We start from the raw sequence: 72,089 nt of genomic DNA, 5'->3' as shown, positions 1-72,089 counted from the left end.
CAACACATGCATTCATGCAAACATACACACACGCTTCGGATGGTGGCCGGTGAAATGGGTCCTCTGCATTTAACCCATTTAACCTTGCTGTGAGTCAGCAGTGCAATGCACTGCCGACTCCAGGCTTAGCCACTCTGGCAAAAAGAGTTTCAGTTCGATAACAAACTGATAACGAGTCCTCGATAACGGCCTGCTCGGATTCCTCCCTGGTCAAAACGCTGCTCCACCTCTGAGCCGACCAGGTCCAGGGCCTCAAACATCTCCCTTTTCCACACACTTGGATACCCTGTAATATGAAGCCAAGCACAGAATCTTTATGATTTGCATTCTAAAGTAACTAAATACTTATTTTGGAGAGGTGGGCTACTATATTATACTTGAGTCAAAGTAGGCTACAATTATGTGTATTCAAGTTCAAGTTCAAGAGATTATTTGTCACATACATATATATACAGTCATACATATATGCAGTGAAATGTCATGACACCCGGTTATTACGCACAATAAGCTCTATAAGCTCTAAAAATACAAAAAATACCAAAATGTGCATAATCGATACGAGGTGCTCGCGCAGGCGGCCGCAAGGAGCGGTGCCACGATCACGATTCTGGGTTCTATAATTATATAATTGAATTAATTGTCTGTGTCTGTATTAAATATACATTTAAATCCTCCTAAATTAAACTTGATGTGAGAGCTGAATTTCTTGTATGAAAAGTGCTATATAAATAAAGTTTATTATTATTATTATTATTACAATTGTATTATTATTATTATTATTATTATTATTATTAATAATAATTTATTAATTTATTTTTATTTTTGTAATTATTTTTTTACATTACATTCCACATTGTTCATCTCCTGGTCTTCCACCACCACTGTATGGCAAAAGCGTGCCGGGGTCCTGGTGATTCGGGGTGGATGTGGCATCTTTAAATTTTAGCGCTCGCAGTATTCCTTCGTCTTATCTGCAAGGTCATCGATGGTGGCATCTTATCACAGTGTGCTCAGTTGTTGGCAAAGCAGTTCGGCTGATTCCAATGACCCCAGGGCTGTGACTTTGGTGCCTTGCAGAGACTGTGCCACTGCTTCGCATGGGGTGAACACAGGTATGTAAACGTTGCTGGCTTAAGTGAGTAGTCCCGCTAGTCTGGCACGCCTCTCCCCCTAGTGACAGTCTTGTCACCCTCCAAGGCCCCTGAAGGTCTGTAACATTTCCCCATGGCAGGCGAGCAGACACAACATTGCCACAACTCTGGCACACCATCGAGTTGGGCACAGGGCAACCAGGTATACCACACCTCCGCATTCAAATAGAGACTGCTACAATGCCTTTCTCTTTGCCAAATTGTTGATAATAACTGTGACTTCTCTCACAAAGTTCAGTGTGTCAGCAACCAGGCCCACTGCTTGCGACACTAAATCCAATGAGTGATTTGCGCAGTGGACAAACACAGTTGGGACACGTTTCCTTTAGTCTAGCCCATATCCCCTTGAACCTCCCAGACTTATTGCTGGCTCCATCAAAACAGTAGCCTTCCAGCCTCTCCATGGGAAGATTTAGGTGTCTTTTATGCACATAAATAGCATCTTGGCTGTTGTGTCTAAGCGCAGAAAGAAGTTCTGAACTTCCAGGTTGTGATCGCCAAATATCTGTATATTGCATGAGAACTGTTCTTTGCCAGTGATATCTGTGGTTCTGTCAGCAGTCAAGCCAAAAAAGGGCTTAAGGATGCCTTTGCTCTGATTTGTCTTTGAATATCTAGCTCCAGGATTTCATTTTGGATGTTAGACATCCAGTTGTCTCTCCTTTTCAGAAAATGATTCGAGTCAGGATCAGTGTGCACCCTTTCCTTCATCAGCTACCATAACACCCCGTCCCAATTTGTAGCCCTTCTCAAAGGGAGTCACTCACGCCCCAGGAATCTTATGCAACTGAAAAGGAGCTCCAGCATCTTTCGGGCGGCCCTCTGTTTTTTTGCAATGGCTTCGGATAGCAGCACATCAATTGTGGTTTTTTTTTAGGGCAGCCAATCTTTGAGTCGCATCGATATGAGTGAGAGAATTCTCGTGATCCCTGATCTTCTCTGTTGTTTTTCCCCAAAGGGAAAAAGCCTTTCGCCTTCAAGAAGAGACTCTCTGTTTCTCACACCAATTTGCCCTGGATCGCTGACCTGCGCACACCGCACACAATGCTGTCACCGGCCTTGCAGGAGCGAGTGAAGTTCTCCGCCGTGAATCTTTTGACCGGGCACGCATCATTCTCTGCTGGTCTGAAGTGCAGACCAGCACCTGCCTTTTGAGTACCTCAGGAGGTGGAGAAGGAAGAGTAGGACTACTGAGTAGGGCTAGCTGCTGCTGCCCCTGCTGCTGTCAGCCTACCGGCACAGATCTGGGGGGTGCAGGTGTCAACTTGTCAGCTGTCGTTTCTGTCTCTCTCTGTCTCTCTCTCTCTCTCGCTCTCTCTCTCTCTCTTGCTCAGCCGCTTAGCTGGCTCAGAGGGAGTTTTTGAAAAGAAATAGAATATCCGCTGTTGTTACATTGCATTGAACCGCTAGCCTAATTTGACCCCACTTGCCAGCTAACCAGCTCAACATAGGCACGCATCAAAAATTCTAACATGCAAAAATTGCTGTGTCTATATGTCATGTCCACGTGACTACATCAAACAGACTGCATATACAGTATGTGCACATCATGTAAGTATGTGCCATTTACTGACTGCAAGCTTTTCATTCATTATTTCCTATTTTATGAATGCACATATAGGGTTCAGCATATGCTGTATTAAACTTTATTGACATGGGTTAACAGTTTATCTTGCTTAGGAGCTCCTCTTGGCTCAAGATGATGTGAACCCCACTGGCCTGGCTATTTGTTCACATGGTTAAAGACGCATGACGTGCTTTGAGCAGGAGACAGGCTTATCATTTATGACAATCACACCACTAGGCTATATGAAAATTCTAAATGTACAGTGGCTTCACAGAAAGTGAGTGAGGAGATTGTGATTGGTTGAGATGGTGGAAGGCGGGCCAATAGGGAAATTACTTTTGTGCCAAAGGTCCAATTTTTGTTGTGTTTATTTCCCCAGTTTATTGCAAACCTTTGATCTAATTCAAAGCGACAATCTACTATATTCACGCATCGGCCATGTTTGGCCCCCAAACCACTCGTTGAATTCACCTGCATTAGTGCATTAATATCCTAGTTTCACGTTCAAGTTCCAAGTTCAAGTTCAAGAAATGAGTTGTCACATTACATACGGTCATACAGATGTTCCTCCTGGTAAATTAAACATTCTCAGACATCGGCATTTGGATTACCACAGTTGAAGTACACGACAACTTCTCATCTCAGCTCTCAGCTCAACTTCTTTTTTAACACCGCTAAATGAGGATTAGCTTGCAGTTAGTTCTGTCAGACAACTGGACAGCGCCACACGTTTCCACGCCCCCTTATGGGCTGGCCTATTTAAGCAGCCAATGCCTCTTGCCCAACCTGCTTTGCTTCCTGCTTTGCAGCCTGCTTTGCTTGCTGTGTTGCTGCGCTCCCTCCACCTCCCCTGCATCCACCTGTTGGGGTCTACTCTTCTAGCCAAGGGGGATTCAAGCTCATCACTCCAAAATTTCTAGCTCACTGAGCATGCCTATGTTTTCTGCACACCTCACCGGGAGTGATGATCAGTAGAGCCCAGAGGCCCAAACTCAAACAAAAATAATAATAAATAAAGAAAAATTTAAATTAAATCTAAGCGTACTCTAAGAGTCTGTCAGAACTACTTCACCGTCGCCGAGAGGCCTGTCTGTAATTGAAAGACGATGACCAATCTTCTTCAAAAAGAACATTCAGTTGCATTAAATTTCGAATGAATTCCGAGGAACACATACGGAGAGATCAAACAGATTTGCTATCAGTTGGACGCTCGAAGTCCAGTTTTAGCTTAGTCCACCCCAGGCCAGAACAGGACTGGCCATCTGGCGGTTCTGGCAGTAGCGGCAAAGGCCTGGCAGTTTCAGGGTCTAGCATGGGCCACACTCGCAGGCAATTTTAGTCTGACAATTATTTACTCAACAAAACATACCCAGAAGGAATTGGCCACATCACCATTATTGTCATATCTGAACGTGGACATAACACCTCTTGACGTGTATGTGTGTGTGTGTGTGTGTGTGTGTGTGTGTGTGTGTGTGTGTGTGTGTGTGCGCGTGCGTGCGTGTGTGCGTGTGTGCGGAAGAGGGCGGTGCACTATTATTGAGCCCCGTCAAAGTGTATTGGCAATGTGAAATCATTCACATCAATTTTTAGCCCTGACATGGACATTAACCTTTTTTACCACACACTTCTTGAGGGGAGGTAGCAGCTGGAAAGCAGCTTCATCATACTCTTGGTTCATATGCACTAAGGCTTACAGTATATGTGTATTAACGTTACAAAGGGTAGTAACACTTTTATCACTGAGCCATGACTCTCTGCACATATTTGAATTAGGGCCTAATTTCAAAACAGTTTCCTGACAATTGGGCAAGGTAATCGTTACAGAGCTACGGTGTCTCGAAAGGCATTTGTCCATTTGTACACATAGAATTGGCAATTCTTTAAGTGGATACTTAAAACCTTTGTCAATCAACCAATAACCAACGATTAGCGGCGCGGCTATCTGTTAAATCCAGTGAAATGTTAATTTGTATTTAACCTTTATTTAACCCTGGTGAGTCTCACTGAGATTAAAAATCTATTTTTCAAGAGAGACCTGGCCAAGAAAGTAGCATACAACGAGACACAAGGTTACAGAGACAACACAAAAAGGACGACAAGATGCAACAAGCAAGGAACCTCCGATCAAAGCATGGGGCAAGTACAACAATCGGTCAGTAAGTCTCGCATGCCCGAGAGAGAGAGAGAGCGAGAGAGAGAGCGAGAGAGAGAGCGAGAGAGAGAGAGAGAGAGAGAGAGAAGGCCGTGCAGCCCTGGGCAGGGCTTAGCATTGTACATCATGATCCACTCCACACACCCCAAGCTTTAAGTTGCGAGTAGGCATGCACATAAACAAGTAGAGAGGAGAGAGAGAGAGAGAGAGAGAGAGACAGACAGACAGACAGACAGACAGACAGACAGACAGACAGATAGGAGGTTAACTTTTTAAGGTTAACACTAATGGCTGCATCAGTTTGGAATCGTATTTAATCCACTGCAATGTCTCATTTATGTATGCTCTCTCTCTCTCTCTCTCTCCTGTCTTAATCTCCTCTGTAGTTATCTATCGCTTCCCATCAGCGCGTGTCGACGATGTGTCGACCTAGGATTAATATCTCTTTAAAAATGGCAAATTAAGTGTCGGCTAAAGGACGCTGACGGGTAAACATCATCTTTTGCAGTTTTTTGTTTTTTTTTCGGAAAAACGCAATCTCTGCATCTGACTAAATAACATGTTTTAGGCAAGAGGGGTTTTCAAACCACATCGCCCCAAAAAGCGACTCTATTTTGACTAGGCATCTCAGGTAGTGATTTGTTTCTGAAATCGGTGAACTTTGACTTCCATAAGCAGTGATGCATTGTTCATTTCTTATCAATCCATGGCTCTATTGAATACTCAATTCTGATTGGTCAATGGAGGTAATCAGTGGTCAATTATTTTTTGAATTTTGTTAATAACAACCATTGTCAGAGGCAACCACTTCTCCGCTTGGTTTCACGTTACCTCGCTTCACGCCGTCAACATGCTAATGCTAACACTAGCATGTGGAGACATCTTGTGGCGCTACATAGAAACTACAGTGGAAGATTTGGAGAGATGAATGCGGACATGTCCAATTTCAGAGATAATCGGTTAGTCATATGTAGGGTGAAACATTGTTTGCTATGTTGTTCCAGTGTTATCTGCGTTGCTGTGGACTATTTTCCTTTGCGGAAGCTCTAAACTGACACATTATTTATAAAATCCACACAATTCAATATGCCATCGCAATGTATTCTTTTTTTTAGTAAGCAGCCCTGTTAGAGGCGATAAGACAGGGTACAGCCAGCCGGTCGTTATTGCAAAATAACCCCCCTTAGAGTGACACGAGAGCTGATCGTCCTGTTGATGGTTGTTTTGCGTCCACGACCAGCCGACATTATACCTCACTTAGCGTCCTCTCTTTCAAGCGGGATTGTGTTGTGTTGTATAGTCGGCGTCAGCAATACCAATCTGAGCGGAACGCGGCGCGTAAACACTGCGGCGGACCTGACAGCTAAATGAGGCCGAATACCGAGACACACACTACATACTGGAGTAGCGGTTGACATTTTTATTTGCTCCTCCGAACAGACAGTTGGCAGCTAGATTGCGCCGTCTTCGCAGCGCAGAAGCCAAGACCATATCCCTCATCGCTGACGAAAAGATACACTGACATTTGTAAGGATGTGTCTTTGGGCTTGCGATGGGTTGACATAAATGTCAGCGGAGAGCATTTACAAAGCCGGCTTTGGAGAAGCAGAGTGCTGTGAAAGACCCAGTGTTCCGTTTCTGGAGAAAACAGTAATTTCATACCACTAGTGTCAATAGTTGTGTCTCAAAAACAAAAAAATATTATTTTTGTTATGTCTTATTGCTTTTGATGTCAGCTGCTGGGACATTTTCCCTTTGGGATGGAAGTACAAATCTATCTATCCACCTATCGTTCCATCTATCCATATATCAAACTCAGACTCAGTTATCCCAGTTATGTAAATAAAACAATGTCATTATTTAATTTATCGCTAAAAGGCTTGGCTTTGGCGACCAATTACATATATGATAGTGTGTTTCTACATATTGCAAATCTCTTTTGGTTAAGTCGTACTATGTTGCTGCAATTGAACCACAATGTATTTTACTATTCTAAAATGTTGTGTAAAATAATGGTGCGGTTATAAGAACGACTCTTCTAAGATTCTCTGTGCTTAGGCAGTCTGTAACAATTTGGCAGTGGTATTGTTTTTAGGCAAAACTCGTTGTGTCTGGGCCCGTTGATACTACATTTTGGTATTCATGATGGGAAGGAATTTCAGGGCTACAGGCAAAAGACAACAAAACTTTATTTCTTGAATATTAACTCGTACAGTATAAAGCAGTTTGTCAGCTATGTGGACATAGGCCGCAGAGGAGTTAAATGCCTTGTCCGTAGTTTTCTGGGTGTCGATCTACCTGTGGTCTGTTGAAAGCCGATATCCAGAGGGGAGAAATTCAGGGTCCAGAAAGTCAAAAGTTCTGCCGTGTCTTTGCTCCAGCCCTGCACCGATCCGGTTGATTACACTCATCGGGTTGGACCTCAGTGTTGTTGCTCGCAAGTAACATTGCAGCCAAAAATCCCAGAGTGGAATTTGACTTACCGGACCTGGATTTTCCACCTCGACTGTTGACCGGCCCAGCGGTTGGGAAAACTGGGACGATGAGGTGGGTGAACCCCACATCACCCCAAAACATCGATCAAGAACACTTTGGAGGACTAGATTAACCCATTTAAATGGTCAAGCAATTTGTGATTTCTCCTGTTCTGGCTGAAAATAAAAGTCTTTTACGGTGCTCTGTGGAATACTTAATTCTGATTGGTCACTAACATTAATTAGCGGTGAGCCACTTTTAAATAATGACTGCTGTCGGTAGATGATGACCATCACCGCGGCAACCCAATCTTAGAACTCAGATCTTTTTTTTTTTTTTGCATTGGCAAAAACTGTTTTGAATGCAACTTTTGTTTATTTTTATTTCACCTTGATTTTACCAGGTTCTTTTCAGCACCGCTGTCGGCCACGAGAAGGAGTTCGGGTTCCTTTGATCCCGAGCTGTGTTATGTTTAGAGGTCATGGAAATACCCTGCGATGTCAGTCAATTTCTGTTTGAATGACCTTGAGTTCTAAACATTTATTTCTCTTGAGTGCTCATACTGCATGACAATTGAATGAAACAAAAAAGCATTTTTTCTTTCCAAACTCAGGTTTTTACCTTGTGTGGTGTGGGGGTGCTGCGGTTTAAGCAGTCACGCCTGTCTTGGGTCTCGGTAATTAGGCCCAGGATCAGGGTGAACGCCTCTTGCTAGTTAGAGCAATCAACGGGCAACAGATAAAATCCCCACACACACAGGGGGCGAGCCTCTGTCGTGACATGTGTCCATCTGATCCTGGCGTGTTCCATCTTGCCACTCGCTACAAAAAAAAAAAATGGTGTGTTTGCAACATCTCTGCCTGAGTTGGAGGGCCGTGAAAACGCCACTTGGAAGGCATGTGGCAGGCGGATCTGTTACACCTTGGTTATTTGACCTTAGGCTATTAATGTGGTGTGACCTTTCGACAAAATAGCTACATAGGTAGTTTGTAAGTCGACCCAGTATGGCCTCATGATGAATAAAGTGTAAATATGATTTAGTCTCCTCACTGCAAAAAAAGGCCAGCCCACTCTCAGCTAGAGGGAACAATGAAGAGTGAGAGCTTTAGAGTTGGTGACAGACGGACAAGCAGAGTGCCATGGTACAAAGTATCCATCATCTGTAGAAAAGAAGCCTTAGGGGGAGGCATATACAAAATATGAGCATAATCTTAAACAGGCATAAAAAGTATGAAGTTAGGGGTTAGTAAGTAGCCGTGTAATAAGGACGAAGTTAGAAGCTAGAAAAAAACCCTTCCAAGCGACACAAGACGCACTCCGCTTGCTGATCACCCATTAGGAGGTTGTTTAGTTATCATCCAGCTAGCTGCACCTTATCCTTTACATACTGTACGACTGCAGATATTGATGTCAAGAAGGACACGTGCTGTTTGTAGCTAACGTCGCAGACAGCGAGGGCTGGGGTTCTTAAGGTCTTGAGAGACGCCAAGGCGTACAGCAACGCAACATGGTAAAGACCCAGTGTTTGTACGTCTATGTATGTGACAAATAAACCTCTTGAATCTCTTGGTAACTGTATCAGGGGACACTGCTGCTTACTGTAGCAGTGTCCAAGCAAGATTCTGTAACCTTTCTGGCTTTCTGTGCCACATAATAATGGCTCAAGGCGGTCTGTGGAGACGGCAGAGGGAGGCAGCACAATCCACGCTTTACAAGAGCAAAATGAAAAAAGAAAGAAAAGGGAGGGGGTTGAGCCACAAACGTGGGGAGAATACGCAATGAGTCTCAGCGGATTTGTAAACATCAGAATTCACAGGGAAAGGTTACGTGGCGATATTGAATGTCTTGAGTACTGCACGGGCGTCGCTGAGATCTTAAAAGCACTTCAAACGCTAAATTTGTCATGAGAGCACGTTTTTTTTCTCTGTTTTTCATACTTCTCTTCATTTTTCCAATCCTCAAGGTCTGGCACCGAACTTGATCATGTGAGTCACATACACATATCAATTTTTTCAGTTCACTGTCATTGGAAAGAACAAAGTAAAAGTCTAGATAAATGAAAGCCTAGATTAATAGAGACCAAAGTCTCTATCAATAGTAATTATTAACCTTTTAAATGTATTTATCTATTTATTTATGTATTTAATTATTTGTTATGTTATGTATTTAATATTATTATTTTAAAAATATATTTGTTTATTTTTTTATTTTAGTAATTATTAATATTGATGCTTTTTCTACACTGTTTTGTATGTTGTACTCAAAATCATAATTGAATATCGACAAGACAAAGTTTGAGTGAATTATTGATGTATAATAATATAACTCAATATTCTCAATTCAATTGTTCCAAAACTCCTGTTAGTGTTGCTGAGCCGGTTCATATAAAACCAAACAGGCATTTCGCAATCAGCCAGCTTTAACCACTCTGACAGGGTTTCCATTTATTTATCGGACCAGGATGTTTCAGAAGGTGGAGAATCTGCTTTTTTGAATCTGTAACAAGCTCAGATTCCGGAGCACCAGAGGAAGGGAAGATTCCAAAGAGGAGACATTCAACTTTGATATACATTTCAGCCACGCAGATAACATATTAAGACCTGGGATGAACCTTGGGTATGTAAGCACAATATTTATTTCAACTATTCCTTTAATATCTACTCATAATACGCACCAGTCCAAATGCCGGCCCTGATCCCTGATCCAGCTCATTTTACAGTGTAGAAAGCCCAGACTGTGTCCTATTCCGCGCGAGCAGAACGGAGGGAAAGGAGATTTATTGCAGCACGGCGAAGTGTGCGAAGATCTTTGATTGCTTTGGCGGGTGGGAGGATTTTGAGGGAGGTACCCCACTGGGAGGAAAGATCCACTGCACGGTTGGTGAACAGGGCGGCGCAATCCGACCTCTGGTCTTAAAGAGACACAGCAGGCCGCAAGTAGGCCTTGTTTGGAGAGAAAACATATGTAACCCTACAATTCAAAATACAAAACCGGACAAGGAAATGGTTCTTTTCAGCACCGCTGTCAGCCGAGCTTTGTTACGTTTAGAGGTCATGGAAATACCCTGTGATGTCAGTCAATTTTTGTTTGAATGACTGAGTTCTAAACATTTATTTATCTTGAGTGGTCATACTGGATGACAATTTAATGAAACAAAAACCAGCATCATACTGCATGGTATATTGTGCTTTAAAAAATAGATAGATAGATAGATAGATAGATAGATAGATAGATAGATAGATAGATAGATAGATAGATAGATAGATAGATAGATAGATAGATAGATAGATAGATAGATCACATGAATAGGCAATACAGTGGAAACCGCTTATATGGATCAGAAAGCTTGGGACACAATCATTCCTATACAAATGCTGTGTAAATTATCTGTTATAGTCATCAAGTTGTCTGCTTATACTGTTCATTTTGGGTCTTTTCATACATGACAACATGTGCTGTAGCGTATGTTGTCATGTATGTGCATGTGCATGTGCTATGGCCCGTCAGGATTTTGCATAGCACTAGCGCAGCGCCCCCAAGGATTTCCTAACAATTTTACATTTTCATTAAACATTTTAAGTCCTGTCCGACTATTATTTTAAGTTTCAAATTTATTTAAGTGATGATTTGTAAAGCAGGCAGGTGTAGAGCAGTGGCTTAAAGGCTTAGTGAAAAGGGAGCAATCACCAATCCGCCGCTCGTCCCTGTTTCCCGTTTCTCCAGGAAAAAACAAAATAAAAACATGATATATTTACATCATGGGAACACAGCACAGTGGGGATAGGTAGATAGCTAGATTGTTAGCTTAGCTTATTTCACCACTGATGCTCTGATTTCGACCTGGCGTTTATATAGTGTTAGGGGAGGGGCCATGCCAGATAGCGAGGCGTTACATCGCACCCCCCTGATTTAGCCCCTCACAAAAAATCCAGACCACAAAAATGGTGAGAAACGGTCTAACTCCACAATTAAGTACCACATATTTCACAGTCTTTTCACATGTTTTCAGTAATTACTTTCTAACATGTATAATGTGTTTAGAAACAAAACACTGAATTCACTTTACAGGGACTTTACTGGGGGCAATAAACAATCTGTTGCAAAGATAACCGGATGGCTTTCCTCAGAGCGCTCCGTGTAAATGATCCAATGAGCACCACTTTGGAAATAAGAGAGAAGAAGCATGTTCGCTGAAGATGTGAATTGAAATTGGCACAATTTTAGTTTAATTTAATTTATTTTGATTGCGCAATGATCGACATATAAACATAAACGCCGCATTGACTGCTTCGGATCCTCGCTGCGATACATCAACGTCACAGCCATATTAGAACTGGCAAGACTGGCCTGTAAACAAATACAAATAAACGATTTTTCTAGATAAGAAGCACTATAATGTTTACAGATTTCAATTAGTCATTTTTATATTCAAGGGTTTATGATCTACGTGGGGTAGATGGCTTCTCCACCTGTAATTTCCTCTGATGGATGTGCATTGGTTGATGCACTTCCTACGACGCACTGCCATAAATCCATCATTTTCGCAGGAGTTCGTACCCTGTGGCAGTCCGAATGCATAGTGATATGGAGGCTTATAGGGAACCAATCTGTTTGTAAATGTCAGAGATCTAATATGTAGATGCGCCTACTCAGCTGGCAATCAAAAATACATCCAAAAAAAATTCACAGAAAAAACGTGAATTGAATACCAAGGCTCAATAGGAAAATTCACAAAACCTGGAATAGGAGACTATTTGGAGTTGGTTGATTGTCTGTGTGTCCTTCGGTTTTTTGTGGGTTCGAGCCCCCTTCCACCTATTTGCAAGAATCACAGATGTTCAACATCTCTTCATGAGCCTTGATCAATAGCTTGTCTGCGTGCCGAGGGAACACGCAAGCTTTGATTCTCCTTACAACCTTGAAGCGTGATTCCATACCCGGTCCTGCTGTGTGCCTAGGCCTGCATCGGCCATTTACTGGATGTTGGAAGACTTCAGAGAGGGCCCCAGTGAGAGGCCTCCCCCCATAGGGCGCAGACGGGGCCCCTCCGTTTCCCCGTCCGACTGTAATTTGCCAAATACAGTAGGGACGCCGGGCCCCCCTTTTTTTGAGCTCATACATATATCCCATGACAGGCCGCAATGTTTTACTCCGAAATCCGGGTGTTTTTTCTTTCCTTCGGTTTTCAGTGAGGCTATTTCTGACACATTATACAGGTTTCCCTTTTTTGTGGTGCCAAGACTTCCCGATTTTTCCCCTGCCAGCTGGTCAAGGGTCTCCTGCTGCCGCTAAGGCCCCACAGCTCACTTCCTACTTTCTCCAGCACCTGTTCATATTTGGCAAGGCGACCTAGGATCCTGAGAGCTTGGAGACGGGCCATCTGCTCCCCGACACTGCAGTATTTTAACCTCCATCCCCGAAGTCCCTGTGTGCATCCCGATTTATTACTGGCTCCCTGGCTACCAGCAGCGGCGTCGTCTGTAATGGATTGGCTGGCGTATCTCAAAACGGCTACCGCTGAAGGGAGAGTCTTTCTATCGCAGTGGGTCTTGAAAGACCGTTTGAAAATTCCCAATTCAAGAGTTCGATGGCGACATGAATCTCGAGTGACTGGTCACAATAGTCTACGTGGTAGACCCTGAATCCTCTACGATGAGAACCTGCGACATTTCCAAAGCTCTTCATTATGTTTCTCGATCCAATTCATTCATTATTAATTCAATTCTATCGATTATTAATATTAATGATACTGTGTGTGAAACGATTTATATTGCTATCAGCCGGTGGCATAGGTTTAGTTTGAACATTGGGGGGGACACATTAAGTGGGGGTCTGAGCGTCAAACACTTCATTTCCTGCATTCTGGTGAATTTTTATGCACCAATTTGTGCCTTTTCCGCATCAATCTATGGTGGAAATGTGTTCACAAGAAAATAAAAGTCATCTTTTCTTGTTTTTATTGGGAGGGGAGGACAAATGCACATGTGCTAAATATTGAGGGGGACGTATCCCCTGCGTCCCCGAAGTCTTCGCCTATGCTATTGATAAAATCTGGTTGAACTGCATCTTTCCTTCTAACACAGGAACGAGATTTTTTATATATATATATATATATATATATATATATATATATATATATATATATATATATATATATATATATATATATATATATATATATATCTTCCCCCAGTAGAGAGGTTTACGTAAAGCGTTCAAGGTGAAAGTTGTATTTCACTAACTACATGTCCCATGTCTCCATGTCATGGAGATTGTCCACAGTGCACATGCGTAAAAAGGTGGGGCGCGCCAACCGCGGATATCCCGTTCTTCAAAATGGTGGCGTGACTAAGGCTGGTTTACCCGTTTGACAGCTCTAAGTTACTTCCAATTCCAAAACGCCGGTTGTCTGGACCTGTTTTAAACCGAGAGACGTAAATAGGAAACTTTGATTCCTGAGCAGGGTAACGTTACGTTTTTTACATTGAACCACGAGCAACTGAAGCTAGCTAGCTTTGAAACGTTAGCTTAGCTAGCAGCGTGTCTTTGGCTAGCGCCATGTAACGATGCACTTATTTATCAGCACGGACACCTCGCTGCCCCAGCGAGCCCCAGTTGAAATGTCCACCGGTCGGAATGAACATTGTTTATGGATCATACGGTTTCCTGTCACAGCCCAACCGAACCAAGCCGTCTTGTGTCTGGCGAGTTAGCTAATAAGTTACCAGTGTGACGTCATTTGGTAACCTGAGCAGCGCGGCTTGACAAGCAACACGATGGATGGATGAATTATTGGATTGATGATATTATTTTGGTGAATCGATGGATGGCTTGATAGATTATTGTGAATAGATCGATGCGAAGATACTTTATTCATCCCCGGCGGGAAATTACAATGATACAACAGCATACGTCAAAACATAAGGCAATAAGGCATAGTAATAGGAAAAATAATAAGACAAAATGTCAATATAAAGTTAACCTAAAACGTAACTAAACAATTCTGTGCACATACCTTGTACCAGGAGGGACTTCAGTTTGTCATTGTTTTTATGGCAATTGTCTACACTGTTAATGTTCCTCACATCATCACTAGTGCAGTGTGCTTGCATAGCCACACACTGTTATTCCAAAACGTATTATGACTATAGACACGCTATTCCCCCTACACTTTTCAAGCCGCATACAGGCAAAATATATAACTACGGGTTGCTGGTGTCCAACTGTTTGGCCAAAGATTCCATTTTTGTACTTATTTTGGCCCCTAAGTGTTGGAGAAAATCCTCGGGATCACCAACTTGTTCAGTTGTTGGAGAAAACCTTTCTTAACCCTGTTTTAATCAATTACTCTATTCTGTTGATTAATTCAAGTATGATAAGAATTACAACCTGTTTCGATCAAATACTCTATTCTGTTGATCAATTCAAGTATAACAATTACCTTTGAGGTTCTCCGCGTGCTCGTTGATGGGTAGGAGCGTCAATCAGAGGACGTAACACGACTTTAGGAGATGGGCATATTTATTGTCAGGCAGAGTCAAAAAGTGCAGGCTCAGTTCGCGAAGTCTGAGCCCGGGCTCAGGGCCAGTTCTTAAAGTCTGAGCCCAAGTCTGAGCCCCTTCTTCCCTGGATCCCTATATAGTCTAATGTACGCAAGTGGTCACAAAAGGACATATGGATCACAAAGAACAATGTACATGCAGAACCACGTGAACAACATGCGCGCGACTGGTCACAAAAGGACATTTCCAACCAGAGGCGCCATATTATTTCTAACAGCCCTCCTTTTGACCTCATTAAACATGAGGTTTCTGTCACACAAAATAGTGTGACAGAAATTACATATAAGGGGAATCCCCCACATATCCCTGACCCCTGGTGGCCGCAGCGACCAGGGGGCATTATTATGTTATGTCTCTGTGACGTCACAACTCTACCCTGATAATAAGACGAGGAAGAAGCTCCGTTTACACCAAAGGGAGAAACAAAGGCACGTAGTAGGGATGCCACGGTGAGGAGTGTGTCCCTGCCGTTTAATGAACTCATGACAACACTGGTGTCACTGGACATTTTACAACTGGGGGCGAGGCTAGCGAGGTGTCCCCATTCCAGGTCCCGATCTAGACCTGATCTAGGATCTAGATCTTCTCTCCTCTCATCCAGTGATAAGCAGGCTATGCTGCACGCGCACGAAGCAGACACTTTCACTTTTGTAGCGTCTGATTAAGTATTGATAACACACTTATTATTTAACAAAGTAGAAGTTTTTTCATTTGATTAACATCAGTGCTGATATGCGAAAATTTACTAATTCGATTTTATTTGTATTTAAAAAAAAAAAAAATGCAAAACGACAGTGGGGGTGGTGGGCACGTAATGTGTACCAGAACACCGATAACTGCGACAACCCTAGCACATAGTATGTGAGAAGGAACGTAGTATGCGTGTGTATGTAGCACGCATGTGACAGTGATAAACAAAGAAGATAGAATAGAAGAAGCAATATTAAGTGTGCTGCCAAACACGCGTTTATATATACACACAAAAAAAACCCGCTCTCACACTGCTTGGTGCTCATAGGCATGAAAATGAATCCATTGCATTGTGCCGCAGAGCATGATTGTCCGACTTTTTTTGTTCTATACAAAACGGAATAGGGAATGTGGAAGGAACAGGGTTGCAGATACGTACACTAAAACTAACCTGACGAAAGTACCCTGGCGGGGGGAGCATGGACGTATTCAAAATAACCTCAAGTAACACATGCATGTCATTTTTCACCCATAAATTTGTTTCATCTTTAGCTTTTTAATAATACAACTACTTTACCCAGGAGTTAATTGCATCAAGATGCATTACAAAATGGTGCAGAATTGTAGTTTGTGTAGTTTTAGAGGTAGGGTTTAGGCTATGTATTAGGGGTGGACGGTATTAAAGGTATAGAAAGTACACCGTTTAAATGAATGTATGCATTTGAACTACGGTATGGATTTTCACTGTACCGTGCGGACTGGTAGAGCCCTCACAGATCTAAAGTATGGTTAGTGTGAAAATCGATTTTCCATACATATAAATTCTGAATATTTGAAACCGTTTCAATATTCATTTTTCCCACTATTGATATACTGGTACCAGCTGTGCTGCCACGCTCTCTCTTCTCTCTGACAGTCACACACACCCCGCTGCAGCACCCACATAGCCCACCTCCTCGGAATGACGGTGAGGGAGGTGGGAAAAGAATATAATCGGTGTACACCCGAACACCGTGTAACACCGATAAACGCGGCAACCCTAATTTGTATTTATTAGGTAATTTGTATGCACTCAGTTTGTGCCTGTGTATTGTGTTTTAATGTTTACTGTTTTCTGCCGTAAACCAATTGCACTCAGGCCTCTAGAGAATGCCCCAAATGAGTGTCAGGTTATGGATGTTTGTGTTAACAGACATTGCATGTAAAGAGTGATAAAGACAATTTTCCACCAGCAAGAAAACAGAACCTTGCGCTATTCTACTAGGGCGATAATAATATTTTGATGGGGAAAAAACACCAGTGACGCCAGAACATCTTGATAAGCTGACCCAACTGTTATGGCATCAAAGGTTCACGATGCTGACTATAAAATAGAAACTGGAATTGTTGTGTTAACTTATACCCTTTTAACATAAAACCACACCAAAAACTCTGTTACACCCACTGACATCCGGCATTGGTAATCGGTGGCATGAACAGGACACCGAGGTCACCCGCCAATTTTGGCCCGATAACTGCAGCGATGCGACACGCATTGAAGTTCCCGACATTGGCGTATAGACAGGAATATTATTAGATAATTTCATATCCCATTTATAATCCAAAATCTAAATTTTGAAGTTATTTACTTTTTTCCCCCGCATTGGGGACCATGAAATGTTTTGAGTGGGGATCGCACCTTGGGGACCACAGCAGGGAGCCCCCACGCTCCCTTCCAGGCCTCGAGTCACTCCAGCATTGCCCCAAGCCAGTGCCCACTCCCCCAGAGTGGCCGATGGTGCACCATGTTGCTTCAAATGTAGTGTTGGGTTGTTCATGAACAATCCGATTTTTTGGAACGGCTCAAAATACTTTTTTTTTGACAGTTTTGTCGTTTGTTTAAGTTCACATTCACTGGAACCATGACACACCCCTTTTCCAACGCATTTGTGACGTGAACGTGACAAACTAGAAAAAAACAGCATTTTTTCCTGGCAATGAAAAAGGTGTCAATCATTTATTTTAGCGGGTTTATTGGGTAAAAGAAACCCGGGTAGTCCCACTCACTAACTTTGATGTGAAAATGATATTATCATCCAGTTATTTTGCCCATTTCACCCTTCAGTATCATATAGCTATAACTTTGTACATAAGATGAAGGTCTGCAAACATAAAGTTTTATTTGTCTTTGTTATAGACAAGGTGTGATGGCAAAGAGAAATGCTGATAAGGAGCTAACTGACAGGAACTGGGATCAGGAAGATGAGGGGGAGGAGGTGAGTTGAAACATGACAGTGTTCCTACGTTGCACATAATCATCTTTACAGCTGGATATAAGAGGCCCAACGGTGATACTTGAAATTAGTTTCAAGTTAGGGATGCACAAATAAGTAACAAAATAGCACCAATTCCTAAACCCGCTACCAACTAAACTGGACCAGGTCACATTCTGTTCTTGTAACTGATAGTTTCACAATATATCAGATTTTGTTTCAACAAAGCGGCGGCTATATCAATTGCAAGACAAAACCTTGACCTTCGAAGGTTGTCGGATTCAGTCATGTCACTGTTATTGTAACTGAAACATTCAATTCTCACATGTATTGGAAAGAAGCTCTGTAGTTGTGTGTCAATGTATGTCAACAGCTTTTAATGCATGTTCCTGAGAGCTTGGAAGCAATAAAACAAACCAAAATTTTGATGAGACATGGTGCAGGTGCTGGGTGAAAAAAAAATTGAAAACTCCTCCCTTGAGCGATTAACTGATGCCCTGTCTATCAGGCAGGGACCTTTTCAGTTGCAAGCCACGATGTGCTGAAGAACCGAGCAATAAAGAAGGCCAAACGCCGAAATACTGGAGGAGAGGTAACAACTGCAGGAACCTTTACTAACTTTAAACCTTCTCACAAAGATGAATTTGATATGTATTAATATGCTACATCCAGATGTCTGTATACATACGAGTGCTTAACTCTGTTCTGAATCTGATCCGCATTGTCCGCATAAGTTTTTACTTGAAAATACTCAATCACGTTTTGATAACAATCGATGGTTGTTCATTATGAGTTTTTAGCGTGATTGTCAAATGAAACTACAAAAATGCGAAATCTAAACTCGTGATCGCTGCCCCCCAGCGATTGGAATTTTGCATGATCGTCCAAGTCTAGTTTGAACTATAGCAATGGTGTTATAAAGGTTATAATAGAAGAGGTTGGTGGAAGAAGGCGCTATTCTTTTGAGAGCAAGAACACAAATTGGATCCTATCCAGCCATGAAAATGTATGATTCTTCACACCACGACATGCGAGTGCCTAAAAATGGCGGGTTTTATTTTTGGAGTTGCTTCATCGCTAATGTGGCTATATTTTAATGCTGTTATCTTCCATGGATATAAGTAGCTTTAATACTGGATTGTTACATTGACACATGTCGGCTATCTGGTCCGGGCCTGGATCATGTACTGGTTGGAATTTTCTCATAAGTAAACAGAGGTCCTGCCTAGCGGGCCATGGTTGCATTGTTTCTGTCTCATGTTTTTATTTTTTATACTCTGTGATGGCTTCATGTCTATTCTGTATCTTAGCCTGAGAACCCCGGAGCCTTCAAAAGTTTCAAAGGCTTCTCCCTGACCCAGCCAGCAGCCAGCGGAGGGCCCACCACCGGGTTTTCCGGCTTTGGTAACGGCGCTGGCTTTAAGGGCCTCGCTGGCCTGACCAATGGAAATGGCAGCGCTCCTTCATTTGGAGGCTTCTCTGTAGCGGCCACCACACCTGGTAAGTGGCGGACTTGCCTCATTTTTGTCTCCCTGCCCTCTATTGTGCTGTATTTTAAGGACGGTGTTGCAAATTAGCATCCGCTATAGACACTATGATACTCGCATCTGATAGCTGTTTTAGATTGTGTATGTATACTGTATCTGACTCTATTAAATAAATCATAAATACATTTCCAGGTTCTTATTGAGGCGGCCAATAGGATGCTTGTTGTTTATTTTGTTTTGGGCCTGATGCAGATTATTTCAAGGCATGTAAGACAATACAAGGCAATAACTTTCTACATACATCTTTGTCTTTTTTCTACTAAAATATTGAGTTACAGGTTACTGCTTAAAAAAACCTTTCTGCCTTTTGCTAATATTGTACATGTTATTATTTTACCTAAATTTCGCCATGCTACTCATCCCAGTTTTTGAGTTACATACGTGTGTAAAAATAAATAATAAAAGGACCGGCTTGATCCTGACGGATGTGCTATAATTCACATACTGTAATTTCCAACTCAATGTTCCGTGCTATTTCCTTCCATGACGTCTCAATCTTTGTACATTTTAAAGGGGACCTATTATGAAAACCCAGTTTTTCAGTGCTTGTGCACATACATTTGGGTCTCTGATGGACCTAATAACACACTGTATGTGCGAGATAAAATGTGGTGAAACAACCCATTCATATTTGCAGCCCTTATCTACGTAATTTAGGGCCTCAGTAGAATTAGAGCCACCCCCCATCCGAATAACTCCACCCACGGCTGGAGAATAACAGGCGTTGCCGGGAACTGCTGTTTGCTTCAGAGACCAGTACAAATTTAAAGTAATAGGAATTAATACCAAATGTCTGTGAAGAAACTGCAGACGATGCAAATACTTACATATTTAGAAAATAATTTTGTGTGTTTCTTTCCAAAAAAATAATAATAATATGCGGGAGATAGACTATGGGCTGCTGTGCACGATCCACTTTTAAATTAGGCCTTATAGATCTAATATAAGTGAAGATTCAGCAACTGAGATTTAGATTGCTTATTTCTTGCCTAAAATTTGTTCAGAAACAGATTTTGGTGGACTGATAAGGTGTAATCAGTGAAAGTTTACAGACTAAATTCAACAGAACCCAGAAGTAAAGCTCAAACCCCATTGGCACACAGAACCCGAAACTTGTGCTCAAACCACATTGGCTCACAGAACCTGGGTCTTCAGGAGGGTGGCCCCACCCACAAAAGCATCCCGTCCTCGAAGAGGAGAGGTTAGAGCCATGTTTCTCAAATGGGGGTACTGCAGGGGGTACTCAAAAATATAAAATAAAAATGTGTTAAATGTTGGTTATATATAATGTTAAAATAAAATGAAATCATACAATGCACATACAGTACATAATTTTTTTTCTCCTAATGCCAGTAAAGGGTATTCAGCTGAAAAAATATCTTAGATCACTACTCCACTTACACAATTTTTTTACACAATCACTACTAAAAAAAGTTTGAGAACCACTGAGTTAGAGGCATGTTAGAATGATTAGAATGCATAATCTGAGTGGTGTTTTTTTTATTTTATTTTATTTTATTTTTTTATTAATATTATTTTTTTCCAAAAAAAAGTCACATGTTTTAGGGACCTCGGGTCTCCTTTAATAATTTTGTATTAAAAAAAAAAAAAAAAAACGTTGGAATTTCATCACCAAGTAGAATGAAGAAATGCGTAGGAGGAAATGACGTGACAGAAATGCGTATGTGGCCCAAAGCAAGCCATTGCTCCGGCTGTGTTTTGGCGCGCATCCATAAACCAGACCATAAATCGGCCTTTACTGTAACAATCCTTTAGTTTTGTCTGTCCACACACTGAATAGATAAACAACTATGGAATCTACTGCCACAGAATGCTTATTATAATTCTAAGTTATCAATATTTTGGGCGAGTTCTTTTCCTTTTTTTTTTTCTTTCCTTCCATTATCTGAGAAATAATAATATCAAGCCCTACGTTGGCCACGGTGTGTGTGTGGGGGGGGGGGGGCGGTGGCTGACAGTACTCCACTGTATGCATGTAATTGAGTTGAAAAGCTCCCACATTGTCATTGGACAGGGCTGACCATTTGAAGCTAATGAAGCTGAATCAGCGGGGCACTGTATGTTTGTTCATTTCATGGCCATTGCTTGAGGGCACAGTGACAGACAGGGCTGCAGTTTTAGCTCTGTTGGGGGATGGGGAGGGCGGGTGGTGCTTTCTCAGAAGCAGACACATCATAAGCATCACCCCCCCCACACTCCTCTTCCCTCCACCCAACCCTGAAATGTAGGCTGCTCTCCCTGTGCGGGGGTATCTCTGGATAACCAGGGCTGTCCTCTCTTCCACCCCAGGTCTTATGTTTAACGGCCCCGCCTCCACCAAGCCCAGCGCTGACGTCGGCAGCAAGCAGAGCAACGGCTCCGTCCCCAGCTCCTCTCAAAGCTCTGGTGCTTGCAGCGGCGGCAGTGTAGGCAGCAACAAGGAGTACAGCCGCCAGCTCACGGCTCTCAACTGCTCAGTGCGGGACTGGATCACCAAGCACGTGAACGACAACCCCCTGTGCGACCTAAACCCCATCTTCAAGGACTACGAGCAGCACCTGGCCAGCATCGAGAGGAAGTACGGAGCCGCCCAGCCAGCCCATGGAGCTTCTGAAAGCAACTCGTCGGGGGAGAAGCAGGGGGACGCCAACCCCCCACTTTCCTCCTCCTCCTCCTCCTGCTCCTCCTCCTCCTCCTCTGCTGCTTTGTTCTCCTTCGGCAGGGACAAGGAGGGCTCCGGCCAAGACAAAAGCGGTGGCTCTGTGCTGCCCGTGGGCGGCACGTTCAACTTTGGCCAGAAGGTGGACAGCTCAGCGCTAGGATCCAGCCCCCCCTGCTTCTCCTTCTCCTCCAAGCCCTCCTCCTCCTCCTCTGGCCAGAGCTCCCTGTTTGGAGCGTCAGCGGCGCCCTTCTCTTTCAGCGGGGCGAAGGCTGAGGCTTCCCAACACACAGGTACACCGTCCTCAAATATTCTATACTAGTTTTATCATTCACAATAAGTAATGGACATATTTATGATAACATTATTATTTTGCTGGAAATATTGGAGCAGTCATGTCTACGCAGTGATGAAGGTTTTGTATTTCTGGAATCTAACAGCATTTAGTTTGATTGGACTGAATCATGTGCTTGCTAGACTTGGTCAGTGCTAAAATATAATTTTCAGAGTTGATTTTAGATACATTTCTGGCCCGAGAAATGAATTTGTTCCAGTGATCACTTCTTCACTTTAGTGATCATTTTACAGTAGTTTATGCTTTTATAGCCTTGTGTCGGCTTTACTTTGTGTAAGCCTGAATAATTAATAGAATCGTAGATTCCAATTTCTCCATTTTCAATGTGTGGTATTTCAAGTATGCTATGTGTATATGAAAACTACTCCTTTTGATATACTAGCATGTGGGCAAAAGTGATTTGACACCATAAGTGTTTAAAATTAATAAAAAGTTTAACAACCTAAGATATAGCCACCTCCAGATTTCCAAACCAAAGTTAAAGGATTTACGAAGTAGTGCTTTGCGCACAGGCGCGGAGTCGCGTGATGCAGCTGCGCTGTCCATTTTCTGCAGATGAGAATGGAGATGAGGAATCGGAGGAGCCGCCCAAGCCCGAGGTCCGGGAGATCAAGGAGAAGGACGCCTTCTATTCTAAAAAGTAGGTCTCCAGGGCGAGGCGTCGGGAGATCGCCAAGCACAAGAGTCTGCCTAAATGAACAAAAGAAAACTAGTGTTGTGGAATCTTTTGTAGTTCTATAATAGGAAAATCAAGACCGTTTCATGGGTCCTGTTTCTAAGAAGCCCAAATTCGTCACAAATCCGTACCAAATATCCAAAACTGTCCCGGTGTAATATCGCAGTCACTTCTCTGGCCGAACAAGTGCAAAAGGCTTAATCTGGAGCTGACGTGCTGTTCCTCTCAGGTGCAAGCTGTTCTACAAGAAGGAGTTGGAGTTCAAGGAGAAGGGAGTGGGCACGCTGCACCTGAAAACGACTGCCGAGTCAAAGACCCAGATGATAATTCGAGCCGACACCAACCTGGGTAAGTCACCGCAGGCTCGGGCCGGACAAAGAAAGAGCCCAAAATACCTTAATAATATCTTGATTAATGATGCAGCAGAATAAAACATATTTAAAAGTGTAACAGGACACTGTGCTATGTTGGCGGTGCCTCCTGCCACTGACTTGCTGTGTTTGGGAAAGCTGCTGGTTCCCTTCCTGTTTGGAATTCAGAGGGGACCCGTCATGTTTTCAGCTGTCATTTCCTGCCACCCGTAAACACCCGCTCAGGATTGGCAAATCCCCAAATGTGTCTCGTGTTTATTTTGGTTTCGTTTGCGCTTAAGAGCAATTTTAGCAATTATGGCAATTGAACACTCCTACAGTTGAAATGAAGTTGTTTTTTTAGGTCTGCTGAAATGGTCTCTGAAGAGCAGTTAAACTGACAGTCTAACCCCGTATACAGTGATTTGTGTAAAGGAAATCAATTACTGGCATCTCACTCTTATTGAAATTGAAAATGTTGCTGCTAGGAATCTGTCATTACGCCAGGGCTTATTTTTAAGACTAACCTTTCAGAGTTGCTGATGAGCTTAAATTCCGGCTGTGGGTGATTGAAAGTGAGCTTACCAGACCAGACACCATGTGGAACTCTAGGTTTCACATCTGTGGGCTACAGTGGCCTCTAGTGGCCGTTTGGTGCTACTGCAGCTGGATGCACATTTCTTAATTTTTTTAAATTCCTGAAACTAAAACCCTTTTGCTCTTAAATAAATTGACGTGTCCCATTCGCAAAATAGTTCGCAGTTTTATGTAGTTAATATTTGGTTCAGTTTTTAAGTCATTTTCACTCCAGCCCAATATCGATATACAAACCAAGTGGCATCGGCAACCGAACTCTTTGTGGTTTTTATTATTATTTTTGTTCTGTGAGTAAGCTTCCTGTGTCCCACCCCAGGGAACATCCTGCTGAACGTCATCGCGCAGCCCTCCATGCCCTGCTCCCGGGTGGGCAAGAACAACGTGGTGGTGGTGTGCGTCCCTAACCCGCCGGTGGACGACAAGAACCCCAGCGGCCCCGTCCCCCTGCTGATCCGGGTCAAGACCGCCGAGGACGCCGACGAGCTCCACAACATCCTGGAAGAGAAGAAGGTCTAAAGCACAGGCAGCGTCCTCAGCCCCACCCGACCCGCACCTCCCGGACGTAAAGGACAGCTCCATCTTAAACCCCCAGTGGTCGCTTACTGATCTGTAAGCTGCCGCAGCGATGTACGTTTGTGTCGACAAATTGATTATACTGTGAAACGTTAAGTGGGTCCCACTGTCTTTGCAGTAATCACTTTTTATTTATTTTATTTTCCTTTTATTCGCCGACGCTCCCGTCACGCGCTGTCTAGGCAACATTCCACCAGTTTAAATGACTGCAGTGTTTTTCCTTTAAAACAAAAGAAATGCGAGGAAGGGGGTGAAACTTCAATTCAGGTGTTTAGGTTTTATTTTTGGGGGGTGGGGGGGTCGCTTTGTGAGTATGAAAGTATTCGTGTCGGAGGTCGAGTGTTTTCTACTTTGCAATGTCTGGGTTTAAAATTTACAAAGACACAAAGTAATAATAGTGAATAGTAAAATGTCACATACTCCTGCGCCCGTGTCTTCAAAAACGGCAACTGAAAACCTCCAAAATAAGTCCCATCAGTTTGACTTTACAATAGGTTTTTTTGGGGGGTTTTTTGCATCACAATTTTCATTTTACTTTTTAACCCCCCCCCCCTCACCCCACGCAAAACCGGAGAGGTTGCTGGTTTGTTGCTTTTTTTTGTTTTGTTTTTTTTCCCTGGTCTCTACACCAAAAACATGGACCATCTGTGAGTGTGCCTCCGTACCAGACGTTGAGGCATGTGTTATTTATTGTACAGGTGGAATTTGTACTCTGGTAGAAGTAGCTACAGCAGCCACAAATCATGAGATTGTGTTATGTGTATGTTGCCCCCGCCCCCCCCCCCCCACACACACAATCAAAAGCGTCTATGAAACTGTAAAGGGAAATATATGAACATGTTTTGTTTTTTTTCCCCACATGGCAATCTCTTCTAAATGTGGGTGTTATTTTGTTTTTAGTTTTCTTTTCCAAGTGTCCTTCCTACGATATTGTTTTTAGGCCATGATGCTGTCATCGGTGTCTTGCTTAATTTGAATCAGTGATTAAAAGGAAACGAGCGAATGCGTGTTTCTTGTCCACCTGGTTTATCCATGCTGCTATTTATCACATTTTTAAAAGATGAAAGGCACTTGTCTTATTCCCGTATTACCACCTCTGCCCTGGATCAACTGCTCCGGGATGCACTATGCCAAGAAGGCAAGCCGGCCCTCAGCTCCTCACATTCATGTGGATGACACCTACCACCTTCATGGCAACGGCAGTGGGCTCTCAGCGGTAGCAGGAGTGGTTTGAGGAACATGACAAAGAGTTCAAGGCGTTGCGTTTGCCCCCAAATTCCCCAGATCTCAATCCAATCGAGCATCTGTGGGATGTGCCAGCTACCACAGGACACCTTCAGAGGAGTTGTGCGGTGGCACAAGGGGGCCTACACAATATTAGGCAGCTGGTTGTATTGTTGTGGCTGGTCGGTATATACTGCCATGATGGCCTTTAACCCAGACCTTTGTATTAAAACTGTCCAGGCAATCCTTTAAATTGTACTTTTTATTGTACGTTAGCTGTGACTTGGTATGTGAAGGTATCCCAGGAGACCTTTTACTGCCAAGCTTATTTGGTAAAATGACTTTTTTTTTTTTTTTTTTAAATATGAGAACAGGGAGAAGACACTATAACATTAAATATAACCGATGCGACAAAGCATATTAAAGTCGTTCTAAATAATATAAATTAGGTACGGCGTTTGACCTATTGGGTTTCAAAGACAACAAACAAATTGTATAAATAAGGAAAAACCAAAAACATACTTTGCGGAAATAACACAACTGAAGTGCGGAGTGAACATGCACATTACTTTGTGTCCGTGTACAAAAGCGACGATTAAAGCGTTTGAGGACCTCGATCAAAATCCCGCCTCCCCCTCCAAAAAAAAAGTTTAACTCCCAAGTAGTTAAATTCAGACATGTTCTCAAAATTTCCTCAAAGCATTGGAACTTTTTTTTCCCCCCAAATCAGTTTTGCACAATGGTGCAAAACTACCATTTAGCTCCTATCGAATGGCTGTTCAAAGCGTCCTCCGCTCAACGACGGTGCGATTACATTCAGCCAGAAGTGAGTCCCCGTCTGGAGACAGTCAAAAAGCCTTGCAAAATCCAAACTCAAAAGTGCATGTCCGTTCCAAGATGAATGACTAGACAACGGCGAGAGGGAAACGACGAATCGACGTGAATCTGTGAAATTCGCATCCGAGACAGAGCCGTTCTGACTAAATAAGTAACGACCGGCTCCACCCGGTCGAGGTCACCGGCCCTGAATCGAATGTTTGGTTTTGGATGAGAATTGGATTCACGGACTGACCCGCCGTTTTATCTCAACTCCCACACGACGCGATTCTGGTTTCGACCACAGACGATCCTTCCAACGCGTGTCGAAGTTGGACGAAATGGCTCGATCTTCCAGGGATGAGTTAGTGACCCAAAAACAACAAACAAAAAGAAAACACAAAAAATACAAACCACCCATTTTAACACACACAAAAAAAATCACAAAAGTAAGGTGACCCCATGTCTTAACTTGATTCGTACCCATAACCTAAATATAGGATGAGGAACTTGGTGCTCTGGAAGGTAGACCTTCCTCTTACAGTAACTTTAATCTGCGTGTTTTTTTTTTTTTTTTTTAAATCCAGAATCCCTTTAACCGACAGGACCTCGCGGGCTAGACGCGCGCAAACGCCAAGGCTACGCAAACCGAAAAAATGGGCGGAAAAATCGTTGTCGTCAAAACAAGAAAAAGAGCGTGAAGCTTTTTCTGGAAAAGGCCTTCCAGTGAAAAGAGGAATCAGCAGCAAGGTTATTTACAGAGAAAACAAGACATTCGGCGTCCCTTCTCCCCCGTCCTCATGTCCTGCCCGGCAGCCCTGCTCACCGTACCGCACCCGCCCCCCCGCCCCCCGAAACCACCAACACAGACCCTGGCGGAAGCCCCTCTGACGCCCCTGGACCTTTTCTTTTTTTTATTTTTTAAGAAGAAGAAGAAGAAGGAAGAGGCACTTCTCGGATGGCTGGTTATTTTTTGTCTCAGTGTTTTAAAACGAGTCCTCTCCTCTCATCACGGTTCAATGCAGGACTTTTGGTTGTCGGTGTTGTGTTGCTTCCCCCCCCCCCCCGCAGTCCTCTGGCACGACACCAGGTGGTGGTGTTGTCTCGGGGGAGGGGGGTGGGCAGGTGGAGGGGGCGGGGTCTGGTGCAGATAGGCACTTGGTAAGGCCAGGCTCCAGGAGGCAGCTGGGGCGGGTGGACTGTTTTTTGTTTTTTTTTATGGCCCTGCTATGTCATCAGAATGGGCTTCTGCCTCACCTCCAGGATATCTGCCGAAAAATAAATGGAAACATTTGAAAGCGGAACGCGCGGCCGTCGGCCACATCGGGGTTCGGTTTGACCTCTGACCTGCGGTGATGCGGTGGAGCGGCAGGGTGACGTAGGTGAGGTGCGAGTACAGCAGGAAGTACTCCTCGGTGCGGTTGAGCTTGAGCCAGGAGCCCACCAACGAGCGGCCCGTCCCCGACAGGGAGCGCGAGCGCAGGTTGGTGGCGTTGTGGAGATCTGGCGGGGGAGAGGTTTCAGAACGCAACTTTATAGACCACTACCCCCCCGTCCATGAGGAGGAACCAGTTTCCAGATCCACCACAAGGTCGATACATAAATGAGGAAAAAATGTGAACTATGTGAAATTGTGGAATATTCCTTATGGACGAACCGTTTCAAATCAAATCCCCGCCCGCCGCCCCGGTGGAAATACCTTCGTCGTCCTCCTCCCGGAAGAACTCCTCGCTGTCGTTGGCCGAGTGCGACTTCTTCATCTCGGCGATGCGGTTGCGCGGCACCTTGCGGCGCAGGGACGGCGAGAAAAAGGAGGGACGGTTCCGTTCCGGCGTCGGCGGGGTGCTGAACGACGTCACCTGGGCGCGGTGGGGGGGATTAGAAGCCAGGTTACTGCCACTGGCGCTGGTGGGCTTTTGTATGTGGCATTTGGCATTAATTACAGCTCTTACTATTGCAATTGGAAGAGATTAAAGGGGGTTCTACCCTTACTAAATCAAATAATACATTGAGATGGAATGATTTGAGATCTAATTAAAAAATGCCTAGTAGAGTATGGCTAGTTTTACAACTAGCATGTTTAATTTTACAACTACTATGCCTCTTTGTACAACTAGTATGCCTAGTTGTACAACCTGTATGCTGAGTTTTACAACAAGTATGTTTCATTTTACAACTATATGCCTAGTTGTACAACTAGTACGCTTAGTTTTACATCTAGTATGCCTCATTTTACTACTAGTATGCCTCATTTTACTACTAGTATGCCTCATTTTACTACTAGTATGCCTAGTTGTACAACTGCTATGCTTAGTTTTACAGCAAGTATCCCTAGTTGTACAACTAGTATGCCTAGTTGTACAACTAGTATGCCTAGTTTTACAACTAGCTTGTTTAATTTTACAAGTATCCCTAGTTGTACAACTAGTATGCCTAGTTTTACAACGATTATGTTTTATTTACAACTAGTATGCCTAGTTTTACAACAAGTATGCTTCGTTTTACAACTAGTATGCCTCATTGTACAACTAGTATGCTTAGTTGTACAACTAGTATGCTTAGTATTACAACTAGTATGCCCTATTGTACAACAAGTATGCCTAGTTTTACAACAATGTTTTTTTTCTACAACTAGTATGCCCAGTTCTACGAATAGTATGCTTAGCTTTGCAACTAGCATGCCTAATTGTTCAACTAGTATGCTTAGTTTTACAACAAGTATGTTTCATTTTACAACTAGTATGCCTAGTTGTACAAGTATGCCTAGTTTTATAACTTCTATGCTATTTTTTACAATTAGTATACCTCTTTTTACAACTAATATGCATTGTTTTATAGATAGTTTGCCTAGTTTTACAACTAGCATGCATAGTTTTACAACCAATATGCCTAGTTTTATAACTAGTATGCCTATTTTCTACAATGAGTAAACCTATTTTTACAACTAGTATGCATGGTTTTACAACTAGCATGTTTAATTTTACAGCCACTATGCCTAGTTGTACAACTATTATGTTTAGTTTTAAAACAAGTACGTCTAATTTTACGAGTATGCCTAGTTGTACAACTAGTATGCTTAGTTTTACAACAAGTATGTTTAATTTTACGAGTATGCCTAGTTGTACAACTAGTATGCTTAGTTTTACAACAAGTATGTTTAATTTTACGAGTATGCCTAGTTGTACAACTAGTATGCTTAGTTTTACAACAAGTATGTTTAATTTTACGAGTATGCCTAGTTGTACAACTAGTATGCTTAGTTTTACAACAAGTATGTTTAATTTTACGAGTATGCCTAGTTGTACAACTAGTATGCTTAGTTTTACAACAAGTATGTTTAATTTTACGAGTATGCCTAGTTGTACTACTAGTATGCTTAGTTTTACAACAAGTATTCCTAGTTGTACATCTAGTATGCCTAGTTTTACAACTAGCATGTTTAATTTTACAACTAATATGCCTAGTTGTACAACCCATTTGCCTAGTTTTGCAACTAGTATGCATAGTTAAAAAAATAGTTTGCCTAGTTGTACATCTAGTATGCTTAGTTTTACAATTAGTATGCCTAGTCTGTTAACTAGTATGCAGATAACTATTCAACTTACATTTGACGAACCTATTTACAATAGGTTTAATTAATTCATGATCCATTGCAGTTTCTATGTAGCGTCACAAGACGTCGAGCTAGCCAACAGTCACTATTAACAGACAGCGGTCACTATCCAGAAATATGGGACCACCGATTGCTGCTCTTGATCAATCACAATCGAGCCGCTTAATACTGGACTCTGATAGAATCTGATGCTGTACGTCATTTCAAAGTGGACGTTGGGGATACTTGGCCTTCAGTTATAGCTCAATGCTATGAAGCTCAGGTAGATCCTTCAACACGGGATTTTGAATTCACAGATATTGAGGTTACCATGTAAAGATTTCTTGGGATTAATTGTGATGATTCATATAATTAATATGATGACATATAACACAGCCGTCACTGAACCCAACCCACTGGGTGCAGGTGACTGATAGACGGGTACGTCCTGGCTCGCACTGAGTTACCTTGACGACAGTGATTCAAGGAAGTTATCCCCCTCCGAAAAAGAGCAGGATGTGCGCGTTAGACACGCACGCACGCACACGCACGCACGCACGCACGCACACACACACACACACACACACACACACACACACACACACACACACACACACACACACACACACACACACACACACACACACACACACACACACACATCTGGAAGATGGGCCTATGTGCTGAAAGATCTATAATTCAGCCCAGCCACTTGAATAATTGATGAGGACCTGATTTCAACCCCCCCTCACAAACAGAGCTGCAGTTCCAGCCCAGGAACCACTTTGTGCATTTTCTTCTACGTTGTTGAATAAACCAACCCTCCTCAAGCACCCAGCACCCAGCACACCCAGCACACCCACACCCACACACACACACACACACACACACACACACACACACACACACACACACAGACAGTGTTTGGCATGGAAGGCGATAAAGCTTTCACCAAACCGGTTTAAGCGAAGATCTGGGCAATAAATGACTATTAAGAGTTCGTTGTGTTCATCGATCACATGAAGACATTAAACATTGAGAGGGAATTATGAATCGCGATATAATAGATACACACACAGATCTTGCGTAAATGTACAAATTAATTTACAGTATAAAATTCTATATTTTAAATTCTATAAAATCTATCTGTCGCGGCTGTGTGTGGCGGTCACCCTCTCGTGTATGGGGGAGTCCTGGTCCTCCTCGGTGCCGCAGGGCGACGTGTCCCCCGTGGGGACCCTGCTGACGGCCATCTCGGCATGGCCCTTCCCCTGGGGGCCCTTCATGCGCACAAACTCCATGTTGTTGTACTTGTAGAAGCCGAAGGACATCCGCTGGGCCATTTTGGCGGCGACGCTCACCTAGAGGTGATAGCGGAGCATTCAAACGGACTGGTGAGAAGAGTAGCAGCTAGTCAGATTATAACAGATAAAATGGCTGTTTTTTTTACAGAAGGAATGGAGGTGTTATGGAAGGGATAACTGCAGCCAGCCAGTCATTACCGCAGATTAAGCCCCTAACAGGGTGATCAGGAAGTGGGTTATTTCACAAAAATGACCGGCTGGCTGGACGTTATCTTGCGTATTACCTGGCTACTGACTAAAGTATATAATAATACATTGGGATGGAATATTAATTGATTTTACAACTGGTATGCCTAGTTAAAGAGCTTCCACTAAGAATGATTAACCCTACAAAAAAAAACAAAAAACTAACGAAAATACCCGTCACCTTACCTATTTACTTCATATTTTTTAAACGAGTAGTTATTAATGTTAAACTGAACATATCTGCATTAATCTCTTCCATTTTAGTTTCTATGTAGCACCAGAAGATATCGCCGCTAACTAGTGTTAGCATTAGCATGAAGGCGACGGAGGAGTGTTTGCCCCATGGCATCGGTGATAATTCAAAAAATACATAAATAAATAAAAAAAATAAACCTCACCCTACATATGACTCCCCAATTTATTGTTATTAATTCATTATTGTGGTGTGGTTTAAGCAGCCACATCGGTCTTAGGTCTAGGTAATTGGCCCCAGGATAAGGGTGGCTGTACGCCTGTTGCTCGTTTAGAGTAATCCACGAGCAACCCCCATCCCCACGCAGACACATGAGAGGAGCCCTTAGCATGACATCTTTCCATGTGCTCCGGGCTTGTTCCACCTTGCCCACTTTCGACAATAAAACTGGTGTGTTTTCAACCCCAGTGCTATTTGCTAAAAATGTAAATTAGGCTCCACGCACCCACGCGCCTGCCAAATAATGCAACCCCTGGTTACACCTGCGATCCCCCTGTTGTAAATCACGAGGAACCCGGTCACATGCAGCCGGCTACTCACTCGGTTGTCGTAGACCTTCTTGAGGGCCTCATAGCGGATGGAGCCCTGGAAGATGACACCCTGGAAGGTCTTGCTTTTGTCACTGGCCACCAGCTCCACGCAAACCATCTCCCCCTCTCCCACCGTCATGTCACTGAAGACCTGCGGACCCGCGCGCGCACACACACACACACACACACACACACACACACACACACACACACACACACACACACACACACACACACACACACACACACAGTCTGTTTGCAGTTCAGAGCCCAGCTTTGGTGTTTTACGCAGCCTCCTGATTCCTAAAAGGCAGTCAAGCAATTTTCTGCCACTCCGCCTTGTACTGATTGCTTCCCCGGTGTGAAATTGGCTCAAAGGGTTCTCCCCCCACAGTTTCTCCAGAGCTATAAAAATCACAAGGGGTTGGTTTTTGAAAAATGCCGCATGTCGGCACGAAGCCTGCCTCGCTCACCTCCTCAAAGTTGTCGATCATGAAGAAGATGTTGGGGTAGCTCATCTTGGACTCCTCCCCTTTGCTGTCCATGGCATGCTTGCTGGGAGACGCGAACACCTCCTGCGAAGTGGGACAAGTCAGTTGATCGCCGTAGTTAGTTTGCCCTCCCCGGCAAGTATTTAGAACAAGCAGAGAACCCAATTATTATTATTATTATTATTTTTTTTTTATATCACACGAGTCGACACAAATACACTTTGTCTGGAGTGCAGCGTCAATGGCGTTCCTTCCTGGTTTCACTGAAGCCTTCTTTCATACCTGACACTTCTTCTTGTGGATGTGGATGTCCCCTGCGTCTGAACGCGTGCACACAGCACAGGTCACCATGTAGTCCAGCTGCAAGACAGCACACAGGCGATGCAGGTAATTGGAATACGGTTGCAAGGGACTCGTAGTGGAATGGCGGCCAAATGAACGCAGTGAAATTCGTTAACGCCTGTAAAGTATCCCAAATCTATCAGCAATTGAAAGGTCATATTTATCAAAGTGAAGGATCGAGGTAGCGGGCGAGGGGAAAACTGCTCGCGCACATCAGAAGTGCAGGGAAGAGGGCTCGAATCTCACTGTAAAAACCTCCTATGTGAATTTCAAGTTTGTGCCCATGTCTAAAAATAATGAATACATTTAAAAATGACATTGGGGATGTCATTCTTGCAACAACTTTATATCGTACCATAATGTCTCTGTCTTGCCTGAGTATGGGAAAATAAATGGGTAATGGGTTCCTTGGTCTAAAACATTGGCAAAAACACTCCTTATATTCAATGTGGATGAGGAGAGCTGTGCGGGAAGATTTAAAATGGAACTTGGACCTATTAAAGACAAGTGTGTGTATGTTGTGGTTGACTGGAGATGTCGCCCGTGCCAGATATACCCATTAATCATTCAGCAAATCTCACACATCAGACAACTTGGCGGCTGTGTCCATGGCCTTATGTGCCCGCCTATTGAAGCATCCAGTCCTTCCTGCCATACCTGCTTTGCTGCCTGCTTGGCAGCTGTAACATAGCCACCAATTTTGGAAGCACTGGAGTAGAGCCAATTTCCGTTAAACGATACATAATAAGATCATTTTAAAGAAAATCGGAGAATTGCATGTCAGATGCAAACATGCAATACAAACAACTAACTGCACCTACAATATTTGGATCCATCAACATCCTCCCCCAACCCCTCCATCCATTCCATTTCAAACCCACAACAGGTCATAGTACGGTCCATCTGGACGGTGTATTTCCCGCACCTTCTGCAAGATGAGATTCAGGTAAACGCTCTCCTCCCAGTCGATGTCGGGGTCGCCCAGGCCGGGTAACTTCTTGGAGTCCCTCCGGTAAACTTCCACCTCCACCTGAAATACAGCGGGGAAACGACACCGCTGTCAACATGCTGTTGCACCTTTTTTTTTTTCCCCTGAGCTGGAGATTTGGTTTTGTCTCTGTATTGCTGGTGTATTTCAAAAACAAGACTGACTATTACAGCACAACCGCCGGGAGTTCTGTCGAGTGTTCCACTTATTAGTTGCCTCGTCAATTGCCTTGATCGGCTTCACAGGCTGAGTCAATAGCAACTTTGGTTTTAGGGCAGGCGTCTACTGGAATGCGCTCATCGCAATAAATGTATCGAATCATTCTGCTCAATGGGGCAGAAATGCAGCCACTCGCTTGGAATGACTGGATTTCAGTTCAGCTCTGTTTCCCAGGGCCTGAGGTGGAACTGTTTTTAAAGGTGCACCAGGATACGGTGTGGGTTTGTGTAGGAGTGTGTGTGTGTGTGTGTGTGTGTGTGTGTGTGATTCTACCCAAACAAAATGCTTTTTGGTGGGAACCTGACAACCATCCAACCAACAACCTTCTCGGTGGTTGGGTGTGTTAGTTGCGGTGGTTTTGGGTGGTGGGATGGGTCATGCCATTCAGGCGCTTCGGGTGATATTACATGACAAGCATTAAGCAGGCCGCGATAGTTGCCATGGTTACCTCACAGAGTGCAGGTTTGCACCCTTAAGTCAACTTGTGTCAGTGGAAGATGAAGTCAATATACAACAGAGGGAAAATGGAGGGGAGCGTAGTTAACCTCAGCGCAGCGTACTTTCCGAAATAAATATTTCACAGACAAATTATTAATTTAGGTAGCATCCCAGTTTGAATTTGAATTCATTCTTTACTTGTTAAGAAAATCTTAAAACTACAAGCAAATTAGTTGAAACTTGCCATGAGCTCGAAGCCCAACGGGGGCTGATTTGTGCCGCAAAAGACTGGATTCATTACAAATAACCAACACATTCTACAGTGATTTTGGATGCACACAAACATTAAATGCAAAAATTGGGTATGAAGACTGACATTTACATGACTGTAGTGGTGAATTACAAAGAAAAAAGAACAGTAGTCATGACAAACAGGAGAATGTGTTTAGCTGAGCTGAAATAAACTTGGATTGATTTAAGGACAGTTTTCAAGTCAGTCATTCGTGACCAGTCCATCCAACATTGCTGGGACAGCAGCAACTGAAAATGAGATTAAATTAAATCTGGCACAATGCATCAAATAGCAACATTGATGTTGAATATTGTCCATTTATATTTACAAATAAATAAATACATTTTCATTCTACCAAGCAGCTGCATACTGGGGGACATTTAGACGTTTTATGTTAGAACCACATACTTTGCCCATTTCCTCAGAACAGAATGCGGTTTGGGGGGTGCGGGACGACGCAGGCACGAAAAAGGTTTCTCACCCATGTGAAAAGGCTGAAGTGAAACAATGTGTTGAATGTAGTCTGAGTGCCTGGCAAAGAGAAGTGCAGTAGAATCACATTCACTCCAGCTCCGCAAAACCGGAAGCGCGGGACGCTACCAGACAAGTTTCCAAAATGATGATGCCGAGGAGCTCAGGTGCTGGCTCCTGGCTGATCCAACCGTAGTAGAGCATGAGGAATGCCCATGTTCTAGACCACACTCTCTGCAAGGGTTTCTGGGCCGTTTGTCAAAAGCATCCAGAAATGACCAATAAACGACCAGACGATTTAGAAAATGATCTCGGATGCCGACAATCATGAGACAGATTCAATTTGCTCCTTTCTATTTTTTTTTTCCCATTGATTTCACGATGTAACTGATTGATGGTGATATGCTACCAAGATCTGTCCATGACGCTGGCTCACAATAAATCATTACTTTATGTAACAATCAATACATAACAATAAGTGGGTTTTTGACATCGTTTGCAATTTCGAACTAGTGTTTTTACAATCAAATAACATCAACTTCTCCATCCAGTGCAGTGATTACCTACGGTACGACATCATGAACCACCAAAAGCTTGTTGGCCGATAAAATCGTAATGACTTCAACCTTGTGTCCTATCATTTTGCCACGGTATGAAGCAGCCCTTCCCTCCTCGGCCAGACACAACGGAAAATGTTGCCAATACTGCTTCTAACCTCGTGGAAAGTTTGGCAAAGGCAACAACGGCTGTTGCTCAGGGACAATCTCTTACTCTTTCCAGTCACTCTGGATCGCCGGCAGGACTGCAGCGACAAGGGTTGGAGACAGTGCGAGGTCGTAGAGCGGAGTGTCGGCCATCAAAAAGGCAGACTCGAACAAAAGCAGCCCTGTGCCGTTTCAGAACGAGAGCGCCATGCTAACTCCGGGGCAGCCATTGTTGATTTAGATCAAAATAACAGTTATGCAACGGCCGTGTGTTCCCTTTAGATGGAAACGCGGGGAGCAAACTCTATATTGGAGTGCACAGAGAACGTTCTATTATTTGCCAGGAAGGAAGGAAGGAAGGAAAGGGAAAGAGAAAGAAATTAAGAAAGAAGGTAAGAACAAAAGAAAGAAATTGACAACAGGTAAATGGAATAAAAAAGTGAACGATTAAAAGACAGATAAAAAGAAAGAAAGAAACTGTGGAGGACAATTTGGAGAATTCAACAAATATTTTTACATTATGTTTCCATGACGACTGCATGTTCTGGACACTATTTTTTACCCACATAAGCATTGGCCCCAAAAGTGGAATATTTGGTAAAGGCGCTGGCCCAAACCTTCCACAAAGTTACAGGTTCGAGATGGTAGTTTTGGGGTATATCCCGTGGACACTGATCAGCCACAAGATTAAAACGACGGACAGGTGACGTGAATAACATTGCTGATCTCGTTCCAATGGCACCTGTCAAGGGGTGGGATGTATTAGGCAGCAAGTAAACAGTCAGTTCTTGAAGTTGATGTGTTGGAAGCAGGAAAAATGGGCAAGCGTAAGGATCTGAGCAACTTTGACAAGGGCCAAATTGTGATGGCTAGACGACTGGGTCAGAGCATCTCCAAAATGGCAGGTCTTGTGGGGTGTTTCCAGTACGCAGTGGTTAGTACCTACCAAGGGTGGTCCAAGGAAGGACAACCGGTTAACTGGCGACAGGGTCATGGGCTCATTGATGCACGTGGGGAGTGAAGTCCAGCCCGTCTGGTCCGATCCCACAGAAGAGCTACTGTAGCACAAATTGGCTGGCTATGATAGAAATGTGTCAGAACACACAGTGAATCACAGCTTGCTGTGTATGGGGCTGCGTAGCCACAGACCGGTCAGAGTGCCCATGCTGATGCATGTACCGCCAAAGTGTCTACAATGGGCATGTGAGCGTCACAACTGGACCATGGAGCAATGGAAAAAGGTGGCCTGGTCTGATGAATCACGTTTTCTTCTACGTCATGTGGACGGTCAGGGTTAGGGTCCTATCCGATCGAGCATCAGTGGGATGTGATGGAACAACAAGCCAGATCCATGGGGGCCCCACGCCACAACTTACAGGACTTAAAGGATCTGATGCTAATGTCTTGGTGCTAAGTGATTATTAGTGGTGTTTTTAATGTTGTGGCTGATCGGTATATGTGGCTCGAGAACTGCAGGATGAATAGAGTGGGGAATTTTGGCTAAAATAATAATAATAATAAGATGTTGCAATAATCGTAGATGTTCAGCATCCCCAGCAGCACACTTAAATAGCTGTCTAAAGGACCCTGGGCGTCATGTTGCTGTTGCTCCATTACAATAAAAAATGTAGCTACAACAATAATGTCAAACAGAGAAGACTGAAAATTATGAAAATATACCTTGAGGTTTTGTTTTTGGGGTGGAGAGCATTAAAAGTCCACACAAGAAATCCATAGAACTCAAAGCGAGTGCGAACTTCTCAACACACAATTCCAATTCCAGTTAATCTTTCTTAAAAGAAAAAGATCTATCGTCAGAGTTTTTCAGGTTGAGTTTTAATTTAAGACACCACAAGCAGTTTTGGATTATAAATTAGCAGCCACAGCAGATAAAAGCCAACGTTTTTCCACTTCCATTATGTCTTACCACAAGAAGTGTAACCAACCTGTTGACAAGCATTTGGAACCTTTGTAAACATGGTAAGATAGATAGACAGTTAAATAGATGGATGCTTGGGATGCACTGATTGTGAAATTCTGGGCCAATACTGATACCGACGTTACAGTTTTCCACATTCCAATGAACACTGCATCAAATCATACTTGAAGCGCTGCAGAGAGCCGTGTCTGCGTCTTCTAAAATTGAAAGCGAATGCCGTCGTTCCCTCAGACGGATAAAACAATTTTTAATGCTAAAATGGGTCGCCAATTAAACACAGGCTGGGCTGGCCCGCCCAAATAAAGCCTGTGTGTGGTGTAGGAGCCAAAGCACCATAGACATGTGTGTGTTAATTATACATTCAACAGTAGTGTTTACATTCACATTATACATAGAAATTACATTTACATAGATGACACAGTTTAGAAACTATACTGGTAAATTATGTTTACAATAGGAAGCCTTAGGAAGTCTTTTTTTAGTCCTTCATTTGGTTCTGTTATTCCAAATACAACGTCATTGCACTTTTACCCTTTTTGTCCCCCTGCTGTCTCCACAGTCCAAGCTGTGATTTGACCCTTTTTGTCCTTCCTGTCACTCCGTACTTCCTGACGTACACATTAGCAGGGTGTAGCTTTAGCCACTCGTGCTAAAAACACGCTCCACTCTTCTCTCGTTGGAGCAGCTTGGAGTTATCTTTCTCCTTTAATGGCCGTGTTTTAGAGGCGGAGCAACATAGTTGTAGTTGCGTGATTTAAGGAATTATTACTTATCTTTGGATTTACTCTTTTTAAAGAACATTTTCTTCTGGACATATTTTGTTACCTGTGCAACTTGGAATAAACACTTTTGTTGTTCTTTTTTTTAAATACCAGAGTCATGTGGAAGTATTTCCTAAGAAGAGCCCAAAATACACAAGTAACCAGCCGCTTCAACTACCACCTAAACGACCGTCAGCTCCTACATGTGGGAAACACTGGATAAACATCCTCCACTGCCATCGGTGAATGTCAACTTATTTGCCAATAGGACGATGGCAGGCACCAAGGGGAATAACGGCCGATACCGATTTACCGATGTGGCAGATAAAAGCGGTGCATCCCTGGTTGCTCACCTTTTTTCCCTCTGTGTTGTCCGTGCTGACGTAGGAGAGCTTCCTGCGGACGTAAAATAGCATGTCGTCTTGCCGCGGCGCCCACTTCTCCATGAAGTAGGTGGAGAACATCCAGGTCCAGAAGACGATGCGGTCGTCTTTAAAGCAGCCTGCAAACACACAGACAGCTATTTTAGGTTATAGGAATAACTACAGTGGGGCAAAAAAGTATTTAGTCAGCCACCAATTGTGCAAGTTCTCCCACTTAAAAAGATGAGAGAGGCCTGTAATTTTCATCATAGGTACACTTCAACTATGAGAGACAGAATGGGGGGAAAGAATCCAGGAAATCACATTGTAGTTTCAATTCACATTTCACATAATCACATTTTTAATGAATTAATTGGTAAATTCCTCGGTAAAATAAGTATTTGGTCACCTACAAACAAGCAAGATTTCTGACTTTCACAGACCTGTAACTTTTTCTTTAAGAGGCTCCTGTGTCCTCCACTCGTTACCTGTATTAATGGCACCTGTTTGAACTCCTTATCAGTATAAAAGACACCTGTCCACAACCTCAAACAGTCACACTCCAAACTCCACTATGGCCAAGACCAAAGAGCTGTCAAAGAACACCAGAAACAAAACTGTAGACCTGCACCAGGCTGGGAAGACTGAATCTGCAATAGGTAAGCAGCTTGTTGTGAACAAATCAACTGTGGGAGCAATTATTAGAAAATGGAAGACATACAAGACCACTGATAATCTCCCTCGATCTGGGGCTCCACGCAAGATCTCACCCTGTCACACCCATGATCCCAAACACACCGCCCGGGCAACAAAGGAGTGGCTTCGTAAGAAGCATTTCAAGGTCCTGGAGTGGCCTAGCCAGTCTCCAGATCTCAACCCCATAGAAAATCTTTGGAGGGAGTTGAAAGTCTGTGTTGCCCAGCGACGGCCCCAAAACATCACTGCTCTAGAGGAGATCGGCATGGAGGAATGGGCCAAAATACCAGCAACAACGTGTGAAGACTTACAGAAAACGTTTGACCTCTGTCATTGCAAACAAAGGGTATATAACAAAGTATTGAGATGAACTTTTGTTATTGACCAAATTCTTATTTTCCACCATAATTTGCAAATAAATTCTTTAAAAATCAGACAATGTGATTTTCTGGACTCTCATAGTCGAAGTGAACCTCTGATGAAAATAACAGGCCTCTCTCATCTTTTTAAGTGGGAGAACTTGCACAATTGGTGGCTGACTAAATACTTTTTTGCCCCACTGTATGTCTGCCTGAGAAATCCAAATATGGACAGTGGAGATCACCTCTAGATCTTAATCAAACACTTGAAATATTCAATTTGAATAAATATTGCTGAAATAAAAATAACACATTGTTATGTTTGAATGCGTGCTGAGTTTGTCAGTTTGCAAAGTTCTGTTAACCGGCTATCATGCAGGTAGGCAGCAACTGTTGGTCATAGTTGGACATTGCATTATAATAGCCTATATTATATATATTTTATTATCATAAAAGATGGATTACAACATCTTGACAGTTTGCAATGACTTCAACATTGGTGAACGCCAAGTTCAGAGGAAGACAGCGTAACAAAGCTCTCCCAAGCTAAGCTGTCCCACAAAAATGAGACACACTGGTGTACCAGGTGAACTGTTCATAACAAAAAAATAAACTTATTCCAAACATGGGATGTCAGGATATTATTCATATTCTTGGGTTTTTAGGGTGTCGTCCCTTCTCTACTCTGGAGAGAGGAGGGTTTTGAATGCATGTTGGAGGATCACACCCATCGTTATCGTCATCGTACTCTACCCGATTGCCAGGCAACCGTTGCCAGGTGGCAGGGGTCTGGTCAGTGGAAAAAAAAAAAGTAGGAGCTCAAGGTGCAGTCGTGCAGGTGTCCTCTGCTCATTCCAAGATTTCACTTGATGGCATAATGACACGCTCGCGGACAAGCAGGCATACAAAAACATATGCGTCCTTGTACAAGGAGGCCCACAAGATGCCTGTCTGGAATAAAGTCTGCGTTTACTCTCCTTTCCTGCCCCCTAAAAATTCAACATACAATTCCAAGGTATTCTTGTACTCCAGGAAATTAACCCCCTAGCAGCATGAACTCTTACGTAAAGAATAGAATAACTACATTTTTTAACCCAGTGTGACGGCTCTGCGCTTAAATGTGGTTCAACGGCGGCAAAGCCTTGAAAGAAAAACCCAGATTAAATCTCCTTTTCGAAACCAGGAAACTCCCATTTATAGTCACGTGTCTTAACGTGTAAGAATAACAGATGTATCAAACAAATATATTTCTAACTTCTTATAAGGCCAGTCCTCCACCCACCTCTATCAGAGGGAGAGGCAAGACGCGAGGCGGGAATTCCTCCATTTCGTCCACAGGTTATTTCTTCCACAGACGACAAATGCTCGGGCTCAAACATTCATTTACTCATCCAATATGGATGTGGCTAGGCGAGGCACATGCCAAGGCTATTGCTGGTCAATACAGTATAATATCGCAATATGTTTCTGCATCACGTTATATTGATTTAGTTGAACTACTGCCAAGTGCCAATGTTAGATTACAAATTTGAGAGCACGTGGAATGGCATTCCATTTCCATATGAATTGACCTTGTGCACAATGTGATATTTAACACAATGTGATATGTTCTTTGGCTGCAATGAGGCTGCGAGACATCTGGGAAGATCCTAGTAAAGTAAAGTAAAGTAATCCTAGTAAAAGATCCAAAGTAATGCCAGAAGCACTGGTCTTTACAGCTGTCAGGCAGTGGGAACCTCTAAATCAAAAGGAACGCATGAAAAATAGATGACAAAGACAAATACTCGCAGTTCAAATTTGACCTATTTACTTTCTTACACAAACAGCATTAAAACTCCCCCGAGCCAATAGAATGTGAATTTTGCAAAGCTTTGTCGGGAGATACACGCATCATGAAGGGCCTGGGGTGGGGTGGGATGGGGGCTGCTCTCATCTGGTCTCCTGGGTGACATCAAAGCTAACTTGATCTTCTGATGTCACTGCTTTTACCAGAGACAAATATCTCTCAGCGACATAGTCCATGGGGCATGATGGTGGCCTGGACAGAGGTTGACGAGCATCTTTAAAGACTCTCAGCCCCGGGACAGGTATGAGAATAGACTAGAATATCTCATATTGTCATTGTACAAGTAGGATAACAAATACGTCCTCTGCATTTGACATATCCCATACCAAGACTCTTTGGTCAGGGGCGGCGGCACGGTGAGGAGGATGACTAACTAAATCTGTGAGGAAAGGTCATTGTGGATTAAAAAAAAATAGAGATACAATGTGTGTGACCTCTTTTTAAAAGGTGTGAACTCCCTTGTGCAATGTGTGTTGATTGTGAAGCAGTGTCAAGGGGAAATGCCTGTTCGCCAAGACAAAATGAGCATTTGGCTTGATTGCAAGACCGGGGGGGGCACCAGAATTGCGTGTTGGCTTCTCATTTAATTTCTCGTGAGGTGGATTGAATTAGTCGGCCAAGTCGATACGGTGCTATGAGGCCAAACCTTGTTTGTGTTGATCTGCTGGCACTCTAATTTTGTTGTGGAATTTCCGAGCCAGAACGCAATGAAGTCATTCGGTCAGGTTGCTTTGGTGCTGAATGGATTTACTACAAACGACCCATGGAATTCATTTATAAAACTGCAGAGACGTACACTGATGTTTTAAACTTGACAAATGTAAGTTCATTTCTGGATGACGTGTTGTTAAGAGTGAGGCCAATCGACTCGAGTCTCACTGTGCTGCCGATTAGTTCACATTGGTGTGTGTAATGCTGGTGTACAAGGATGTCCACAAAATGGCAAAGCATAGAAAAGACTGCTCCTTCAAAAAATGTTAAGAATTTGACTACTGTTTGGGGCACCAAACACCATTTTCAACATGGCTCCATTCTGTGGGTTTTTCAAACATGGGCATATTTGTTTTTACTGTTACAGAGACTTGTCCCTGGGGTTTCAAACAACTTCTCCTTTCCCATTTGAAACACACACACACACACACACACACACACACATACATACACATACACATACACATACACATACACATACACACATGCACATACACCCGCCCCGTGACCATTCATCACGGGGCGCGTGACCATTTCGTCGGGGTAAAGACGCCCACAGCATGACCTTTGTCGGGATCAGAGTGCACAATATTTTTGTCTTCTCACGATGGTCACCAGGTCAGATTATGCGATCATAGTGCCATAAATTCTTGCCGTGTTGGTCGGTTAGACTGGCAACACTACAAGTATGACCCAGACCGATCATCGTTGCGCGAGTTCATATAGGTCGTCGGGGGGGGAACTGTCAACAAACATGGCTACAGAAGCACTCTGTGTGATGCTGGATGACTGTTCTGAAAGGGAAATTAAAGAAGAAACGATTGTGGACCCATTCCGGTATAGCTGCGATCGCTTGTACAAATTCTGTCGCCTCCCGGAAGGTCTCTTTCCCTCCGCTGACAGAGCTGGGAGAGAGCCCCCCATCTCTGGACGCACCCAGAGTAGGGGGGAGTACCCACGCTCCCCGCCAGGCTCTGACGGATCTTCCTCGGTTTCGTTTTTCCACCTGACAGCAGCGACAACAGCATTCTGTCATCCTATGGGTCAACGTCAAGGAACGTGTCATAGCAGTTGTCAGACTAGGCAGGAAAATGCAAAAAAAAACTCTTGACACGCTGGACTTTATGACGGAGAGTCGTGGGGCGCCTCAAAATCGGGCTGAATTTGTGAAGTCTAACCTTGCATTACAGAGATCTCTCAAAAGCAATACGTTCACATTGACCGCAAAAAACAGCATGAGCGCACAAACCAGTGAGACAAATACATACATTGGTTGGATGCATTTTGTGTGTGGAGGATCCACATGCCCTACGAATGAAGTGCACTGCCTCACCAGGATGCTGAGGAGCTTATGGCAAGTACTCAATCGATGTTTCATAAATCAAAAGCCAAAGCCTGCGACATCAAATTTAACAACTGCTGTATGTGCAATGAGGTCATAAGTCCAGGGCCACTGAATGCGCTTCCGCTGGCCTTGGATCAACCCGCGAGGATGTTTGCGACCTGTCTCCCTATTCTTAAAGGGTACAGCCATCCTACTTAAGACCACAAATGTGCTACACGATAACAGGTGACCTATTACACTTTAAACAAGCAAACCTTCTACTGGCAAATGGGGTCATGATTTCAGACAAAGCCAGGGATGGAGGGTCAGGGCAACTAAGAGACATCTGCAATCTCATAACCCCTTCCCTCCGTGCCGTGTTGAGATACAGCTTTGCGTGAGTTGAAAGTTATTGCTAGTTTGGCAAATAGGTTTTTCTCTGGAACTATTTTGAAAGCCTGTGGGGTGGATGTAACTGTGTGAAATTCAATCTAATTTTATACAAAAAACCTGTCTCGTCCTATTGACAGATGGCTGTTGAGATCAAGTGTCACTGTGTATGTTTGAGATTGCAGACAATCTGGCACCAGACAAAGCAAACTTTGGTTTAGAATATCTCAAAGCGAAGAGATTTACGAGAGATTTTCTGCACATTCCATCTGCAGGTCTGGGAGCAGAGCAAATTGTTTATTTTTTTTTTGTTTTTCTTTAAAGACCACAGCCTAAAAACCTTTCCCAAATACATGAAAAACCTTTCTCAAGTGCAGGCACGGTTGTTCTGAACCCATTACAACCCTCGACCCCTCAAAAGATGATGAAAAAAAAGGTGAATATTGAGCACAATCAAGCAGTAATGACAGTGATGTGTTTTGATGTGAAATATTGCCATACACCTGGAAGGAACAGATGCACTAAAATGAAAAAAGACCAGTACGCACTGCAGATGGCAGTAACTGTTTAGGAACATGAATGGAAAGGCACAGGAGGGACAAGCCAATAGTTTAGGATGCCAATTTGCCTCCTATAAATTACTGAGGCAGCGAAGTCTGCGGGTGTCAGAGCTCACACCTAATCCGAGCCTAACAAGCATAATGCACGGCAAGGACAGACAGAACAATGATAAGAGGGCGCGGTGCCAACAAGAAATAAAGAAAATGCACCACCACTGTATCCAAAGCTCTGCCATGGGCGACGGCGGAGAGGAGGTTCAGGGAGCTCCCTGAAACGGTGTGTCCAGTTGTTTTCGTTGTGGAAAATAACATGGACCCTTGTAGTTCAAAGAGGGAAACACGGCAAGAGGGTAGGCTGGTGTAGAAATTGGTGGAGTGGAAGTACCGGAGGAAAGATAACCGGGAGTGACCAACCGAGAGGGCGAGAAAATTACGTTTTCTCCAGAAGGCGGCCAACTGTCCAAATTGCCACTGTACTTGAGCTCGGTTTTTAGGGAGAAAAAAAAAAATTGTTGCCGGCACCCCGCGAGAACAATTATTAGAGGGAATCGATGAGTCAGTAGGTGTCCGAGAGATTCCGCAGGGTGCGAGAGTTGCTGTTCCGAGGCCGGTCACCCATCTTGAAAAGGTGAGCATGGCAATCGCCGTTCCTGGGACCTTATAGAAAGGTCAGTACAAGCAGGGAACAGGTTGAGCAGATGCAGAAGTGGGGCGAGGCTCGTCATGCTTTGTAGTGACTCTGCCTTATGACCACGAGATGGTCATATTCTTTACCATTTTACATAAGGCTGCGGTCACATCAGAAATTGCGAGTGCAAAATCCCTTCACACGTCCTTGTGAAGTAGGGCTAGGAGTTAAAAATGAATATGACAGCAGTGTCATGCTCCCTGTTGACAGGCCTACCATGAAAGATCAGCGTCCAGTATGGGGTGAACATGGAAGGAGCAAAGGGTTAAAATCGGAAAAGAAAAAGAGTAGGAATTGGCCGCGATTCGGTATTAACTGCCAATTCGCTATTCCCCTCTTTTTGTAAACTGTTAAACTCAGTTAAATTGAGAGATCCTTCTAAACACAACCACAAAAAGAAGGTCATGCTTCGCTCCTCTTTGTGAAAGACGCAGGACGCAATGGTTTCCTAACCTGATAACCAAAGAAAATGGTGATCAAATTGGCGAAAATAGATAATCACTATATCTTTTTTGACCCCAGTTGTGGAGATGGTGTTGTGCCTGGCGGTGCTGCACCCGGATGAATGCAGGAAACTCTGGTCTTTGGAACAGAGAAGAGTCTTGGCTCACTCGAGAACCCATCAATATTGATTGCGTTAATTTGGAAACGCTTAAGGGTTTATATACCGAGAGTATGCCTTTTACAAGAAAAACAAAAAAATAAATAAAATAAAACAGCCACGAGAGGAAGGAATGTCAATTGGAAAAGCTGACCGCCACCTTCAGGCTTTGCCATGATTCAGCCTGATAGGCAGAAAGCACTGACAGAATACACACACGATGCCAGACACCCTTCCTTGTTTAATGGACAAGCTGAACCAGGGGGTTTCAACACAAGAAATGTTCTGTCTGTTGGAAAAAAAATGTAAAGAAAATGAAATACACTTTTATTTTATGATTGAAACATTAAAACACACACACAAAAAAATGCATTTCAAGTTTATGCCAGGCCCTACAGTAATCTAATAACCGATTACATACAGACTTAATGTTGAATCTGTAGGTTTTTTTGTTTTCCCCTTGAAGCATTCAAAGGTGGCCCCAAAGTCACATTTTGTAGGACCAAAGATAGATCTTTGGTCCTACAAAATATCACCATTTACATTTCGATAACACCAATGAACTACGGAGGACAAAGAGTGTAGATTGTTGTTGCTGTCACAGAAAAACCCTCGTTTTTCAACCGAACAGTGTTTTTATGCATTTTGTGTAAAGAGCCAGAGCCCGAATGCATGGTACTGCATTCTGGTAGATATTCTTTATCATAGGAAAACAATGTGTATGTGTGATGGGCCAATTTCGCAGATGCCAGGTCTTCCACCATGTCTATTGGTGTCGCCATCTTGGGCGACATGAAAAGCAATGGGAACTGCTTCATGAGAAGCAATGCTCTAAATACTAAAACGTGTATACTCGTTTGGCGTATTCATTATGAACAAGGAATGCAACGGCACATGGTATTGTTATCGAACCGTTTGGTACGGTTCAATGCGCAAACCACAATATTACGGTAGGTATCACGGTAGAAGTCTGGCTTCCTATTGAATCCACTGCTGGAGCTCCACTGGCCAGGTCAATCGTGCGGGGTCCGTGCGGAGTCCGTGTGGGGTCCGTGCGGGGTCCGTGCGGAGCCGCGAGAGGAAGGTCTATTTTATTTTTTTCAACTGCATGCTGCTACGCAGCCTTTTCACTAGAAACACCAGATAAAACTACGCAGGAATGTTTTTGTTAAGAGTGCAATCAATCAAGGTGTCCAGTCGGGATGGCCGTTTCCCTAAGAGAGAGTAACAGAGAAAGTGTCCCCATAACGCTCGGTTTCCTTCCATACCATTCCATACGCACTTGTTTCGTTCCATAACGACGTGAAAAAACAAACCCAAAAAAACATACTGTTCTGGCGCGCCAAACGTGGTCACCCCATCGCTGGCACACGCATCATCGGTACCATCTGAGAGGGAGATGGGTGGGCAAATTTCGGATCGCTCCCTCTGCACACCCCGCCTGGGAATGGCACCCTAGGCAGCCGCCTATACATCCAATAGGAAGAGCCGGCACTGCTTGTTTATTTATGGTAGACTACTATAAAAAACATATTACACATTTACTTTATGTATATACATAACATTTCTTAAATAAAAAGATACCAAAAACTGTACTGTAACCGTGGCATTTAAACCATGATATTGAACTACAAACCTATCACTTCCCGGCGACTACCCACATGCTGACATCATGCGATATGCACCTTTGGCAGCAGACTTTGGCAGTGATGTCACCATGTTGTTTTGCTATTTTTAGCGCTACCTCGTAGAAACCCCCCCCAAAAAAAACAAGTGCGTAAAAAGGTTCTGTGAACGAGGCCTCGGATTAGGACCCTTTATACATCTGTGTATGGAAATACAGATGGTTTAAATGTTACATTAGGCACCAGCTACAGAAGTAAACTCCACTCAAGTGAAGTCAGTAGGTGTGGCTGTAATTACTCACCGTTGTTTTAATCTCCTCTATAAAACTATAAAAAAAAAATTAAAAACAGGGAGGTGGCGCCCGTGCGCTCCACAGCTCTGAGCGCAGACTCCGAGGCATCGACAAAAGTACCGCTCTATTAATAGATGCACATCCCAGTTCAAATAGACCCTCGGCAAGCCACAAAAACATTCAAAAGAAAAAAATCTATGCGCAATCCCTGCCTTCTGGAGCAAAGATTCTGGAAACTATCTTTTGAAATGTTAGGGTTGTTTTGGTACAAATTTCATTTTTTTTTTTTATTTATCTTTTGGTGTCAGTTATATAATACATTGCCTGGTAGGAAGCTGGCTGACACACTACAGTACATCAAAGATCCAGTGACACGGGATACGGGTAGTGATGGAATGATTGGAATGATTCTATCTGTGTGGGTCTAAAGAGAATATGTATGGCATAGGGACTAGGAAAGTGTGTGTGTGTGTGTGTGTGTGTGTGTGTGTCACTGAAAGCCACATCCAGTAGTTTTAACACGAAGCAATGCGTACAGCGCACGCTTTTTTTGAGAAACAACTGATTTGCAAAGTAAAAAATGTTCAAGCCCTTGCAAAAACAGCGACAGTGAATGGGCGGTCAAGCCCACTCACTCGCTGTGAAATGAAACCCATGTCTACGTTCACCATCACTCACCGTTATTGAAGCCAGCTCGTGGCCTGGCTGTGAGCAAATTCAAAAAGGAATAAGAAAAACTTACAAGGTGAAGCTAAAAGAACTACCACCTTGTGGTTATATCGAATCAGAAGGCATCCTTCCGGCCACTTCCCACTCACTGCACCATGCATATTGCAGAAGCAGATGCTACAATATGCCACATGACCTGCAGAAGTGACACATGGCCACATGGATTACACCCATTCTACTTCCTGTATGAGATGAGGGACACCTAGAGAGGCTTACAGCCCCAGTCAACGGCTATAATCTGGTTGACTGACACTGGTTGACGCCAATGACTTTAAAAACTACTTATCTACTTAAATCGTTTATTCTGTGTATACAAAAGAGCCAACATAAAACTGTATGAGCTAGTTTGGTATTGTAGGGAAAATAACTATAAATACTGTCGAAAAATGTGCAATAACATACCAGCATGAAACGTTCACTCCCATGATAACAGACAAGTGCCCACACCTAAATCAGCGGTTCCCGCTCCGAAACTAGGTCCATTTCAAGTGGACCAGGGGTGGAATGTATATACAAAAACATCTCTCTCGCTCTGTGTAAGCAATATTTTAGAGCCTGTCCAATTTCCAATCCCGTACTTTTATTTTGAAACTCGGCTTTACGCTAAAGCGTTCCCCAGAAAAGCTCATTTGAGTGTTTCAAGTCTCAAATTGTGTTTGGGTTGTGCCTTCACAACTGTGGACGAATGTGAATCCGGAGACTAGACCAGCTGAGAACCAGCGGCCTAAATAACAGGCTTAAGAAACGTTAAGGCATTTTGACATAAAACCAATAGTCCAGTCAATCAAGGCTATTTGATAATAATTTCACTTTTGTACAACTCCACACACACACACACACACACACACACACACACACACACACACACACACACACACACACACACACACACACACACACACACACACACACACACACACACACACACACACACACACACACACACACACTGTACATTTCTATGTGTTGGTTGGTGTGTCGGTTGGTGTGGAGATGTTGGCTTCAAGGAAACACCAACAGATGGGTGAGCCTACCAGCGTGGGCTCCTACTGCTTGTAATGTAATGTAATGTAATCCTCTTTTCTGGGCAGTGGCCCACAGCCACGTCCTATGTGCCAAGTTCACTCTCTCGCTTTCGCAAAAAAAGCAGCACAATATAGTATTGTCTATGGAAAGAAGCTTCTCGGCTACCAGCCCTAATGTAACCACAGCTCAGGTATTCCAGCCCCACGGTAGCCACCACCACCCTTCTAATGAGACGAGTCCCAATGAACGTTCCAACTGTTTGGAAAGGCGGTTTGAAAGTGGTTTCAATCAGCCTACTTGGAACGTGTGGGATACTTACCTCAACACCAGTAATCTAACCGCTTGGTCAGTAGTGATATAAAAATCATCGACAAATTATTATAAGGGTAACGTATTATAATAACAACACAATATATATTCTCAAGCCTAAACGTTCTCTTAATAATATTAAGAGAATGTAAGAATGTAAGAACATTTCAAACAGTGGATTTCAACCTGAATGTGACGATGAAACAGACTATTTTCAAGAACCACCAGAGGAAACCTACGATACGCTCGTTGTTGTTACAACAGAAGAAGTTGATGACGCGATGAAGTCCGTTGAGGTTGGTGATGCAGATTATGAAAAAGTAGCAATGGACAAGATTCTCAAGTTTACTTGCAAATGCAGCCAGGGGCGAAAGAAAATGAAAAGAGGCCCCAAACAGGCCACATAATACCTCCAAGAACTTTGAAGATATTTGGCATACGCACATTTATATATTAAATGATACACAAAACACAAGAACAATGCAGGGATTGCCCCATTCAGCAGGGTGTCAAGTAGCCATGTGACAAGTCGCCAGGCTGTGTTGATCCTCCAACCATTTGCATTCTGGGAGCTGGCTAAAGGAAGCGAAGTGTTGGTGAAAACTTGCTTGAACTTGTGCTTGATTTGCACGAGTGACATCTTGTTTTTGCTCTGTGGCATGGTGGCACAGTGCATTGCACTGCTGCCTCACAGCAAGGAGGTTCTGGGTTTGATTCCCGCCTGCGGTGCTGTTGGCACTGTGCTCCGGCGAGTTATCTGCCAATTAGGGGTCTTTCTGTGTGGAGTTTGCATGTTCTCCTGTGCTCACATTGGGTTTCCTCCATGTAACGTCAGTAAAGAACCCCACCAAAAACATGCTCAGCGATGGACATATGTAAACCGGGCGCGTCATTGAATCCTGCCTGCTGCCCCCCGGATGAACGACAAGTCAGGATGGGTTAAATGCAGAGGACCCATTTCACCAGCCACCATCCAAAGTGTGTGTTTGCATGTGCTGTGTGACGATTAAAGATTCTCTACTTTCAAATGATGCAGAAAAAATAAGTCAGACGCCACCAAATGTACCTGAAGTCTGCAGTGGGTTACATATATTTGCAACCTATTTACTATGGTTTCACTGGCGGTGTCAAAATCAAGTCATCAGGGCAGTCAAAACGACAATGTGAAGTTGCTTTTGACATTTGATAGACTTCCATATACTTAAAATACACGCCAGCGCACACTGTATACGGCAACCATGGCATTGGACAAAAACGTCTGCTAAGTCGAGGTGTAGTTGAGCATGCCCCTTATGTTTCTGCCCAAGTCGCAGACTGTGCAGAGTCATTGTATGCCCAAGCATGAGAACTGACTCGGCAAACTCTGCCAACTGTGTTCAGAAGGAGCATCCAAGGGCAGAGAGGCCGACCGAAAACAAAGCGCCTTGGGCTGCTGCAGTTATATATAGATAAACACACACTATATATTAGATATTAGCTCTCAGCAAATCACCATCTTCAGAGCTCAGTGGAGAAGCAACAGCCAATGTGGAGACAGAAAAGATTGTCCATCACGGCATGACCAATAACTGATATTTGTGCCAAAGGTTCCAAATCTCAAGCTCCTGTTAAAACTGTGTTTGGCAAAAAACATAAAGACAAAAGGACGTCAGACTCTGTAATAAAACCAATAAAACATGTATTCAACTCAACTTTCATTTCAATTCATTCAACCTAACGCGTTTTTTTTTTTTAACTGTTTCCACACCAAAATCAGCGGGTTGACCCGGGTTTTCTTTAAACCTAGGTCAACCCGCTAAAAATAGGCGATTGATAACTTTCCCATTGCCAGGAGAAATGCCATTTTTTTCTGGTGTGTCACTTTCAACTTCATAAACACATCGGGAAAGGGGTGTGTCATGGTTCTAGTGTGATTGTGAACAAAACAGTAGAGGAGGCAAACAATGACATAAACTTGAAAAAAAAAGTATTTTGAGCCGTTCAAAAGAATCGGATCGTTCATGAACAACCCAACCTTACAGTTTAAGTTACAACATTACAATGACAGTTGCAGTAGCATGGAGCACACGTGCACGGATTCTCCATGCTGCCAGTGCGCGCACGGATGCTCTATGCTGCCAGTGCGCGCACGGATGCTCCATGCTGCCAGCGCGCCTACCGGTCCTTCGGCGGCGGGGAGTGGGGACTGGCTTGGGGCGATGCTGGAGTGACTCGGGGCCTGGCAGGGAGCTTGGGGGTTCTCTGCTGTGGTCCCCAAGGTGCGATTCCCACACTTAAAACATTTCATGATCCCCATGCAGGAAAAAAGGTCAATAAGTTCCAATTTTGATTTTGGATTCTAAATGGGATATGAAAAGATCAAATGATACATGGATACTCCTGTCTATTTATGTGCCAACGTCTGGAACTTCATCGCATGTCGCATCGTGCAGGTAAAGGGCCCAAGATTTGCAGGTCGACCCGGGTGTCCTGTTCACACATCAGAGCCGATCGGAGGAGGAGCCAATAAAAACCTGTGTCTATTGCAGCGTCATTTGACCCGGGACTGAGACCCGGGTTTTTCCTTTCCCATTGATGACAAATTCTGGATGTAAGCGGGTGTTACTGCGTTTTTGGTGCAGTGGGAAAGGGGTACTGGTAACATTTTAAATGTAGCTATCAAAAAGCCGTTTTGTCTAGTAATTTCTTATGACGGGTAAAAAAAATTAATTGGTAATGTATTAAAATGTTTCTAGTAACAGCAAGAAAAGGCATGAGTCACTAGTGAATAAGTAGTAGTAATCAATTAATCGTGACTGGTAAATGGAAACAGATACTAGTAACAATCGGAATAGATACTAGTCTGAGGCAAATATTTAATATCTTTAATATCATTGTATCCCCATAGGATACAATGACAAAATTTTCCATTTTGTTACTAGAAACATCACAATAGTTACTAGTAACATTACAATAGTTGCTAGTATCTAATAAATAAGTACTAGTACCTAATACATTTTTAGTAGTAAAACTAAAATGGCTACTAGTAACTGTTGGAATAGCAACTTGTAACTAAAATACAAGTACTAGTCACTTTAAAAAAGTGACTAGTTTGTCCTATGGATGAAATGTTAAAACACCATGCCATAATCGCCCGAAACAATAGTGATGCATTCGCCGACCCCGACCTCAGAGAGCCTTGTGTGCTTTGATGACCTCATTATCTGGGAACAGAGACCTATTGTGTGCCATTCATTGTTTAGCCATGATTGAATTTTAAAACGAGTTATCTGCATGGGCCACAGTCCTCAACAACGACGACGAATTGTAATTAAGCACAGGAGGGGAAATCAATCCTTTCTTGGGACACCATAACCTGCTGATTGCACTCGGAGACTTACAAATCGGCCACTTGACTGAATCAGGATTTTTTGTTTTTCTTCATTATATCCATCCAAGATGATTTCATTAACAGCGTTCTTTGTGTCACCCCAAGTCCAATTCTGTTTTGTGGGGGCCCTTCCAGACATATAACTGTGATAAAAGGCTGTAAATACACTTGACAGACTGTTGTGGCGATGACACACACACACACACACACACACACACACACACACACACACACACACAATTAGCAATGATAAGGCGCCCTTATGTTATTTGTTGATAAAAGAACAACAACTTTAAGATGGTCAAGACAAAAAAAACATTGTCAAATGATAGATTTTGGGGTATCGGTCAATGTCTTTTTTATAATTGTTTTCAATATTGTATAAACCACAACTAAGCGGGATGTAGTATTATTTGTATTTGGTTCCTCAACCTTCAATAGCATTTCATGTACAGAATTTATTTCATATATAGTATATACAAATGTGTGTATGCAAAATTGCATTATTTCCATGTTTTTCTATTGTTTTGGTTAATTGTATCCTGCCATTTTTAAGGTATTATTCTAGAAGTACTGTAAAGTGCCAATCTTTTTTTTTTATGTAATTTTTTTTATGCCAATTTTTTACTATTTTTCTTAATTTTAGTATTATTATCATCATCATCATCAACGTCATCACCATCTGTAGTTTTGATGTGAGGTGGTGTAACGCTGCAATGAGATGGTTCAAGTATCTACCCATCCATCTATCAGCCGGCGCCTCATGCATTTATATCCCCAACTCTCCATTCATCCATCCCACCACCACCACCACCACCACATGCAAGGAAGCAGATAATGCCTGACGCCTGACCAGCAGCCTTCCGATGGCCGACACCCTGACCCTAGATGTTCCAACAAGGATAACTTTGGCCCCTGGTCCTCACCGATGCCGCTTATCTCTTGTCTTATGTTCAGCCGGCTCCGCTCGTCGGCGATCGCCTTCAGCATGTGTTCCAGGGACCGGTCCGGCTCCCCGTTCTCCTCCTCCTCCTCTGCTGCCCGGACAGTCTCACACAAACTGGGAAAGGACGCCATGCCGAACCCCGGGCTCATGACAGGATTCACCCGGATGATGGGTAGACGACCAGCGGCGGATGGACGGGTGGATGGGTGGGGGACTCCAAAGCGTCTCCCCCCCCGCCGCCCCCCTTTCGCTCGGACGGATAGCCCTCCGAGTGAAATGCCCCTCGGTCGCGACGTTGCCGGGTCGGAAGCGTGAACGCGGGGGGGGACCGAGTCGAGTCACGCGGGGGTGACGGTGGGTTCGCGCCGCGGTGCCTGACGTGGGGGAGACTTCCGTCGGTGACACGGGCGATCAGCCCGATTCGCAGAGGAAGTAGAGAGAGGCGAAACAGGCGAGCGATTCGGTCGTCGCGAACGAGTCTTTGGAACGACTCGGGAGTCCGGGAGACACCCACACACCCCCCCCCCCGCAAAGGAGTCGTTCGTCGGTTTCCTTTCTCGACTCGGCAACTGCGGCCGGGCACGAAAAGCAAAGATTCGGCACGAAAAGCAAAGAGCCGTGAGTGTCAACGTCACCAAAGTCACGACGGGACCAGCAAAGCTCCATTAGGTTGCGAATGAGTGGGTGATCAAACGTGAGCGCAAAGGCGGCTTTACACAGAATCCGACAAACGATCCGACTGTGGCCGTTGTACCGCGTGTTTTCTCTGCTGGACATTTACCATTTTCATGGGTGAGATTTTAGATCTTGATTTAAAAAGTGATTACAGAGTGCAAACATATTTAAAAAAAAAAAAAAAATGCACGAGAAAAATAAAAGAGATTTATTGATGGTGCATAGGGTGGCACCTAACGTTCACGTTAATAACTGATAATAATCAATTACTCAATTTAAAAAAAAAAAAAGAATAATCAATGACTCGTTCAGATCCGTTGAATAGCTTCACAACCGTCTTGAGAGGCAGGAATCTCGCACCGCAAACGTTTACACACGTGGTTTGCGACTCTCCACGATTGAGAACTGTGGCCAGTGACTGTCATGTCCGATTCAGGGGTAAATCCGACTCGAGTGAACCCTCGACGACCGGGGATCAAACTGATGTGGGGAGAGGGCTCTTTGGTCGGTTCAAATCGAATGCGACTGATTTACACTTAAACCACCTAAACCAGTTCCTTTGAGACAATGAAGTGGTGTTCAAGATTCAAGATTCAAGATTCAAGATTTTTTATTTGTCACATACATATACATACTTTCATACATATATGCAGTGAAATGTAATGCAACGCACCCGGGGATAGCGCACAATATGTCCTAGGAAAAAAAATAAAAGTGGAAAATTCCTTTCTAATAGACCGACTAACTGACTCCTAAAACGTAATACAGTAAGTGGAATACTTATAGAATAAGATAAAAAATATATAGAATAAAATACAATAAAAAATAAATTGAAATAAAATGGAATAGGTTGAAGGAATATGGCTATGTATATACAGATATGTGCATTTAAAGTGGCATGTGAATGAAGTGGTGTTATGGATAGGTTGTGATAGTTAAGCGACGAAGTGATTATTTAAAGCGTTAAATGGTGATCGCGAGAGCTACAGCTTCGGCAACCGGCCCTTCTGCCTCCGGTTCACCGTTCACCCAGAAAAGCCCTCTTCCGCGCACCGTGAATTATACCGACCGGAGCGGACGAACGAAGAGTCGATAGAAATGAACGAATCTTTTTTTATTTATTTTTTTTTTTTTTTACGGGGTGACTCCTTGAGAACCGAGTCCCATAATAGAGTCGAACCTTTCACCACTAATAGGAAACGCCCCTCACGCTTCCTGTAACGCAGAATAACAGGGCGCATTTAAAGGCGAAGTTTCGCCTGCGCGGAATATATTACTAGGATATATTACTGGGATGTATTACTAGGATATATTACTAGGATATATTACTGGGATGTATTACTAGGATATATTACTGGGATGTATTACTAGGATATATTACTGGGATGTATTACTAGGATATATTACTGGGATGTATTACTAGGATATATTACTGGGATGTATTACTAGGATATATTACTGGGATGTATTACTTGGATATATTACTGGGATGTATTACTTGGATATATTACTGGGATGTATTACTAGGATATATTACTGGGATGTATTACTAGGATATCTTACTGGGATGTATTACTAGGATATATTACTGGGATGTATTACTGGGATGTATTACTTGGATATATTACTGGGATGTATTACTTGGATATATTACTGGGATGTATTACTTGGATATATTACTGGGATGTATTACTTGGTATATTACTGGGATGTATTACTAGGATATATTACTGGGATGTATTACTAGGATATATTACTGGGATGTATTACTGGGATGTATTACTTGGATATATTACTGGGATGTATTACTTGGATATATTACTGGGATGTATTACTTGGATATATTACTGGGATGTATTACTAGGATATATTACTGGGATGTATTACTAGGATATATTACTGGGATGTATTACTAGGATATATTACTGGGATGTATTACTTGGATATATTACTGGGATGTATTTCTTGGATATATTACTGGGATGTATTACTAGGATATATTACTGGGATGTATTACTAGGATATCTTACTGGGATGTATTACTAGGATATATTACTGGGATGTATTACTGGGATGTATTACTAGGATATATTACTAGGATATATTACTGGGATGTATTACTAGGATATATTACTGGGATGTATTACTAGGATATATTACTGGGATGTATTACTAGGATATATTACTAGGATATATTACTGGGATGTATTACTAGGATATATTACTGGGATGTATTACTAGGATATATTACTAGGATATATTACTGGGATGTATTACTAGGATATATTACTAGGATATATTACTGGGATGTATTACTAGGATATATTACTGGGATGTATTACTAGGATATATTACTGGGATGTATTACTAGGATATATTACTGGGATGTATTACTGGGATGTATTACTTGGATATATTACTGGGATGTATTACTTGGATATATTACTGGGATGTATTACTTGGATATATTACTGGGATGTATTACTAGGATATATTACTGGGATGTATTACTAGGATATATTACTGGGATGTATTACTAGGATATATTACTGGGATGTATTACTTGGATATATTACTGGGATGTATTACTTGGATATATTACTGGGATGTATTACTAGGATATATTACTGGGATGTATTACTAGGATATCTTACTGGGATGTATTACTAGGATATATTACTGGGATGTATTACTGGGATGTATTACTAGGATATATTACTAGGATATATTACTGGGATGTATTACTAGGATATATTACTGGGATGTATTACTAGGATATATTACTGGGATGTATTACTAGGATATATTACTAGGATATATTACTGGGATGTATTACTAGGATATATTACTGGGATGTATTACTAGGATATATTACTAGGATATATTACTGGGATGTATTACTAGGATATATTACTAGGATATATTACTGGGATGTATTACTAGGATATATTACTGGGATGTATTACTAGGATATATTACTAGGATATATTACTGGGATGTATTACTAGGATATATTACTAGGATATATTACTGGGATGTATTACTAGAATATATTACTAGGATATATTACTGGGATGTATTACTAGGATATATTACTGGGATGTATTACTTGGATATATTACTGGGATGTATTACTAGAATATATTACTAGGATATATTACTGGGATGTATTACTAGGATATATTACTGGGATGTATTACTAGGATATATTACTGGGATGTATTACTAGGATATATTACTGGGATGTATTACTTGGATATATTACTGGGATGTATTACTTGGATATATTACTGGGATGTATTACTTGGATATATTACTGGGATGTATTACTAGGATATATTACTGGGATGTATTACTGGGATGTATTACTTGGATATATTACTGGGATGTATTACTTGGATATATTACTGGGATGTATTACTTGGATATATTACTGGGATGTATTACTAGGATATATTACTGGGATGTATTACTAGGATATATTACTGGGATGTATTACTAGGATATATTACTGGGATGTATTACTTGGATATATTACTGGGATGTATTACTTGGATATATTACTAGGATATATTACTGGGATGTATTACTAGGATATCTTACTGGGATGTATTACTAGGATATATTACTGGGATGTATTACTGGGATGTATTACTAGGATATATTACTAGGATATATTACTGGGATGTATTACTAGGATATATTACTGGGATGTATTACTAGGATATATTACTGGGATGTATTACTAGGATATATTACTAGGATATATTACTGGGATGTATTACTAGGATATATTACTGGGATGTATTACTAGGATATATTACTAGGATATATTACTGGGATGTATTACTAGGATATATTACTAGGATATATTACTGGGATGTATTACTAGGATATATTACTGGGATGTATTACTAGGATATATTACTAGGATATATTACTGGGATGTATTACTAGGATATATTACTAGGATATATTACTGGGATGTATTACTAGAATATATTACTAGGATATATTACTGGGATGTATTACTAGGATATATTACTGGGATGTATTACTTGGATATATTACTGGGATGTATTACTAGAATATATTACTAGGATATATTACTGGGATGTATTACTAGGATATATTACTGGGATGTATTACTAGGATATATTACTGGGATGTATTACTAGGATATATTACTGGGATGTATTACTAGGATATATTACTGGGATGTATTACTTGGATATATTACTGGGATGTATTACTTGGATATATTACTGGGATGTATTACTTGGATATATTACTGGGATGTATTACTAGGATATATTACTGGGATGTATTACTTGGATATATTACTGGGTAATAACGCCGCATGAACAGTGCAACGCGTTGTCCATCATCGGGCCGGTTCCTTGCCTTTGATTTATTATGATGTTATGCTGCCTTCCAATGACGTCGGAACTCGGGAAACTCCAAACCCCTACTCAAGAGAAGGGCAAAGAAACGGCCATTTGTGTAGAACGATCGCAAGTAGGAGGGCACATCCTTCGGAACCGAGTTTACCGAGACGTCACATCTGACGTCGCACAGTTAAGGGTGAGCAACGTTCCCTTGGCGCGGGCATTGAAAACACGTCCGACTTCGTTTTAAACTACTCCGCAGTCTTGATGTTACGTTGACACGCGTCGTGTCGTTTGGAAAACAAAGACACACGTTTTCTGGAGGCGCCTGTGTTTTAGCTGTGTCTTGCACATTAAGCCCAGAAGTGGGGGAACAGCGAGAAGAATTACCGATTTCCGAGGCTAAACGAACGCAGCAGGGCAGGACGTCCACAAGAAGAAGGGGCGGAGGAACCCCTCAGGGTGACGTCATTATCCCGTCCCTCGCTTGTGACGAGCGGAAAACCTGTCCTGACGATTTTTCGAACGTCGCTATTTGTTTATTGTTTGATTTGATTACTATTTTTAATGTTAGGATAAAGCTTTCACGATCGTGCGTTTGCATCTCTGTTCGCTGTTTAATGTCACTTAATTAATATATTTTCTATTAAAAATAAATAAATATATATTTAACAAACAAAAGACATTTGCGTCTTTCCTTCTCGAGGTTCAAAATAATGTATTAAATTGTGTATTTAATTGTGAAATTACTGTTTAAATGATCTTTTATTTTTCTTTTAAATACATTTTTATACATGTGTTTTCTATTTTAATCACTTGTCCGCCATTTGGGATTCTTGACTTCCGTTTGTTTGTTTGTTTGTTTGTTTGTTTGTTTTGGTTTGTTTTGTATCTGTTTTCACAATTTCGATGTTAAACCATGATTTATATATCACTGTCAAGTGACACTGATAATACAATGCCCTGATTTTGTAACTTTCTTTTGAATCGATGGGACAAACGATTAGTTGAAATTTACTTAAGAAAATGACATTTTACACTGTTAATATATTAACAAAGTGACAAGAAAATACCTAAAATAACTCCCAAGACAAATTATATTTCATACAGATGGGTAATTCAAAGTTCTACATAGGGAAAGGGCCATAACAAGAATAGGTATATTCCATTGTTGTTATCATTATACATTTTTTAAACATAATTACTTATATGAATTACATAATAATCTAATCATCAATTATTGTTTTGGACAAAAGTTGGTGGATTGTTCGAGTTCTTGTGCCAGACAAATAAACCCATGTTGAATTGAACACATTTCTTTCATGGCGATTAGGTCCACAAGAGGACGCTGGCCACTCGTTGTCAATAACACTTCGGTATTGATCAAATAAGTGCCTCAGAATTGTGTCTTTATGTCAAGTAAAACGACTTTCTTCAAATTGTACATTTATTTATTTTCAGATAACACATTTCAATTTGGTATTCATGAGAAGAGACGTGGTATGATCTTTAGCTTGTTGATGACGTCTGTACATGAAAATGCCGTCACAAGTGAATCTTGAAATGCCTTTTTCCATTTTTTTTTTTTTTTTTTTTTTTTTGGTATAATGAAAAGAATTCCCTCCGAGCACAATTTGAATTGGTGCTGGCTGCATCATTTCGATAAATTAAAAAAAATAATAATAATAATTAAAAAACTCCACAGATCTGTCCATTTCCGCGCTCGGCAAGTTGCAAGGGAGAGCCAATCAGCGTGGATGATCTGAAGCTGAGCCGAGCGCTTCACCTCTGACCAATCACGTTTGTCGAGATGGAACTAAGCCCCGCCCCCTCCCCGGTGGACAGGTTGCGCTTGTAGACGCAGTAAACACACGGAGCGGAGACGGAGCCGTAGCATGTACAACTCTGAGGAGCAGCAGGAAGACGCTGTGTCGTTGGGACACACACACATCCATAGTTTGGCATTTTTTGGGGGATATTGACGTTCCGACCCAAAGCCGACGCCAAATATTCATTGTGTGCAATGTGTCGACGGGACGTCCCGACGAAGACGGACAACCCCACAAACTTTATTAGTTGTTTATTTGGTTTTCGATTTTGATCAAAATGTTATTTGAGTGAAATGTTAATTGAAGAGGCTGCACTCGTTACTTATTGTTCACGAATGGAAATGATTGGATTTCAAGTCGTAATTTTTATTTATTTATTTTGTCAAAAGCGATTACTAACAGGACTTATTTTATGTTGAATGTTCAGTTAAAAAAGATTATACATCTACATGCCCTGATGATGTCATTCTTTGTGTAGCCTGCTTATCAATTGTTTTTAAGTTCAATAAATAAAGGTAATATTTGACCGAAATCTCCCATTTGTCCGGGACACTGAAATCTGCCCGCACACGTTGACCGGCACCATTTTTTTCTAACGGAAACTCTGGGCACTGGTTTTCGCTTCTCTATTCCCACTTGTGGCTAAAGGTGAACACTACCATTTTAAAGGATTGGGATTTCTTTTTTAAGTTTGATCCTGTTTTATACTCTGTATTTGTGGCCTTTTTTAAATAAAATAATGTGCATTGGCGAATAATGCTCCGTCCGAAGGCCACCACCAGCTCCCTTGTCTTCCCGATGGGGAGCTGCAGATAGATGGATAGATAGATAGATAGATAGATAGATAGATTACAATGTCCCAGCAGCACACACTAAGACAAAATAATAATGCACTACAATAAAAATATGGAAAAAAGAAAAAGGCAATACATGGAACGTATGGAAAATATACAATAAACCGAACCGTTAGATTTGGACGATATACTATAAACTTAACAGTTAACTATACCAATAACACAATAATAATAACAACAAATAAAACTACAAATCAGCCAATGTACACGAAAGCTAATGATAACCAACAGATATGATCTAAGATAACAGAAAAAAAAGATCAGAACAATAAAAAGTTCATGTCCAAATATGAGATACACAGTCCTGTACTATAACTTGAAATAAGCGGTGAGGCGTAAAGATGAATGTACAATGAATCTATCTAAATAAAGCCTATACACCAAAATAAAAAAATGGCAGTACATACTGCCTTACAATGCAGCATTACATACACCACTGCATTAAATTCACATCATGGTGGTTGTTCAAATGTTTTTGTTTGTTTGTTTATTCTTTGTTTTAAAATGGAGGGTTTGTAAAGTATGATGGCGGCAGGCAGAAAAGTTATGCACTTGAATAAGCCGATCACAATCGGGTTAAGACAATATTCCGAATATTGCAACCGCCATGTAATCCATCCAGGTCTGTTAATTGGGTGCCGCTTGCGGCTATTCTTCTTGAGCACTTCACTCCCTATGGCGGAGTCTGAGTCAAAAACCCCTTTGTGTCATTTATGATTCATTACTAATCACCCAGACCAACGTTTGCAGTCGAATTACACCACGAATTGTGGGTTCAAGTCCCAGCAGGGCTGCAGGGAGCAGACTGGCGCAGTGGAAGAATGCTGGGCCCATAACCCAGAGGTCAATGGATTGAAACCATCCTCTGCTCAGACCTTCCCTTTCCTACCCACACATGCTTCAACAGATGCCTTGACTGCCTAGAAAGTGCAATTCATTGACTGCTTGGAACTAATTTAGTGATGAGTTTCAACAATGAGTAAATCATTTGTTCATAGGAAGTAAGCTCTCTTCAACTCAAGTATCAGTTGACATCCTGAACTATGTGTTTTGGTAGGAAAGGCCTTAGCAGATGATGGTTATGGGCCAAGCACACTTCCACTGTGCCACTCTGTTTTAAAACAATCCAGACAGGAACCCACAATCCCTGGTTTAGGAGACCAAGACTTACCACTTAACCACTGGGGCTTCATGACTCACATAAGCTGGAGCAAAGTGCTGGTCAGGAATCGCAAGAGTCTTGACTCCTTGGGAGCCACTCTGCTTTCAAGCACCCCAGATGGGACTCAAAGTCCACAATCCCTTGCTTCGGAAGCCAGTGTCTTATCCATTAGGTTTTGCTGGATAATGCACCAGAGTACATTAAGAAGATGTCCCTTACTTTGACCGTCACTCTCACCAACTACGGTGTTCTGGGTCTTGATGATCTTCTGGGAGTCTTTACTTCAGCCACTCACACGACGCATTAAGTAAAGGCACACAGGATGGGTGAAGATACTCGTGGAGCTCTAAAAGCCTTGCAACACCAAGCTGTTCACTGAAACGGTGCAGTCAGCCAAGGGCCATGACATAGATAGGAAATCACAACACACTGACAGTAGCATCATGTCGTACTAGAACGATAAGAAGTAGTCTTCATAAAAGAACCAACAAGAACTACAGAAATATGTGACAGTTTGATTGCGTATGCATGAAAACTGTTTCACAATATAGGTATTGTGCTTGGGGATGGTAGCCTCTGCCAGTAGATGCCAGTGTAGAGACAGCAATTTTGAAAAGGTTTTGAAAAAAATAGTTTTGAACGTTTCAAAGTTTTGAATTTGCCATCCCTACTTAGATCCGGTGTGATAGTGGCTCGGGCCCTGTGGTCTTCAGTAGATGGCAATTTTACGGCTATTGACAGACAGAAGGTGTCAAACAGGTTGCCGCATTCTAAAATTCAATTACTTCTCAGGATGACAACTACCCTCCCGTGATGTGTACAGCCCCATTATACCCCCAATCACACTACAGAGACTTGTATTTTCTGTATTTTTGGGCTATTTGCGTATATTTGGCTATTTTATATATTATTTTATTTTATTCTATTTGATCATTTTAATTTTTGAATAAACTCATTCAAATTTTGATTCCTTTTGATTCTGATACGCCGCATAAAGGAGTATAACCGTCGTGTAACCAAAATGCTTCAGGTTTACCATCAGCCTAAACCATCAGTAGCAATAACACTTTTTTGTTGTTTTCAAATTATGATTATTTGCTCAGCAATAAAGCAATCAAATGCAGTAAACTGAGCCATATAGGGAGTAAAAAAAACTGCAGTACAAGGAACCATAAAACTGTATTATGAAAGCAGGATGGGTTATTGCTATTTAATGTGACACGTTCATGAAACCTGTAGCTTTTGTGAGGTACTTAAACAGCCAGATGTAGATTTTACTGTAATTGGGTGCATGTTACATATAGCACATGCATATGATGTGCTCTAATTGTTGTGTGCAGATTGTAATGCATATGACAGTTCTGCTGAAAAGTATGGCTCCACGGTGGAGACTCGTCTTGGCTCTAGACATTGAAGGATGATGTTGGTTTATAATTTCTTGGTTTACTGTTGGCTTTTTGGTTTGAACTACTTTTATGATCCACTAGAGGGTGCCCGACACGCTGAGGTGTGTTTGTGATTAAATAGGCCTGGACGTCATTAAAACGTCAAAAAAAGCAAATTTATTTGAATAATGTATCCATACTAAGTGGTTTTCGTCCGATCATGAACTCTTTATTTGCTCCCCGCTCATTTTAGAGGTTTTGTTTATTTTTATTGATTTTTTTGACACTGTCACTGTTTAATAGGTTTATTTAATACGTTCATTTCCATTGTTTTGTGCCCATTTTACTAATTCTACTAATATTTAATGTTTTATTGTACATGACCAATTCTATGTTATTTTTTCCTCTCATCTTAGGTTCAGCTTTCTGGTTCACTGCTCACTTCTTTGTCATTAGATTCAAGATTAAAGATTCAAGAGGTTTATTTGTCACATATTGTACATATACATACTTTCATACATATATGCAGTGAAATGTCTTTGCAACACACCCAGAGATTATGCACAATAGTTCCTAGACTGAACATAATAGTTAACCTAATTCCTGACTAGCTAACTAACTGAAACTAACGGATTCCTAAAACGTAATGCAGTTAGTGAATAGAATATAAATAAAATAAAATAAAAACAAAAAAAAGACTCAAAAAGGAAATACAAAGTGGGGTACAAAATAGAAGGGAATAGAGTTACGTATATGGGACAGGCTATTGGTTATGTTTATTTATTTTTTTTGCTTTTTCTTTTTCTTAGGTTATATATATTTTGTTGTTTATCATTAGGTTTAATGTAAATTGTCATTGATCGTGTACAGTTAACAGTTCGGTGTTATTGGACATTTCCACATTTCCTATATATTGCCTATTTTTTATGTAAGCTGTTGCTATCTATCTTTTCCTTTATATCTCCCATGTGCTCTCTTTGAAAAGTGTGACAGATGTCTTGCTTTTATTTGATCAACCTTTAGATCAAACATATTTCTGATGAACCTTTTTATTTAAATGAAAGAAATGTAAGTGGACAAATAGAAAACCCCAATTCATTTGCTCCCAAGTTATGATAAAATAATTTTTGAAAATGCTAAAAGAAGTGAAGAATTGTGAGTAAAGCAACATTGTTAAATCAAATAAATCAGACATCTTTAGCAGTGCTATGTATATGCGACACTGTTTGATAAAATACATACATTATACTGTAATGGAGTTGACATTTTTTAAAGCCTGTATATGACGTTCCAAGAGACACCTTTAATACTTCAATTACCGTAAGCGCAAGAACCTTTACTCGGGTCATATTGTGTCAGGATATTTGTACTTTTGCCTGGAAGTACTTACCTGGAGTACTTATGTAGAATTACAATTCTACACACTTCAAGGTACAATGTCAGCCACCTCATATCATTGAGAACACACACAAAAAAAATGTTATTAGTTGTAATACATAAAAAAGGACCAAATTATTCCTTAAAATCAATAAATGATTAAGTTAACGATTAAACGTAGCATTTATTTTGGAATATTATATATTATATAATATTACTATATTCATATATATTGTAGCGTTGCGGGGTAACTGAACGGATGGAGAAGAACAGCGAGGAGACGATGCGTTCGATAGCTCAACCCGAGCCCGGCTTTTATTTCCTTGCCGCAGCAGCAGCTAACCCGAGGCTGAGGTGTCCCCAGCCACGGAATGAAACAGGGTGGCTGCCTCGCTGGCTCCCTACTTGCGTCTCGTCTCCATCATTCCGCCCCGACGCACCTCCACTTAACCCCAATTATCCCGCCCCGGAAGAACTTCCTACAAATGATCCGCTATGGCGAACAGCTCCCTCAATAAAACATTGCAAAACAACAATAGATCAACAGGAACGTATACCCAGCGTTACAATACGAATGAATATACTATATATACTATTCGGAAAGCATTCCAATTCGTATTTTATGATTATATTGTCATTTCATAGTAATCGCCATTTTCATAGATCTACTTGGGAACCGTCAGGCTTTTAGCCAATCAACGATCCGCGAAACGAGCCAATCAGAGGCCCCCCCGGGGCGGCCCGGGTACCGCCCGTTGCCATGGAGAGAACGAGGGATCAGTCAGCTCAGCGCGCGGCTTGGGAAGAATTGTTGAGATGTCAACTTTGTGAAGAGAGAAAAGAAATAATACAAATATGACGAATTAGGAAAAAAAAACTCTTGAGGAAAGTCTGCAAAACAGTTGCCTTTTTTTTGGGGGGGGGGTGGGTCGACGAGCAAAACAAGCAGCGCAGCAGCGCGCCGCTCCGTCCCCGACTCCCCCCTCCCCGAGTGCGTGCGGGCGTCCGCGGCTCCGGGTGCATGGCCGGCGGGGCGGCGCGGGGGAGCGGCGGCGGCGGCGGCGGCGGCGGCGGCGGCGGCGGCGCGCTCCTCCCGCGGAACAGCAAGCTGGACTCCTTCCTGAAGCGGAACACGGAGCGGGACGTGTACGAGCGCATCCGGGCCTCCGAGCCGTGCGTGGTGGTCTCCGAGCGGGTCAAGCGGGTGTACATGCACGTGGTCCTGAGCGACGAGCGCGTGTACCTGGCCCAGTACCCGCCGCGAACGCTCAGCGACGCCGTCGCGTTCAGCCAAATCAGAGACATTGAGCTGGTGAGTTCAGAAAAACAACAACCCCCCCCCCCCAAAAAACCCCATCAATAGGCTTCTTTTAAAGAAAAGACACTATAAGTGTGTAGAAAAGTAACACAAGTATATATAAATCTGATGGTGGGATTGTGTTATTACGTTTCATATACGCGATAACGTGTATGCATGTATTAAAGCAATTACATTATTTACCTTTTTATTGTGCGTGTGCAGAATGAAAGCGGTAAATGGTCGACCATCAAATTGAGCGTCTTTAACTTTACTTGTCGTTGCTATGCTTCCAAATGGGAATGGATGGATGGGGATGGTAACATAGATATTTGTCTACAGAGCTGTGTTTTGCTCTTTTCCTGATTGATTGAGTGATTGGTTTATTTTCGTTTACTTGTTCGATGTAATTAACCAATCTGCTCGGTACCCATCCTCAGGCGTCGCCACCATAGTATGTAAGTAAGTAGGTCAGTTTTATTCATTAAGCGCCTTTCAAAATCAGCGTTACAAGGTGCTGTGCAATAAAGACATTAAAGAAAAATAGAAATCAAAAATAGAAAGAAAGGACCGAAATATAGAAAAGGACAATATAAAACATAAAAAAAAGTTTAACCATTGTACAAACAATACAGTAGACTGGTGGTGTTTCAGGTAAGGATTCAGTATCTAATGATTTCCCCAAATCCGCTAAAATACGCAACTGGGTTAGGCTGGGCATTTCAACCTTTGACTGATATGTGATCCACTTGAACAGAAGTATTATTGGTTTTTTTTTATCTAGTCAGTGACAAGTTGCAGCAGAGTGGTAAGTTTCTCAGTAGTAAAGCGTTCAGCGAGGTTGTGCAATGAACAGTTATACTAAGGCCTGGGTAGAAAACAAATGAACCTATGCTTCAAATACAGCAACAGTTTACACTAAATGTAAAGAAATGGGCTCTTCTACCATTGCTAAATTCAAAAAGTAAGCATCATTCTCAGAATAGTATCCTGGCCACTCAAGGTTCTTAAAAGAGATTCTCGCTTCAAGACTACATAACGTACATACGTACATAACATAGATAAACCTGTGTTTACTAGAGCTGTTTGGATTGGGTGTGTTACCAGTTAAGACTGAAGTTACTCGTATTTTGGCTTGTTATGTCACATAATGTAGGTTAAAGGTTACAGGATGTCCCGCATCATGTCTGAGTTAATCCTGTCCACGTCACTGTGTTGGATTATGGTATATACTACAGGGCCAGGTGTTCCTGACCGCCGCCTCTCCATGCATCCATGCATAATGTACAGAAAATAAAGCAGTGTTAATTCTGCTCTTATCTAGTTTTAGTTTTTCTCTTAAAAATGTTAAAATATCCGGAAAGAGTACCGTTAAAGTACTGGATCAAATAGTATTAGTAAGAGTAGTGGTACCGTTAAAATCTTAACAATACCCATCCCTATGGAGCCCCATTTCTCTGTGCCCCGTCCCCACATTGTCTTAAAATTTTTTATTTTGATGAACGGGCCATGGCGATTGGGGCGCACTGAGAGCCGTGAACCCAAAATATACTTAATTCCCCTTGTTTATTCCCATATTGATTACCCCATCAATAGGCTTCTTTTAAAGAAAAGACACTATAAGTGTGTAGAAAAGTAACACAAGTATATATAAAGCTGATGGTGGGATTGTGTTATTACGTTTCATATACGCGATAACGTGTATGCATATATTAAAGCAATTACATTATTTACCTTTTTATTGTGTGTGTGCAGAATGAAAGCAGTAAATGGTCGACTATCAAATTGAGCATCTTTAACTTTACTTGTCGTTGCTATGCTTCCAAATGGGAATGGATGGATGGGGATAGTAACATAGATATTTGTCTACAGAGCTGTGTTTTGCTCTTTTCCTGATTGATTGAGTGATTGGTTTATTTTCGTTTACTTGTTCGATGTAATTAACCAATCTGCTCGGTACCCATCCTCAGGCGTTGCCACCATAGTATGTAAGTAAGTAGGTCAGTTTTATTCATTAAGCGCCTTTCAAAATCAGCGTTACAAGGTGCTGTGCAATAAAGACATTAAAGAAAAATAGAAATCAAAAATAGAAAGAAAGGACCGAAATAAAGAAAAGGACAATATAAAACATAAAAAAAAGTTTAACCATTGTACAAACAATACAGTAGACTGGTGGTGTTTCAGGTAAGGATTCAGTATCTAATGATTTCCCCAAATCCGCTAAAATACGCAACTGGGTTAGGCTGGGCATTTCAACCTTTGACTGATATGTGATCCACTTGAACAGAAGTATTATTGGGTTTTTTTAATCTAGTCAGTGACAAGTTGCAGCAGAGTGGTAAGTTTCTCAATAGTAAAGCGTTCAGCGAGGTTGTGCAATGAACAGTTATACTAAGGCCTGGGTAGAAAACAAATGAACCTATGCTTCAAATACAGCTACAGTTTACACTAAATGTAAAGAAATGGGCTCTTCTACCATTGCTAAATTCAAAAAGTAAGCATCATTCTCAGAATAGTATCCTGGCCACTCAAGGTTCTTAAAAGAGATTCTCGCTTCAAGACTACATAACGTACATACGTACATAACATAGATAAACCTGTGTTTACTAGAGCTGTTTGGATTGGGTGTGTTACCAGTTAAGACTGAAGTTACTCGTATTTTGGCTTGTTATGTCACATAATGTAGGTTAAAGGTTACAGGATGTCCCGCATCATGTCTGAGTTAATCCTGTCCACGTCACTGTGTTGGATTATGGTATATACTACAGGGCCAGGTGTTCCTGACTGCCGCCTCTCCATGCATCCATGCATAATGTACAGAAAATAAAGCAGTGTTAATTCTGCTCTTATCTAGTTTTAGTTTTTCTCTTAAAAATGTTAAAATATCCGGAAAGAGTACCGTTAAAGTACTGGATCAAATAGTATTAGTAAGAGTAGTGGTACCGTTAAAATCTTAACAATACCCATCCCTATGGAGCCCCGTTTCTCTGTGCCCCGTCCCCACATTGTCTTAAAATTTTTTATTTTGATGAACGGGCCATGGCGATTGGGGCGCACTGAGAGCCGTGAACCCAAAATATACTTAATTCCCCTTGTTTATTCCCATATTGATTACCCTCATTGAAATGTTATCCCTGTGCATTTTGTGAGCTTCTATCTGTTTTATCTTGTTATTTTAATGCACACTGACTGAAAAAAACCGCCAAAAACAACTGCTTGAATTGAAGTATCTCAGTCGACTGGCGGGTTTCCGACTGATGATTCAACTCGTCCACTTTCACGGGGCAGCCCTAGTATTGCCTTGGACTATACGCAACCTCAGCCAGTGAAGACTCTCAAACGCTCAAAACGGCAATTTTTTATGGTTCTTTAAAATCTCCTTAATAATATGTCTTTAATATAAATGTTAAACACAAAAGAACATAAATAACTATCTTTTTAAGTAAAGGTGTTTATTCTTATTGTCCCTGAAAATGACTAGGAAAAAATTTATCAAGGAGGCATAGTGTCCTTTAATCAAATTTAATTTCCATTGATGATGAGTTGGACTCACCACATTCAATTCCCGGACTTCCCAGCAAACCTGAAAAACACTGGTCTCTGACTTGACTTGAACTCCACAAGCTTCGGTCTCTGACTTGACTCAAACCCCGCGACCTTCGCTCTCTGCCTCAAACACGAGGTCTTGACTGTAACACTGAGTATATTTTACATTCAACTGTCGCAAGTATTGAAATTGGTCTTAACAAGCACAAATGCTCAAAAATGTTTTGCATTTGATGTGTTACTGGATAGTTGGCTTGGACCGATATTCGATAATATAGAATATTGTGATATTTGCCACCATATGCAATATTTTCGCAGTATTTAAATATCGCCCCTCCCCCCGTCAGTCTGTGGGACCATGGGGAGCGACAGACGGAGCTCATTCACTTGTGCGCATAAAGAGATTGTACAGAGAGTGGATGTATGCGCGCCGCGGCCCAACATCAAGGAAGCAGATGGAGGATTTGGACGTGGTGGTGGGGATGGTGAAGTTGCAGTTCCGACGGCACAGATGATGTGTGA

General features: G+C 42.2%; 3 protein-coding genes across 3 annotated transcripts in view; 2 read left to right on the top strand and 1 right to left on the bottom strand.

Annotated features, from left to right (window-relative positions):
- Positions 1 to 13,673: 13,673 nt before the first annotated feature.
- nup50 (nucleoporin 50) lies at positions 13,674 to 25,612 on the top strand. Its single transcript, XM_080022262.1, has 8 exons — positions 13,674 to 13,812; positions 17,777 to 17,855; positions 18,361 to 18,444; positions 19,163 to 19,352; positions 21,710 to 22,351; positions 22,969 to 23,053; positions 23,319 to 23,437; positions 24,353 to 25,612. The coding sequence occupies exons 2-8, from the start codon at positions 17,787 to 17,789 to the stop codon at positions 24,550 to 24,552; spliced, it is 1,389 nt and encodes a 462-aa protein (XP_079878388.1). The 5' UTR covers positions 13,674 to 13,812; positions 17,777 to 17,786; the 3' UTR covers positions 24,553 to 25,612.
- Positions 25,613 to 26,086: 474 nt separating this feature from the next.
- kiaa0930 lies at positions 26,087 to 55,413 on the bottom strand. The gene is made up of 10 exons (XM_080022110.1): positions 55,035 to 55,413; positions 39,573 to 39,721; positions 34,333 to 34,437; positions 33,348 to 33,425; positions 33,048 to 33,149; positions 32,585 to 32,725; positions 31,414 to 31,602; positions 28,349 to 28,508; positions 27,997 to 28,152; positions 26,087 to 27,917 (listed from the first exon to the last, which is right to left on the bottom strand). The coding sequence occupies exons 1-10, from the start codon at positions 55,201 to 55,203 to the stop codon at positions 27,877 to 27,879; spliced, it is 1,290 nt and encodes a 429-aa protein (XP_079878236.1). The 5' UTR covers positions 55,204 to 55,413; the 3' UTR covers positions 26,087 to 27,876.
- A 12,332-nt stretch (positions 55,414 to 67,745) lies between these two features.
- Positions 67,746 to 72,089, top strand: part of cUnh12orf56 (chromosome Un C12orf56 homolog) — a gene marked incomplete at its 5' end in the record, with an annotated part of 31,471 nt that continues 27,127 nt past the window's right edge. Inside the window, one exon of the mRNA XM_080022672.1 lies at positions 67,746 to 68,036. Coding sequence (XP_079878798.1) covers positions 67,746 to 68,036 — 291 coding nt within the window. The remainder of the gene's footprint in view (positions 68,037 to 72,089) is intronic.

This window comes from Zeus faber, assembly GCF_960531495.2.
Source record: "Zeus faber genome assembly, chromosome: 21".
Lineage (NCBI taxonomy): Eukaryota > Metazoa > Chordata > Actinopteri > Zeiformes > Zeidae > Zeus > Zeus faber.
This window is presented reverse-complemented; position numbering and strand designations above follow the sequence as displayed.

Coding starts and splice junctions, on each gene's coding strand:
- kiaa0930 (XM_080022110.1), bottom strand. CDS start 55,203: ATGAGCCCGGGGTTCGGCATGGCGTCCTTTCCCAGTTTGTGTGAGACT. Junction 33,426..34,332: donor TGAATCTCATCTTGCAGAAG/GTGCGGGAAATA, acceptor GCTGTCTTGCAG/CTGGACTACATGGTGACCTG. Junction 33,150..33,347: donor TCCACAAGAAGAAGTGTCAG/GTATGAAAGAAG, acceptor CCCACTTCGCAG/GAGGTGTTCGCGTCTCCCAG.
- nup50 (XM_080022262.1), top strand. CDS start 17,787: ATGGCAAAGAGAAATGCTGATAAGGAGCTAACTGACAGGAACTGGGAT. Junction 18,445..19,162: donor GCCGAAATACTGGAGGAGAG/GTAACAACTGCA, acceptor TCTGTATCTTAG/CCTGAGAACCCCGGAGCCTT. Junction 19,353..21,709: donor TGTAGCGGCCACCACACCTG/GTAAGTGGCGGA, acceptor CTTCCACCCCAG/GTCTTATGTTTAACGGCCCC.